The sequence below is a fragment of the Saimiri boliviensis genome, assembly GCF_048565385.1.
Source record: "Saimiri boliviensis isolate mSaiBol1 chromosome 19 unlocalized genomic scaffold, mSaiBol1.pri SUPER_19_unloc_1, whole genome shotgun sequence".
Lineage (NCBI taxonomy): Eukaryota > Metazoa > Chordata > Mammalia > Primates > Cebidae > Saimiri > Saimiri boliviensis.
Window position 1 is genome coordinate 1,509,847 of NW_027412502.1, and position 72,089 is coordinate 1,581,935.

The 72,089-nt window shown below is 44.8% G+C and overlaps 1 protein-coding gene across 1 annotated transcript; it reads left to right on the forward strand.

Moving 5' to 3' along the window:
- The first annotated feature begins 17,855 nt into the window (after positions 1 to 17,855).
- On the forward strand, positions 17,856 to 51,109 carry LOC141583218 (uncharacterized). Its single transcript, XM_074392536.1, has 9 exons — positions 17,856 to 18,111; positions 38,526 to 38,621; positions 40,923 to 41,057; positions 44,274 to 44,408; positions 46,764 to 46,813; positions 47,509 to 47,533; positions 49,138 to 49,187; positions 49,679 to 49,703; positions 51,054 to 51,109. The coding sequence occupies exons 1-9, from the start codon at positions 17,856 to 17,858 to the stop codon at positions 51,107 to 51,109; spliced, it is 828 nt and encodes a 275-aa protein (XP_074248637.1).
- Positions 51,110 to 72,089: the final 20,980 nt, after the last annotated feature.

Below are 72,089 nucleotides of genomic sequence, written 5' to 3' on the forward strand. Positions count from 1 at the left end.
AAGGTATAGGAAGTGCCCAGGACAAAAGAATCACTTGAACCTGGGAGGCGGAGTTTGCGTGAGCCGAGATTGTGCCACTGCAGTTCAGCCTGGCAACAGAACGAGACTCCGTCTCAAAAAATAACAAAAGAAAGTGCCCAGAGAATGTCTGATGATTGAGGGAGGGAGGAAGTGACTGAGTGTTGACCCAGGTCTGCCCCTTCCCATCCTGCATTCTGCTCAGGCCTCTCCTCCATGACTTCTCCCTAAACCACCCCTGTACCCATAGGATGGTTTACTGAGTGTTTGCCGTCCTCCTCCAGTATCCTCCAGCATCCTCCTCCAGGTTTGGATCTCTGCATTTGTCCCATCATCCTTAACACAGTTATTTATTAAGCACCTAGAGGTGCCGATCTAGGAACTTGGAGTACACTTGTGATCAAGATAGACTCCAGCCTACCTTCATGGAATTTGCAATGTGGCTGGGGATACCTATGAAGAACAAAGAAATAGACAATGCCAGGTCCTGAAGAGTCCTCTGCAAAAGCTAATGCAGGGGAAGGGGAGGGAGGGTGGCATGTTGGGGAGAAGCTGAGGAGTGAAGGAGACATCGCCTCCCCTGACCATGACTACATGCTCCTTGCATAAGCCTGCACCTGCGAACATGAAGTTGAATCCAGGAAAAAACAGGAGGAAATACCCTGACCTTCTCTCCTCCTGTCTTTTAGTCTCCTGGCAGCACCTCCCATTGGCTGAACCCAACAGAAGCCAGCTGTCACGAGAGTCCCTGACATAGTGCACACAGGGCAGCCTCCTTGGTGCAGAGCTGGACAGGAAGAGATGGGGAATGAACTAGGGTGTGAAGAACAACCAGCCAGGGATGATTAGCAGAATATTTCCTCCAAAGCTAGTGGCATTGCTTCAGCATGCTCATTATAGTCGGTTCCTTTGTATTTTGGTATGAATTGAATGTTTCACAAACGGTGTGAATCATTTATTTTATGAAACTATTTTAAAAAATAATCAGATGGCCTGGTGCTCAGGGGCAGAAAAAAGGTGACCTTGACATCATGACCCCACCTGGAAATTGGGTCTCAAAGCCACATTTGAGGCTAAGCAGGTGCAAGCTCCAGTGAAAGAGCAGAATTCAGGCACCCAGACACCCGAGTTCACGTTCTGCTTCAGCCACTCACCTGCAAGGTGACCTAGAGAAAGTCCCTCCTCTCCCAACCTCAGTTTCCCCAGCATACTTTAGTGATCGCTCATGGGCTTCTCAGCTCTGATGGGCCAAGAGCCCTCTGAGAAGTGAGAAGACACTAATACTGTCAGAAGCCCAGCGTTCACTGATTGTGGAAGACAGATGACTGAACGTACTTATACGGAGGAAGAAATTCAAATAAATGGCTCCTGCAGAGCACTTCAGGAGCATTTCCAAGATGATTAAAAGGCGATGATGAGCACTCTTATCAATGCCTGCTGGGACATGAGGGAAAAACCAAGGGCAGGTGCTGCCACAGCAGTTTGTAGGGGGAAGGAAGGATCCCGGGAGCGGCAGCAAGTTGGGGAGGTGAGAGAGACTCAGCTGGCAGCTGGGCTGTGATACCAGCTGTAACCTTACTTCAGGATGTGACCTTTTGGCAAGCCCCTTTGCCTCTTAGGGCTTCAGTTTTCCCAGCTGTAAAATGAAGGGGTTGAACATGTCACTGCTGTGGCCCCTTTCAGCCCTGTGCGCATATGGGCCAATGGATCCAGCAGTAGGCAAAATGCTGGGGAACTGAAGTTTCCAGGTCTTTAGCCAGAGGGAAAGCTCCCCACTGGGTGAGGAGCACAGGCCCCCACAGGCTGAGCTGAAGGCCAGGCCCACTCCACGTTTTCTCCGTAACTTTGGGCAGGCTCCTTTCCTTCTCTGGGTCTTTGTTTCCTTCCCTGGAAAAGGAGATCATCATGGCGATATGATTGGGTTTGGATTTAGATCTCGTTGTACTTCTGTTTGTCCTATCTGTTATTTGTATACCTTTGTCCCTTTCTCTGCCTTCTTTTAGACTGAATATTATTTATGATTCCACTTTGTCTTCTGTGTTGGCTTGTTAATTATAACTACGTTTTGCATTTTAGTGGTTGCTTGAGTGTTAGTAGACATTGTTAGCACAGTCTGCCCAGGAGACATTATACTGTTTCTCACTTTAAGAACATTTACAGCAGTGTAATTCCACTTCTCCTTTCCCACCTTTGTACTATTGTTATATGTTTTACTTCTACGTAATTTGTAAATATTACACTACATTATTAATTTTGTTCAACAGGTCAGTATTTTTGTGTGTGTGCATGTGTGTGAATAAAAACTTGTTACTCTATATAGCTGAGCAGTATTGTATTACATGGCTATATTACCATTTGTATTCACCTATTGAAAGACATCTTGGTAGTTTCCAGTTTGGGGCAATTATGCATGTAGCTGCTATAAATATTTGTGTACATATTATTGTGTGAACAGAAGTATTCAATTTACTTGGGTAAATATCTATAAGGAGGATTTCTGGATTACATGGGAAATGTATGTTTAATTTTATAAGCAACTTGAAGACCCTCTTTTGCACACAGCCTTTACAGGATTTCAAATTTATGTATAGACTATGATAACTTTTAAAAGAGATGGCCAATTTTGCTAAAATTCAACACAGAATACAAGGATACCTTGACGTACTTTAACTGAATTTGATTTGGGATTTCAGGATATCTCCATGAAACAAATGTTATCTATTAAAATGTGCAAATGGCTATATTTTTGATACATAAATACATCTTTTTGTGAATGAATGAATGACAGTGGGAATGGAATGGACATGGTAATGAAGTTGAAGGAATGGATGTGAATAAGAGCTGAAATAGACACCTAAGGCTCTTGTATTAACTGAAGTAAGGAATATAGTGATAAAAGTAGAGTGGAGACTGTAACATGTGCCACCTGTGTAGTTACCTGAGAGTACTCTTGATTTCATGTGGATTCAAGTCACTGTTTAGGGTCATTTTGTTTCAGTTTAAAGGAATCCCATTTTACAGTAGATCTGCTAGGAATAGATTCTCTTCATTCTTGTGTATCTGGGAATGCCTTTGATTCCTCTTCATTTTTGAAGGTTAGTTTTCCTGGACATAGAATTCTTGATTAACCTTCCTCTTCTGTTCTTTGTATATGTCATCCTATGTCTCCTGAGATTTGTAGTTTTTTATGAGAAGTTAGCTACTAATCTTGTTGAGGATACTTTTGGCATGATAAATCATTTTTCTCTTGTTTTGAAGATTTCTTCTTTGTCTTTAAGCAGTTTGACTATGCTGTGTCTGTGTGTGTAGCTCTTTGAGTTTATCCTACTTGGAATTTGTTGGGCTTTATTTGATGTGTAGATTAACATTTTAAAATCAGATTTGAGAAGTTTGGGCCATTATTTCCATATATATGTGTGTGTGTATATATATATATATATATATGTGTGTGTGTGTGTGTATATATATATATATATATATAGAGAGAGAGAGAGAAAGAGGAGAGAGAAATATGTATAAAGATATATATAAAGAAATATGTATAAAGACGTATATAAAAAGAAGTAAAGATATATAATATAAAGAAATATATAAATATATATGAAGATATATAAACAAATTTATTCTTTATATAATGTATATATTTAATATATATTTTAAATATGTATATTTATATATATAAACAAAGATTTATATAAATATACATTATATATATAAGTATATATTTATGTATGGTGAAACCCCATGTCTATATATAGTGAAACCCCATCTCTACTAAAATTATAAAGATTAGCTGGCCATAATGGCATGCACTGGTAATAATTGGGAGGCTGAGACAGGAGAATTGCTTCAGCCCAGGAGGTGGAGGTTGCAGTGAGTCGAGCTCATGCCACTGCACTCCATCCTGGGTGACAGACCGAAATTCTATCTCAAACAAAACAAAACAAAACGAAACAAAAACAAGACCAAAAAACCATGAGCCATCATTTAAGGTGCTTTGTTTTTTGTGGTGTGTTGTGCAGAGATTTCAGATGAACTTTGAACCAGTCAAGGTTTTTATGACTGCATTGTCCTAGCATGAAGACCAGAGGGCCAGAGCAGCCTGCTGACATGTGCTGAGTATTAGTTGATGAGCCTCTTTGAGGGGGCAGATTGTGCTGACACATGATGGCAAGAGTGGGTGAGAAGTGGGTTAGGCCATGCTCACACTTGGGAGCAGGACAGATATCAAGTGTTTTGTGAAAATGGAATGTCTACGAACTGGATTCTTGAAAAGTGAGCAGAGACAGGAGGGTACTTCCAAGTGTGGGGCATGCAGAACACAGGGACACCTACACAGTGTGTGGGCAGGGAGATGCCATGGGGGCAGCAGGAATGACTGAGTCCAGCTGCAGGATGGCCTTTGGCAAGCAGAGAAGAAACCCCTGCTCCTCAGAACCTGCTACTCTCACCTCAGTGTGATCCCACAGCCCCTGAGGCCAGGTCTGCACTGACAGATGACCCAGGATAATCAGCCCAAGGCTGGCCTTGGACTTCTTGCTTTTTAGGTGTAAGGAATGAGGGTGGGGGAATCTGGGGCCACCCCTCTGTCAATCATCTGCCCTCAGAGACCCTGTCTGAGTCCCCTGACACACTGGTACCCCAACTTGTTCTCCATTCTTCTTTTCATTAAACTGCTAATCCGGACTCTTCACAGAGCCTGTTCTAGGCTTCCAGGAAAAGGAGGCAATTGGTATGGTCCTTGCCTTTCAGGTCCTCTGAGATCAATGCAGGAGCCTTTGCAGAAGCAGACGGGCATCCACAGTGTGGCGTGAGCAGCCCAGCACCAGAAACACTCTGGAGCACTCGCAAAGTACTAGGCAGTGTTCGCTGTGTGCTCATTATTTCACAGAACCCTCACTACAACATAGGTGCATCACAGAGCTTCCTGGGCCCATCCTCATTTGTAAATCGAGGTTATTTTATTTCTCCACATGGCCAGACTTTTTATCTTATACCTGCATGAGAATGCACTTCATCCATGAGAATATGCTCACAATGCAATACTTGGCCAATGCAAAAGGAAAGAAAAAGTGAGTGTATTAATGGTGTCTTCGAGTCCTGATTGACCAAAGCTCTTTGATTCTGGACTTTTCAGGAGTGGACAAAGTTGGGTCTCGGTCTGGGGAGAAGTGAGGCTCCTGTGGATGGCCCTGGAGCACATCTATCCAAGGAAACTGGAAGTTGTCTCGCTGAATACATTGAGTAATTTAGCTTCCACTTTGGTCGTCACCCCTTACCCAGCTTACAGCAAGGCTTCTTGGCCCCGAGTGTGATACACAGAGGCTCATCTCACCTGGTCCACCATGCTGCAGGCTTACTGCCATTATTTGGGGCTTTTATGAATCTTCATTCCAAGTCTTCTCCTTTGGCCACAAATGTGCTTTACTTGTTAGTACAGTTTCAGTTCCAGGGATGAAAATCTAACCCCTACAGGTTTAAACAAAAAGGAGAAGGAATGAGGCATATATTGGCATATTCAACTCTAACGTACAAGGGTTGATGACTTTCAGCACAGCTGAATCCAGTGGCTTGAGGGATATCATCTTATAACCTTGTCTTCCCATGTCTTGACCAGTGCTTCTATGTTGAGATATCCTCAGCCATGCTCTCCCCTCTGGTGAGAAATGCCATCCTATGGAAACCCCCACATTTATGCCACACTGGCTTCACCTTTCTCTTTCCCGATAATTTTATCAAAAGTTCTTGGTATGTGATATGGTCTGAGTGTGTGTCCCTTCCAAATCTCATGTTGAAATGTGATCCCCAGTTTTGGAGATGGGGCCTGGAGGGACCATGGAGGTGAATCTTCATGAATCACTTAGCTCCATCCCCATTACTGTGAGAGCTGATTGTTAAAAAGTCTGGGACCTCCTCCTCTTTCTCTTGCTTCCTCTCTCCATGTGACATATCTGCTCCCTCTTCACCATCTGTCATGAGTCAGAGCTTCCTGAGGCCTCACCAGAAGATGAGTAGATCGTGGGGCCATGCTTGTACAGCTTGCAGAACTGTGAGCCAAATAAACCTCACTTCTTTGTAAATTACCCATTTGCATTGCTCTTCCTTTATAGCAATGCAAAACAGATGAACAGAGTATGACTGTCCTGGCTTGGATCTTCTGCCTACTTCTCCATCCTTGCATTAGGCAGGGTGGTGGAATCACCAATGGGATGGGCAGGGGTGGTGAGCCCACTCTGGAGTCACAGGGTTGCATCAGCTCCACCTGTATGGATTGAGATCGGGAGTCATTTGTTTCACAAAGGAACATGAGAGTGATGTTCTACAGAGAAGGAGAATATATTGAGGATGCAAACAAACAAATCAAAAACAAATGCCCAAGGCATCTATTCCTTCTTTCTTCTTGACATCTGGATAAACCCTCGGGTCTCAAGTAGCTTTTATCACCATTCCTTCTGCCCCTGACTGACCGTGAGTTGTGGGAATGGTGGCAGGCTGTTCACACAGGCAAGTGCTCAGAGAGGGTGATTCATTAGTATTTGTCCACCTCAGGGTGGCAGGGGAGGGGGTAAGGTGACCAGCCATCCCAGTTAGGTCATATCTGAAGGGTTCTCTGGGATATGAAACTCTCAGTGTTAAAACCTGGACAGGTGGCCATCCTAGTTGGGGTGGCAGTGTGGTAACCTGTCTGGTGACAGGGCATGACCTGTGGGTGATGATGTTACAGGATCCTTGGGGTGTTGCTTTTTTGGGTGGAAACCTCTGTGGCTGATGGCACCTTTTCCCAAGTTTTGCTCAGGCCAGATGGACTCATTCCATCCATTCAGCCTGGCAGGCTGCACTTGGCTTATGCTATCAGCCTGGATCCCATGCCTGCCATCCCACTTGTCCCAGATACCTGCCAAGGGTGAGCCAGATGTGGAGCAGTGAGGAGTGTGTGAGCAACTGAGCATGGGGTCCAGCTGCTGCACAGAGTCAGGCATGCCAGCTGCTACAGTGAGGTGGGTAGCTCTAGGTGCCAGCACAGGTGCCCGCTCTTTACGAGGCTACAGCTGGACCGGGTGCTCCACAAGCAACTTCTACAGTTGCCACTGGGGAACATGGTGCTGTCCAAAAGTGTGGAGACTCCAGGAATGGCAGGGCCCCAAAGAGGGAGTCACAGCCCTTGCTCAGGGAGCTCCCAGATCTGGGCTCCCAAAAGGGCCAGCAATACGACAAGCAAGGAGTGTGTTTCAACCTTGTTTCTGTTAATAGCTCTTTCAGCTCTGCCATTTGGCAGGTCCTGAGTTCTTGTCCTGTGTCCAGGAAGAATGGGGTATGTGGACAGGTAGAGGGCGAGCAAGGAGAGAGGAGCTTTATTCAGTGGCAAAACAGCTCAGAGGAGGCCCTGGAATGGGTAGTCCCTCTCTGCAGGCAGGGTGGTCCTCATGTGTGTTCAGCTCTCAGTAGAGAGGAGGCCCTGGAGTGGGTAGCTTCTCTCTGCAGCTGGTCATTCCAACGTCTGCTCATCTCCAGCTGAGCCTGGGGCTTTTATGGGCCTCAAAGGGGAGAAAAGGCATGCTGATTGATCCATGGGTGACCATGGGTGGGCCTGAAAAAGGGACCACAAGTTTTTTTTCCAATCCATGTGACTGGCAGCCCATCTCTCAGCCTTCATGCCCTCATTGGCCTGAAGGTAGAGCCTCACCAGGGACCTGCCCCCTTCCACCCAGGAACCTGTATGCCTTCTGAAATTGGAGCCCAGGCTGTAGGTGCCAGGGGATGCCCTCAGGACAGTGTGAAGCTGCTCTCAGCCCCTCTCAGCTTCCCTCTTATGCTCTTTAGTGCCCAGAGTCTGGAAGGGGCCTAGTTGGCAGGGGTCTGGTGTGTCAGCACTGCCCTAAGCATGTGCACACCCAGTCAGGCTGTGACAGTGCCCAGGCTCAGGTTTGAACTTGCTCTGAGGTCAGAGTGGATGCTCACAGCAGGGAGAAGCCAGGCAGCAGGAGCAGGCACTTCTCAGTCTGCAAGAGCAGGGGACCTTCCCAGGCCCCCAAGAATGCAGAGATACCTGGGTCTACAACTGCGGTTTTGACACGGGCTCCTGCCTGCTTCATTGAGTGAGGCTTGGGTCTGCAGCTCTGACTTGGGAGGCCAGCTGCACCCAGGAGGGTGGGGCCTCTGCCAGCTTCCAGCCCCCTAAGAGCACAGGGAGGCCCAGGTCTGCAGCCATGACTTGGGTGGCTGCAGCTACACCTGGGGAGCTCCCACCCCACCAACTGTGAAGGGGTGGGGCTCCCACTTGTCCCAGGCTCTTGCCAACTCCACAGAGTGTGAAACCCCAGCCATGCCTCTGCCTCAGCCTCCTGAGCATCTGGGGTTACAGGTGTGCATCATAACAGCTAGCTTTTTTTTTTTTTGTATTTTGAGTAGAGATGGGGTTTTACCATGTTGACCAGGGTGGTATCAAACTCCTGACTTCAAGAGATCCTCCTGCCTCTGCCTCCCAAAGTGCTGGGATTACAGGCATGAGCCATTGTGCCTGGCCACTTGTCTCAAAACAAAACAAAAATACTCCCTGGGCTTTTCTTCAGGGAAGGCAGGAGAAAACTGTAAATTTTAGTTTTGCTATAATGTTCAGCTAAATTTAAAAATAAAATCATGGGCCGGGCGCGGTGGCTCAAGCCTGTAATCCCAGCACTTTGGGAGGCCGAGGCGGGTGGATCACGAGGTCAAGAGATCGAGACCATCCTGGTCAACATGGTGAAACCCCGTCTCTACTAAAAATACAAAAAAAAAAATTAGCTGGGCATGGTGGCACGTGCCTGTAATCCCAGCTACTCAGGAGGCTGAGGCAGGAGAATTGCCTGAACCCAGGAGGCGGAGGTTGCGGTGAGCCGAGATCGCGCCATTGCACTCCAGCCTGGGTAACAAGAGCGAAACTCCGTCTCAAAAAAATAAAATAAAATAAAATAAAATAAAATAAAATCATGGAGCTAAAAAGATTGTTTCTGATGAATTCTGGTACAAAGCGGAATTACAGTGTTAAATGTTTGATTTTAAAATATTAAGAGGCAAATAACCACACATTCTATCATTCCATTTGTTTATTTGTTTATTTTTGAAGTGGAGTCTCATTCTGTCACCTATGCTGGGGCACAGTGGCATGATATCAGCTCACTGCAACATCCAATTCCTGGGTTCAAGCAATTCTGCCTCAGCCTCCCAAGTAGCTGGGATTACAGGTGCCTGCCACCATGCTTGGCAATTTCAAACTTTAAAAATTTGTTAAGACTCATTTTATGGCCCAATGTATGATCTGTGTTGGAGAAAGTTCTTGTGCTCTTGAGAAGAATGTATTCTGCTGTTGAGTGAAATAATGCCTATTGGGTCTATTTGATCTATAGTTGATTCACATCTACTGTTTCCCTACTTAATTTCTGTTTGGATGGACTATCTAGTGTTGAAAGTGTAATATAATAGTCCCGTGCTGTTCCTATACTGCGGTAAGTTTCTACCATCAGTTTTGTTAATATTTGCTTTATATATTAGGTTCTTCAATGTTGTCATATATTTTACAATTGTGATAACCTCTTCATGAATTGCTCTCTTTATTATTATATAGTGATCTTGTCTCTTATGACAAAATCTGACCAAAATCTAATTGTCTGCAATAGGTATACCTGCCCTGTCCTCTTTTGCCTATAATTTGTGTGGAATATCTTTTCTTTTTCCTTTTTTTTGAGACAGAGTCTTACTCTGTTGCCTAGGCTACAGTACAGTGGCACAATCTCGGCTTGCTGCAATCTCTGCCTCCTGAACTCAAAGAGATTTTCCTGCCTCAGCCTCCTGAGTAGCTGAGACTACAGGTACCTACCACCATACCTGGCTAATATTTTTTGTATTTTTAGTAGAGACAAGGTTTCAGTGTGTTGGCCAGACTGATCTTGAACTCCTGACCTCAAGTGATCTGCTTGCCTCAGCTCTCCAAAGTGTTGGGATTACATGTGAGAGCCACCGCACCAAATTATCTTTTTCTATTATTTCATTTTTAGTCTAAGTATGTCCTTAAGGCAAAAGTGAGTCTCTTGTAAGCCACATATTGTTGAGAATTGTTTCTTTCTTTCTTCTGCTACTTTGTGTCTTTCGATTAGTGGGCTTAATCTATTTCCTTTTCCTTTTGCTTTCTTTTTTTTTTTTTTTTTTTTTTCTTTTTTGAGACAGAGTTTCACTCTTCTTGTCCAGGCTGGAGTGCAATGGCATGATCTTGGCTCTCCACAACCTCTGCCTCTCAGGTTCAAGCGATTTTCCTGCCTCAGCCTCCCAAGTAGCTGGGCCTACAGACATGTGCCACCACGCCAGGCTAATTTTTTGTATTTTTAGTAGTTAGGTTTTCATTGTGTTCGACAGGATGGTCTCAATCTCTTGACCTTGTGATCACCTGCCTCGACCTCCCAAAGTGCTGGGATTACAGGCATGAGCCACCATGCCCAGCTTATTCTATTTACTTTTAAAGTAATTTTTATAGATAAAGACTTACTATTATAAGTTCATTAATTGTTTTCTGACTGTTTTGTAGTTTCTTTGTTCCTCTCTTTGTCTTCCTTCGTGATTTGTTAGTATTTTTGTAGCGGTATGCTTTGATTTTTTTCTTTTTTGATTTTTGCTCTTGTCATCCATGCTGGAGTTCAATGATGCAATCTCAGTTCACTGCAACCTCTGCCTCCCTGGTTCAAGCAGTTCTTCTGCCTCAGCCTCCCAAATAGCTGGGATTGCAGGCATGTGCCACCACTCTCAGCTGATTTTTTATTTTTTTGAGATAGAGTCTTATTCTGTTGCTCAGGCTGAGTGCTGTGGTGAAATCTCACCTCACTGCAACCTCCACCTCATGGGTTCAAGTGATTCTCCTGCCTTAGACCCCTGAGTCCCTGGGATTACAGGGACCTGCCATAACTCCCGGTTAATATTTGTATTTTTAGTAGAGATGAGGTTTCATCATGTTGGTCAGTCTGGTCTCAAACTCTATCCTCAGATAATCCACCCACCTTGGCCTCCTAAAGTGCTGGGATTACATGTGTAAGGACCGTGCCTGGCCAAAAATCCCTTTAACTTGAAAAATAGAAAAGTCCTATCAATTTAGGAGGCTAAGGTGGGAGGATCTGTTGAGTCTAAGAGGTTGAGGCTGCAGTAAGCTTTGATCACTCCATTGCATTCCAGCATGGGTGACAGTGAGATCGTGTCTCAAAAATAACAAGGCTGGGCATGGTGACTCATACATATAATCCCAGCACTTTGGGTGGTTGACGCGGGTAGATCATTTGAGGTCAGGAGTTGGAGACCAGCTTTGTCAACGTGGTGAAACCCTGTCTCTACTAACAATGCAAAAATTAGCCAGGCATAGTGGCAGGCACCTGCAATCCCAGCTACTCAGGAGGCTGAAACAGAATTGCTTGAACTCGGGAGGTGGAGGTTGCAGTGAGCAGAGATCATACCATTGCACTCCAGCCTAGGCAAGAGTGAGACCCTGTCTCTAATATATAAAATGCTAGTCAGCCTTAAAAAGAAATTTTGTCACATTCTATAAGGATAAGCCTTGAGAATATTATGTTAACTGAAAGAAGTGAGTAACCAACTAACACATATTTTCAGTAGTGAAACACACAGAAACAGAAAGTAGAAGCGTGTTTGTCCAGGACTAGAGAGAAAATAAAATGGGCAAATGTTGATGTGCTTGAGTTTTAGATTTGAAATATGTAAGTCTGAAGGTCTTTTTTATAATAATGTAAATATGCATACCACTAGTGAAACATATAGTTACAAAAATTAAGATGGCAAATTTTGTTTTCACTGCAATTTTTTTTGGGGGGACAAAGTTTTGCTGTCACCCAGTTTGTGGTACAGTGGTGCAAGCATGATTCACTGCAACCTCAGGCTGTAGTACGGTGGTTTAATCACAGCTCATTGCAGCCTTGACTCTGCAGGTTCAAGCAATCCTCCCACCTCAGCCTCTAGAGTAACTGGGACTAGGCACACACCACCACAACTGGTGGGTTTTTGTATTTTATCTACATAAGTGGGGTTTCGCCATGTTGCCCAGGTACGTCTCAAACTCCTGAGCTCAAGTCATCTGCCCACCTCTGCCTCCCAAAGTGCTGGGATTACAAGTGCAAGCCACCGTGCCCAGCTTTCCTTTCTTGTTTTAAAGGCTGAAGCTGGGCGTGGTGGCTCACACTTGTAATCTCAGCACTTTGGGAAGCTGAGCTGGGTGAGCACAGGAATTTGGGGTCAGCCTGGCAAACATGGTGAAATTCCATCTCTGCTAAAAATACAAAAATTAGCCAGGCATGCTACTTAGGAGGCTGAGGCAGAGTTGCCTGCACCTAGGAGCTGGAGATTGCGGTGAGCAGAGCAGGCACCACTGCACTCCAGACTGGATGACAGGAGCCAAACTGCATCTCAAAAACAAAGAAACAAACAAACAGAGCTAACAAAAGCCTTACATTTCCAAGTAAAGGAAAAAATACCAGTGTCATAAAATGAGACTCTATACAAAATATTTTGGAATAAATCATATTATAATTTTGATATATGATGAAGAAAGTTGATGAAATTCTCATCACACCTTTTTGCCTGCAATAAACTTGAAGTTGGAAATGATTTTTTTTTTACTTTGAGGAAATTTATATTTTATTTAAAAATTAAATTATGTTAACATGTAATGGGTTTATTATTATTTTAAAGGAGTGAATAAAGTTTTTTTTAATGTCTCAGTTTCAATTGCTTTTTCAAAAAATTATACTTTTAAGTTATGGAGTGCATGTGCAGGTCATGCAGGATTGTTACATAGGCATACACATGCCATGGTGGTTTGCTGCATCTGTCCCCCCGTCACCTATATTAGGTATCTCTCATGATGTCATATCCCCAATCCCCCCCATCACCTGCTTTCCCTCCTCTAGCCCTCTCCATGCCCAAACAAGCCCCAGTGTATGATGTTTCCCTCCCTGTGTCCATGTGTTCCCATTGTTCAATACCCACTTATGAGTGAGAACATGTGGTGTTTGGTTTTCTGTTCTTGTGTCAGTTTGCAGAGAATGATGGTTTCCAGCTTCATCCGTGTCACTAGAAAAGACATGCACTCATCCTTTTTTATTGCTGCATAGTATTCCATGGCGTATATGTGCCACATTTTCTTTATCCAGTTTATCATTGATGGGCATTTGGGTTGGTTCCAAGTCTTTGCTATTGTAAACAGTGCCACAGTGAACATACGTGTGCCTGTCTTTATAATAGGATGATTTATAATCCTTTGGGTATACGCCAGTAATGGGTTTGCTGGGTCAAATGTTGTTTCTATTTCTAGATCCTTGAGGAATCACCACACTGTCTTCCACAATGGTTGATCCAATTTACACTCCCACCAACAGTGTAAAAGTGTTTCTATTTTTCCACATCTTCTCCAGCGTCTGTTGTCTCCAGTTTTTTTTTTTCAATGATCGCCATTCTAACTGGTGTGAGATGGTATCTCAATGTGGTTTTGATTTGAATTTCTAATGACAAGTGATGATGAGCATTTTTTCATGTTTGTTTGCTATATAAATGTCTGCTTTTGAAAAGTGTCTGTTCATATCCTTCGCCCACTTTTTGTGGGGTTGTTTTTCTTGTAAATTTGTTTTAGTTCTTTGTAGATTTTGTATATTAGCCCTTTGTCAGATGGGTAGATTACAACAATTTTTTCCCATTCTGTTTGTTACTGGTTCATTCTAATGATTGTTTCTTTTGCTTTGCAGAAGCTCTTCAGTTTAATTTGATCCCATTTGTCTATTTGGCTTTTGTTGCCAATGCTTTTGGTGTTTTAGTCATGAAGTCCTTGCTTATGCCTGTGTCCTGAATGGTATTGCCTAAGTTTTCTTCTAGGGTTTTTATGGGATTTTTAGATTAAAATTTCCAAAATAAGATGGTAGGGGGAAAGTGTTTAGTAGATATAGTCTCCCAACACTGTATTCAAGGCATTGGCAATCATCAGTGTCTACATTTTATTTATTTAATTTTTTTGAGACGGAGTCTTTCTCTGTTGCCCAGGCTGGAGTGCAGCAGCACAATCTTGGCTCGCTACAAACTCTGCCTCCCTGGTTCAAGCAATTCTCCTGCCTCAGCCTCCCAAGGAGCTGGGATTACAGGTGCCCACCACCATCCTCAACTAATTTTTTTATATTTTTAGTAGAGATGTGGTTTCACCATGTTGGCTAAGCTGGTCTTGAACTCCTGGACCTCAGGTAATCCACCTATCTTGGCCTCCCAAAGTGCCAGGATTACAGGCATGAACTGCCGTGCCCAGCCTGGTGTCTACATTTTAAAACAAGTCTTCTTCTGATTATAAAAGAAATGTGTGCTCATTTGCAAAACTGTAAACTCACTCTTAATGCCAACACCTTTGGACAAGCATTGTTAACATTTTTGGCCCATTTATTCCCATTGTTCTTCTGTACCATGTTTTTAACCAAAACTGAAATCATACTATGATTGCAGTTTTGTTTGTATCTGCACTTAACTGGTACATTAGAAGTCACCAAATTAAGGTCACCAAAGCATTTTTTATCTGTTACCCTTAAACACTACATTTTATTTTACACTCTGATGGATAAAGACTTACTTTATTATACCAAGGTAGTAAAGGCAGAATGGGAGTGGAGACAGCATGATCTTTAGAAAATGTAGACTAAGTCACATCACTCACCTGTTTAAAACCCTTCAGTGGTTTCTATTAAATTCAGTATCAAACCCAAACTCCGCAGGGTGGCCCGTATGAGGTAGGCCCCAGCTCTCTGAACTCATCTCCTGCCACACCAGCCTCCTTCCTTCTCCAGTGAGCCCAGTTCATTCTGCTTTGAGGCTTTTGTACTGGCTGTTCCCATGCCCTGGCAGTTTTTCCACAGGTATTTCTCCATCTTATCACTTCATGTCATTCTGGTTCAGCCTAAATATAGCTCATCAGTGATATCTTTCTCAGTTGGGCATGGTGGCTCATGCCTGTAATTCCAGCAGTTTGAGAAGCCAAGGCAGGTGAGTCACTTGAAGTCAGGGATTCGAGACCAGCCTGGCGAACATGGTGAAGTCCCATCCCTATTAAAAATACAAAAATGAGGCCAGGCTCAGTGGCTCACACCTGTAATCCCAGCACTTTTGGAGGCCAAGGTGGGCAGATCACCTGAGGTCAGGAGTTCAAGACCAGCCTGGTCAACATGCTGAAACCGTCTCTACTAAAAATGCAAATATTAGCTGGGCGTGGTGGCAGGTGCCTGTAATCCCAGACCTCTCAGCCTTGCTGTTCTGTCACCACGCCCAGTTTAGGATTCATTCCTGGGGTCCAGGAACTGCATAACTGCTAGTTCCTCAGGCATTGGTGGGGTCCCTGACCAAAGCTCCAATGATGCCCTGGGCTGTGTGTCTGCAGTGGCCTGCCCTGGTGGAAGCCCAGTGGAGGGGCTCTGTTTCTTCAGTTCACTGCAGACCTGGGTGTTTCATGGTAGATAAAAATCAAGACTCCACATTCTTCTTCCAACACTTCCTCCTACCCCACAAAAATGAAATGAAACCACGAACAAGCCAAGGAGGAGAGCTGGAATCTGGCATCTATGAAAGACACACCTTGTTCTAGCCTCAAGACAGTTTCACACCAAATGGCTTTAAATTCCTTTCCAAAGCTCTGATGTCCAAATTGAAAAATAATTTTCCTTTTTCATCAAAAGCCAGCAGTTAAAGATGCAGAACCTGAAACTCCTAGGAGCTCATGAGTTCTCACATGTGCGCAAATGTTGCATGTGTCTGAACACACGCAGAGCAGAAATCTACCCATTATTTCTGGGAAGGTCATCTCAACTCTGTTGCAGAGGTTACTGTGGGTCACTTTAGAATGTAGTTATTACCACTAAACAGACTTCCAGCCACACACAGCTGGCGCTAAGCTGCTGGTCTCTGAGCCCAAGAAAGGCTCCTTTTTTTGCAGAAAACCGGCTCAGGGCCTGGGGGCGGCTGGTGCCCCAGTCTTGGCACAGAGGGAACTGCAGGCACTGCTTCACCCAGGAGCTAAGGGCTTCGACCCAAATGGAACAAAGGCACCTTCCTCACACAAGCCTCATCCAAGAAAAAAGAGCAGTGGAAAATGGTGGTGGGGTGGTGGCCGTGGCGCATGTGGACGAAGGCTAGGACACAAGCCCCTGCTCTCAGTGCCCTAGCCCATCAGGTTGGGAAGTCCCACGCTCTCCCTCGCTCTGAGGCCATCCCAGAACTACCTTTTGCTGCTTAGGCGCCTTCCGACCAAGTCTCTGATTTGCTCTAGTCGGGGGAGACCGCACCCAGGCAAACCCAGACTGCCCAGCGAAGACGGAGCCCACCCCTGCCTGGGCGCCAGACTCATCAGCTGCTTGGAGCTCAGGGACTAGGTCCCAGCCGGACTGCAGAGGCCTGTCGAGTTACACCTTGCATCCCAGCGCCCCAGGACCCCGGGTGGGTGGCAGCAAGGAGCAGGCGCCCAGGTAGGCTAGCACTCCGCGCTGAGGCCGAGATGGACAGAACCCAGGACTACTGCATGGAGGGCAAGGTGGTCGGGGCGGCCCCCAAGGTGCCCGGTGCTGGAGCCAACAGGTACCGGAGTCGTCTGCCGATTGCCCTCTTGAGTCCGAACACCAACACCGGGGCCCGCAACACCCGGAATTTCGGGCACCCTGGAGAGGGGCGAGGACCTAAGGAAGAGGAGAGGCGAGGGAACAGCGGTAAGCAGGTGAGCGGACGACCCTGCGGCGGCACTCACCTTTCGCTGGGCCGACACCCCGCAGCCCCGCGGTGAGGCACCTCCGCACCGCTCGGGGGGGGCTTCCTCCTATGCCCGCAGGGAGGGGGCGGCTCAGAACGGAGCTGGCAGTCCTCAGCCTCTTGCTCACGCCCTCAGCCGGCAGCCGCTTTCCCATGGTGGCATCCTGGCTGCCACAGCGCCCCCGGGCCGCTCCCCACGCGCCCTCCGGTACCAGCACGAGACCCCTCGTCCACTCAGAGCGCGATCTGGGCTCGGCCTTCCTGTCCTCGTTCTCTGCTTCCGTCTGGGGACGTGTGCCCAGCACCCCCTGCACCCCGCGCTCCTCTACCTCCCCTGATCCCGCTGGCCGCTAGGGCTCAGCCCTTGTGCGCGGCTGCCTCGCTGAGCCCCGGAGCCCAATGGCCGAGGCCCGCCGGAGTTGCCTGCTTAGAAACTCCCTGCAGCTCTGGTCTCATCCCTGCAGCTCTGGCCCCGGGACCTTGGCGACCGCCGCAATACCGTCCCCGCTCTGCCTGCGCCCGAGTTCAGGAGCCGGGCTTCTGGGCTCACCTGGGCCGCCTGCGGTGGAGCCCCCACCACCACCCTCCGCCACTCCAATGGCTCCTTAGGTTTCAAAGCTGCACAACCTGAGGAACGCCTTGGCCATGCGCACACACACAAGCACGCACGCACGCCCTTGCACAGCACACACAGGCAGACACGCGGGGGCGAGCAGACGGTGCTCCTTCCTTCCCTTCCCAAAGGAGCTGCCTACATTAACTCCAGTAAACTGCTCCTTGGCAGAGGACGACTCAATCCAGCGCCTGCTGCCTTCACTGTTTCGTCCCAGGAGCCCACACCCTAGGGTTGCTATCAGAACCTGAGCCCAGGAGGGAAAGTGGGGAGCCGAGGTGGAGGAGTCAATGGTCAAAACTTTGTGGGGGGGGGGGGAGGATTCTGCGTGACCGCCCTGGTGACATCCAGGAGGCACGGCTGCCGCAGGGCATCGTCCACCCACCATGGATCCCATTGCCCCAGGACCTGAGAAGATGTGGCGGGGCCCCCACGGATGGGAGGGAAAGGGCTCTTGGGCACAGGTGTGAGCTACAAATTCGCAGACTGTCAACAGCCAGTCCTTGTGCCGACCTCTGCTGAGTCTGCCCAGACAGACCTCTCTCCCCCCTGCCCCAGGTCTCAAGAGCAACACATTTGCTTGGAGTCAGCAGTCACCTTTCCTAGTCCTCACCTGTCTGTCTCCCAGGAGCTGATGGAATACACAGTGCAACCAAGGTCTGTCTTGGGAAGAAAAAGAAGCAAGCAGCAAGGTGGGTCTCAGACTATTCCCTAGGCAGGTTAGACGCTTGCCAGTCTTTATCTGCTGCTCCCAAAAGTGTGCCAATAAAGAAGGAACAACAAACGTGGCTGAAGCAGGCTAGCTCTTCCTTACAGCACCCTCCTTTCCCGGGTCCCCAGTTTCTTGTCCCCTCTTGTGACAGAGAGACTGCTTACCAGCTCAGAGGCCTCCAGTTCCCAGAAGCAGAGAAAAGATACATGCGAAAATTCTCGCAGCAATCAGGAACAAAAGCAGGCAATGCTGCTCAAAACCTCTTATCCAAAGAGCTCAGCAATCACCTCTCCACTGTTTGGTTCAACTGCCAGGGAAATTTGGGCATTTTTTTCCTGCAAGCCCGCAGCACAATCAGGATCGTGTGTGTGTGTGTTTGTGTGTCTGTGTGTGTGTGCGCGCCTTTTGGCTTGACTTGTCGCCTGGGGGTAGTTTCACAGTCCCTGAAGCACTTGTGAGTGCCATGCCTTTGGCATTTAGCATTTGCTAACATATATTATCACCATCTTGTATGGACCCTACTTCCCTAGTAATCTTTTTAAATGTTTTTTATTTGTTATTTTTGTAGGTACATGGTTGGTGTACCTACTTGTGGGGTACATGAGATGTTTTGATACAGGCATAAATTTGTATAGTCATATATGTATATATTCATATATAAATTATTTTATATGGTGTTAATATAAATATTTATGAAAATAATATATAATAGGACATATTACATAATATATATTATATTCTATTATGGCACATGTATAATATAGGTTATAGTATATGTACTTTTTTTTTTTTTTTTTTGAGACAGAGTTTTGCTCTTGTTACCCAGGCTGGAGTGCAATGGCGTGATCTCAGCTCACCGCAACCTCTGCCTCCTGGGCTCAGGCAATTCTCCTGCCTCAGCCTCCTAAGTAGCTGGGATTACAGGCACGCACCACCACGCCCAGCTAGTTTTTTGTATTTTTAGTAGAGATAGGGTTTCACCATGTTGACCCAGGATGGTCTCGATCTCTGGACCTCGTGATCCACCCGCCTTGGCCTCCCAAAGTGCTGGGATTACAGGCTTGAGCCACCGCGCCTGGCCTGTACTATTAATATATTTATACATAATATATGTAATATACATATATTGTATAATTATTATGATTATATTATATAATTCATCCAAACTAAGGAATCAGAGGGAAAGATCTTATGAAAAAGCTCATCATGGAGAACAGGATATCTATCCCCTCAAGTGTTTATTCTCTGAGTTACAAACAATCCAATTACACTCTTTAAGTTATTGTAAAATATATGGGTTATTATTGACTATAGCCACCCTGTTGTGCTACCAAATAGTAGGTCTTATGCATTCTTTTTAACTTTTTTTAACCTATTAACCATTCCTAGCTACCCAAGATCCTTGTCCCCCACCATACCCCCCCTCCACCCTTCCAGCTTCTGGTAACCATCTGTATGTCCATGAGTTCAATTGTTTTGATTTTTACATCCCATGAAGTGAAAACATGTGATGTTTGTCTTTCTGTGCCTGGCTTATTTTACTTAACATAATGATCTCCACTTCCATCCGTGTAGTTACAAATGACTGGATCTCATTCTTTTTTATGGCTGAATAGTGCTCCATTGTGTGCATATACCACATTTTCTTTATCCATTCATCTGTTGATGGACACCTGGGTTGCTTCCAAATCTTAATTATTGTAAACAGTGCTGCAAACAAACATCAGAGTGAGATGCCTCTTTGACATGCTAATGTCTTTTCTTTGGAGTGTACATCAGCAGTGGGATTGCTGGGTCATATGTTCCCTAGCAATATTGTAACTGAGATTTATCAGGCACCACTCTTAGGGACTTGCTGAGTGTCACTCCCCTACCCCAGCATGAAAACAGAAAAAATCTTTCTTTGAGTTCCTTCAAAGAAATTCCAGGTACCTAGCTAGTCCTGAGAAGTAAACCAGCAACTTTGCAAACAATAAGGTCATTGTAGCTTAAAACAATAGCCAAGGAAGTTAGAGTCAAGAAATGTTTTTGTTCCCTGTATCATTCTGTTCTCATGCTACTAATAAAGACATACCCAAGAGTGGGTAATTTAAAAGAAAAGGGGTTTAATGGACTCACAGTTCCACATGGCTGTGGAGGCCTCACAATCATGGCAGAAGGTAAATGAGAAGCAAAGTCACATCTTACATGACGTCAGGCAAGAGAGCTTGTGCAGGGGAACTCGCATTGATAAAACCATCAGATCTCGTAGGACTTATTCACTACCATTGGGGACACCTGATTCAATTAGTATGATTCAATTATCTCTCACCAGATCCCTCCCATGACACATGGGAATTACTGGAGCTACAAGTCAAGATGAGATTTGGGTGGGGACACAGTCAACCCAAATCACTCCCTATAGAATCTAAACATAACATCTTAGTGTGTGTCCTTGAGTTGTTTTTCAGAAACCTAGACTCCCATTAAACCGATCAACTAGCACATAGACCTCCGATAAAAAGGAAATGAGGACTAAACTCTGTGATTGGAGTTCTTGTTCTAAATTTCTTCCTGAGGGATCTGGAGGAAGCCACACTCACAGGCCAGAGTGAACATTCTTTTCTGCAGACCCCATATTTTTAGACAAAGCTTCACCTCCTTAACTAATCACAAATCAGAAAATCTTTTAACTCACCTGTGACATTTGTAGAGATGGGATCTCCTTATGTTTCCCAGGCTGGTCGCAAACTCCTGGCCTCAAGAAATCCTCCCTCCCCCACCTTCCAAAGTATTGGGATTACTAGTCCTAATGTGAGCCTAAGTGGGCCTCTGCTTCCAATTGTCTGCTTTTTTAGGTCAAACCAAATGTAGAGGCTTCATGTATTGATTTATGGCTTTGCCTGTTGCCTCTGCCTCCCACCTTTAAAAATCTTTCCCTGTAAGCCAACTGGGTGGTTGGAACTTGAGCATGAGCTGCCTGATTCTCCTTGCTTGGTGCCCTGCAAATAAATGCCTTCCTTTCTCCTCCTGCAAAACCTTGATGTGGATAGCTAGTCTTACTGTGCTGGGTGAGCAGCCCCAGTTCCTCTGAACAATGTGACATGCTTGAGCCACTGGTTGAGTTTTCTGTACCTAGTTCAGAGATGTGCATAGAAGGTGATATGGTTTGGCTCTGTGTCCCCTCCCAAGTCACATCTTGACTTGTACTCCCATAATTACCACATGTTGTGGGATGGACCTGGTGGGAGATAATTAAATCGTGGGGGTAGTTTCTCCCATACTGTTTTCATGGTAGTGAATAAGTCTCATGAGACCTGATGGTTTTATAAGAGGAAATCCCTTTCACTTGGCTCTCTCACTCTGTCTCTTGTCTGCCGCCATGTGAGATGCACCTTTCACCTTCCACCATGATTGTGAGGCCTCCTAGCCATGTGGAACTGTGAGTTCCAGGGCCCCAATTCCGGCACCTGATTTAGAAGTGGCCAGCAACCTGGGGTGCTACTTGGTGGAGGGGAGCTGGGGCGACTGCAGCTGCATCTCTGTCTTCCAGTGCTGCCTCCAGATCTTCATGCCACAAACAGTGACCTGGGCCAAGTCACTTTCCTGAATGGTGTCTTTAGGAGGGCATGTTCCTGAACTGTGAGGGGTGGTTGTACGGCAACTCTCCACAAACTTTTCCTAGGAATAGGGTAGAGTGCATTGTGCCCCTTCTGGGTAGACGTAAGGCCCCAAGTGAGAATCCAGGCCTCAGTCAATATTCATGACCCAAGTGGAGACCTGGGTTCCAGGCAGACATCAGGTCTTAAGTGGACAGTCCTAGGTGAATGTTGGATATTAAACACCATGTTGACACTATGTCTTAGGTGTATACCAGTTCCCAGGTGGATTCCAGTTTCCAAATGGACATCAGGCACAAGGTGGACATCAAGTTCCCAGTTGACAAATAGGTTCCAGGTGGACACCAGGCTCCAGTTGAACATCAGGCCCAGGTGGATGCTCATGCCCCGTGCTCATACCTGGGCATCAGGTATACATGAGGCCCCAGGTGAATACTTGTGTTCCTCCTGGTAAACATTAGACCCCAAGTGGACACCCTGGCTCCAGGTGGATATATGGCCTCAGGTGGCCATCAGGTCTCAGGTGCACCCTGGACTTGAAATATACATCAGGCACCAGGGTTTATACCCAGGCCTCAGTTGGACAGAATGTCCCAGATGGACTCAGGCACAAGGAGGATACCAAGGCTTCAGGGGTATACCCAGGCCTCATGTGGCTATAAGGCCTTAGGTGAAAATCAGGCCCTAGTTGGGTACCTGGTCTTCAAGTGGACATAGTAATGCCCCAGGCAGACCCCAGGCTTTGGATGGATACCAGGATCCAGGTGAACACGAAGGCTCCAGGTGAACACCAAGCCCCAGGTGAACCCCAGACCTCAGGTGGACATTAGGCCTCTGGTGGAGACCTATACTACAGGTTGACATCAAGCCTCAAGTGACCACCAGACCCCTGGTGGTTATGTAGGTCCCAGGTGGATATCAGGCATCAGATTGATTCTCAGGGCTCAGGTGAATACCAGGCCACAGAATAATAATAGTCTCAAGGTGGATATAGCCTCCCAGTGAACACCATATCCCAGGTGGATACCCAGTCTGATGTCCACCTGCAGACCAGAGTTCATCTAGGGACTGATTTCTCTTTGGGGCCTGGGTATCTTTCTGGGACCTATAATCTGCCTGGGGTCTGGTGTTTACCTGGGGATGAGTATTTATCTTGGGTCTGATGTCTACCTGGGGCCTGATGTTCACCTGGGGCCTTCTGTTTACCTAGGGCCTGATTTCCATCTTGAGATTTGGTGTCTACCTGGGGCCTGTGTGACTTGGTGTCAACTGGGATATGGTGCCTGATGTACACCTTGAGTCTAGTGTTCCCTTGGGGCCTGATAGCTACCTTAGGCCTGTTGTTCACCTGGGGCCAGGTGTTGTGCTTGGCCCTAATGTCTGCTTGGAGCCTGGTTTACCAGGGGGTTTTGATTCCCACCTGGGGCCTGAGTCTGTAACCCTGCTGTGGCTTTGGATTCAATCTGCAGCCTGTTGTTCACCAGGCACCTAGGTACCACATGAGGCCTGGTGTCACCCTGGGGCCTGATGTTCATCTGGGGCCTGGTGTCGACCTGGGGTGTGGGTTTTTACCTGGACCCTAATAATTTAGATGTGCCCCGGTGTTTACCGAGTTCCTAGGTGTCAATTTTTGTGTTAATTTCCACCATGAGCCTGGTGTCCACCTGAAGCCTGGGTGTCACCTTAGGGACTGAAGTCTACCTGGGGTCTTGTGCTTATCTGGGGACTAGATGTCCACTTGGAGCCTAGGTATCCATCTAGGTCTGAATTTCACTTGGGGTCTGATGTCCATTTGGAGTGAAGTGTCCACTTGAGTCCTCATGTAAACCTGGGGCCCAGGTGTCAGCCTTAAGCCTGATATTCACCTGGGGGCCTATGTCCACAGTGGGACTGGCTATTCACCTGGTGCCTCATGTGCACATGGGGCCTGAGTGTTTACCTGTGGCCTGATACCTAGTTGGGGCTTGGGTATCCTCTTGGGGCCTGATGTGCCCCTATGACCTGGTGTGTAACTGGGACCTGGGTGTCAGCCTGGCACGTGAATTCAACATCCATTGGGGGCCTGGCATTTAGCTGGGCTTGATACCCACCTGAAGCCTGGGTGTTTAGGTGTGGCCTATTACCTTTCTGTGGCCTGGTGTTTATCTGGAGCCTGATGTTTACCAGACTACCTAGGTATCCACATGGGGTCAAATGTCTCTCTGGGTCTGATGTTAATTTGTTGTTTGGTGTTCACCAAGGGCTTGGGCATCCACCTGTTGACTGATGTTCAGCTGGGGCATAGATATTCACCTGAGGCCCAAGGGTCCACCTGGGGCCTTGTGTCTACCTGAGGCATAATAATCCCCATGGAGCCTGGTTTTTACTGGAGGCCTAGGTGTGAACCCATATCCTGTTCACCTTAGGCCAGGTGTTAACCTGGAGCCTGGGTGTCAACCTAGGGCCAGACATCTTCCTGGGGCACTGTATCCACTTGTAGATGGGATGTCCAGTTGAGTTCTGATGTCCACCTAAGGCCTGGTGGTGAAATGTAAAGGAGAGCCTGAAAAGCTATCAAGCCAAGTGAAACAAGGAGAGGAAGGTTATTCCATTCTGGCAATGAGAAGAATGTGAGCCCAGAGATGGAGCAATGAACAGCTCAGTATACATTGAAATCTGCAAGAGGGATGTAAGTTGTGCATGCACTGCAATACCAGACCAGGGACGGGAGGATGCATTTCAACCTGCCTTTCGCTTTCTCCTCTAACATCACAGGAAGTCAGACTTACTCTTTGTAGGTCAGAGTTGAGTGTTATGTAACATAAACACTTGCGGGAAATGAAGTGGAAACACTTTTCGTAGATAGAAGAAGCAGCACTTGCAAAATTTAGAAATGTGAGGGAACATAAATTGGGAATGATTTTGTCTTTAAAACAATTAGTTCGTAATACTTTAGTTTCTTATTTATTTATTTATTTATTTATTTACTTTTGAGACAGAGTCTTGCTCTGTTGCCCAGGCTGGAGTGCAGTGGCATGATCTTGGCTCACTGCAACCTTCACTTTCTGGGTTCAAGTGATTCTCCTGCCTAAGCCTCCTGAGTAGTTGGGATTACAGGCACAAGCCACCACACCCAACTAATTTTTGTATTTTTAGTGGAGACAGGGTTTCCCCACGTTGGTCAGGCCTTGTGATCACCTGCCTTGGCCTCCCAAAGTCCTACGATTACAGGCGTGAGCCACTGTTCCTGGCCAATACTTTAGTTTCATACTGTTTATTTTATGCTATGGTTTAGCTTTTCATGCATTTATTTAACAAACAGATTTAAAGGAACAGTTAATATTTTTTCAAGTCAGGGATTATAGATAATGAAGAAAACATTTGTGTTGGATAAATACTTACATTTTTGTCTGTGTTACAAACCAGTTTTCCTTTCTTTCTTTCTTTTTTCCTTTTTTTTTTTGAGACGGAGTCTTGCTCTGTCACCAGGGTGGAGTACAGTGGCGCAATCCCAGCTCACTGCAACCTCCGCTTCCTGGTTTCAAGCGATTCTTCCACCTCAGCCTCCCTAGTAGCTGGGACCACGGGCACATGACACCACACCTGGCTAATTTTTGTATTTTTAGTGGAGATGGGGTTTCACCATGTTGGCCAGGATGGTCTCGATCTCTTGACCTCCTGATCCACCCCCCTTAGCCTTCCAAAGTGCTGGGATTACAAGCGTGAGCCACCGCACCCAGCCCAGTTTTTCTTACTTTGTAATATATTTTTTTCAATTCTGTTTCAGACCACACATAAATTTCAGTGTTAGAACTAAGCGTATGTCTGATGATGATGAAAAGTGTGCAGTATTTAGCAATTCCTGGAGATCTAAAAGACATACAGGTTTTTGTAAGCTGGTTGGTTATTACATGAGTACTTATATTTGATGTGTTTAGATGAAGTGATTCTGCTTATGGCATGAGAACCAAGATCTTGTAGGGATAGCATTTCCAGGTGTCTAGTTACAATATATATGTATTTTTTTGCTTGGAGAACTGTTGTGTTCAGCTTTATCCGAGATATCTTTTCTGGGTTTATACCCAAAAGCACTGTACTGGGGGTCTACATTACTTCAACACATGCAAGTGACGTGATAGGATATTTAATCTTTTTCATGTATGTTTACTAGAAGTCATTGAGTAGAGGAATTTTACCTCTCTGAATGGAAGGGGATTACAATATGAGCCGCCTTTAACTGTCCAGACTGGTGAGGATAACCACTTTCTGGTAACCACTTCATAGACTTCTGTTTCTTTCGTTCAGAGTACAATCTTAATTTGTAAATATATTTCAGTATATTTACTTTATTATGCCTGCTTACCCTACTAGATTGTGTAAGCTCCCTGAGATCAGGATCCATGCACATCTCTTGTCTCTCTTGTATCCCTGGCACAGTGCCTACCTCATAGTAAGCCCTTAATAAATACTTGTTGAATCAAACTCAAGTGATTACATAAACTACACACCCAATATGTGCCAAACATTTTATGAATGAAAGAGAAACATTGAGACAGCATTTTGTAATTGTATTGGTGTTTGAAGGAGTACTTGGTGAACACAGGTTTTGCTAGCACAACTTTCAGCACATACTGCATGAGTAAATCTGGGAGTATCTCTGTTTTCTCTCTCAGACATCCCCTAAAGCTATAGTGAAAATGTGCCTGTGGCAGAGATGCTAATTCCTCTTCCTGTGCTATTACTATTCCTCTCTTTCCCAGTACCTGCCTCAGTGGAATGTGTGTGCAGTTCAAGGTGTATGGGGCTGAGGAAGGTGGCACAACTTGTTCCATGCATGCAGTCTTCCAGCAGTCTCTATGCAGCCTGGGCTCCCTGAGGGGATTCCCTTCCTTTGTCCTGTTTGGTGTGATAGATGTGTATAGATGTGTATGTGTATTGTCTGAAAATTGTTTCAAACATTATTACTTTTAGAGTTTGCTAAAACTAGACATAACTTAGAAGTACTCTAGTAGTTTCTGAAATCTGTATAGACATGTTGTTCATGGTCACACATTTCAATAAATCTGCTGTTGTGATAAGCTGCCTGTATAACAGATGAACTTGACCTAATGTGATTTTTGAACTCCAGAGCTACTCTCAAATTAAGTTATATAAAATTACTAACATCGTATTTTTGAAGTATGTTCCAGCCTGGGCAACATAGTGAGACCTTATCTCTACAGAAAAATTAAAAAACTGACCAGGTGTGGTTGGCATGTCCCTGTAGTCCCAGCTGCTTAAGAGTTGGAAGGAAGAAGATTTCTTGAGCCCAGGAGTTCAGGGGCTGCTGCAGTCAGCTGTGATTGCACCACTGCCTTCCAGCATGGGGATCAGAACAAGACCCTGTCTCTAAAAACAAGAAAGTAATGTATAGGCTCGATCTCAGAAATTTTAAATGATGTGATAATAGCTTATGATATGGCAGTCAGTGATACTGAAAGTTTCTCATTTATGTTGTGTTGCACTTACCTGTTGAGGAGATCCTGGTATTAGACTGATTTTTCCTAATTGATCAGAGGCTCAAAGACATGATGCATTCATAATTATACCAGCTAGGAAGTATTGAAACTGAATATGTGTAGTTGTTGTCATGTTTGAGCATACATGAGCATTCCAAGAAAGCAATGTGGGTGCTCACGAGTACATCTGTCAAGGCTTTCTGTGAAGTCTGTGTACATACTTCTAACTTAAGTTTTATTATTCCTTATTAGTCATTACTTTTAGAGGATGATGACACAGACAATCCAGAGGACAGCATGTCCTACCACATGCAGTGTCCCTTTTGAATCTTCGATGGAAAGCAAGCTGCAGTGTAATGTGTCTGAGAACTTCTGGAAGGCATTTCACCTCATTACTCTTTAGATTTAAGGCTGCTGTATATTTTGAGTTTGGCTCCACTGTTTCCCTGGTGATAATCATTTTTGGTCTTTAACTCCAGACTAATTCCATCACCAAGAACCTATAAAAAGATTGTCTCTACCATTCTTCTTGAAATTGGTAGTTGGTTTCAAATGACTAGAATGTTGAGAACGGTCATTCATAATTCCTAGGGATTTGCTAATAGTAATTATATTCAGTATTTTTTATGATTTTTTTTTAGCTCTTGGAAATATTTGTTCAGATCTTTCCTCTAAAAGAACATTAATTTTCAATGCTGCTTTACTGTGTTTCACACATTGAAGGATGACCTTATGTTTTATTTCATAGGTTGGTTAGTTTCTAAGAGAGAAACCCCGCATCTCATGGCCTTAGATCTCATGCTCTACCTACTTATGGTAAAGGGTCCAGGGAAAAGCACAGATGGCTGAATAGAAGTACATCTTTCTTCAGTAAAAGCTTTCACATCCTAATAGTGAACTTGGTTGTGAGAAGCATTTAAGTGCTCTTTCACATTACCTTTCTATTGCATTTGGGAATTATTACTTTTTGTTTGTTTGTTTTCTTTTTAAAGTGTTTGCAGTTATCCACTTCGGGCCCACTCCAGGCCTTCACAGCTGTTCTCATTAGGCCCAGCCCAGTTATTCATAGCTGTTTTCCTTGGGCCCAGACAAATTGTACACATCAATCCTTTTGGGATGGAAGAAGTACTTGACTGTAACTGGGTTCACTGCCTCAGTGTCAGATGTCTTTGGGACCCAAGCTTCAGTGTCCTGCTCTGTAGCCATGTAACTAGCTGGCAGGTGAACCCCTTAATCACAACAAAAAGAAATCTTTCAGAAAACCAAGGTTTTAAGCTGAAAAAAGAAACCAGTCCACCCTGCTGTGCAACAGTGTAACCAGAAATCACATCTCTCATCTAGTTCTGATTTTGTACCCATTTGGAATCCTCCCACGCAGGCTCAGGTAGCCACCATTGAAGTTTCTGCATCTAGGAGATTGACCTTGTTACATCCCACATGCCATCTTTCTTTCTGTGCATGCTGATTTCATTCCACCTGGTGTCCTCCAGGGTTCTCCACCTTGCTGGAGAAGAAAACGAAACCTTCTACACTCACTTTGAAAAGAAAAACACTAGAGAAGACACACTGAAGAAACTCTATAGAAGCTCCCACCTCAGCAATCAGCACTGGGAACAGGAGCTGTTTCTTCCCCAGGATGCAACCCAAGTCACCTAAAAGCTTCCAGTGGCACCTGGTGGGTCCTGAGGGAAGGAGACTGTGAACACCTGAGCTGGACGTAAGAAGGAAAGCTATTTACACTTGGTCTGGGAACCTATAAGCATATCAGTGAACAACTAGGCTGGCCCCGGTTTGGATGGCTATGAAAATCTTGGCTCAACCCAATTCAGACAGCTGTGAATATCTGGGCTTGGCCCAAGAAGGAGAGCTATTGAGCCCTGCGCCGCATCCCCATAAGAAGGAATGTAAGTTCCTGGGCTGGCTCAGATGAGAACGGCTGTGAGCACCTGTGGGCTCCAATGAGGACAGCCGTGAACACCTGGGCTGCCCACTCTTAGACGGCTGTGAGCAACTGGACCGAGCCAGTGAGAACAGCTGTGAACCATGGGCTGTGCCAGCGCAGACAGGTTTGAAAACCTCATCTGCCCTGATGAGGACGTTGTGAACTCCTGGGCTCGGCCCCGTGAGTACAGCTGTGAACACTTGGACTGGCCTCAGTGAGGATGGCAAGGAAGACTTTTTGGAGACCTAGTAAGGACACCTGTGATCACCTGAGGTGGGCCTACTGAGGACAGCTGTGATCACTGGCTGACCCTGATTAGGAAGGCTGTGAACAGCAAACCTGGGCCACAGTAGAACAGCTGTGAATATCTGGTTGTCCCTGTGAGGATGGCTGTGAACACCTTGACTGAGCACAGTGAGGACAGCAGTGAATGCCTCATCTGGAGCTGGCGGGATGGCCATGAACACCTGAGCATTCACACCTTCCCTTCCCGCTGTTAGGAGTGGATGCTAGGTGGTTGTTAATGCCAGTTTACCCTGCTGTGTGACAGTACAACCAGAATTCATGCCTCTCATTTAAGCGTGACTCTCTAGTGATTGGTAGCCCTCCCCCGCAGCCTCAGGTAGACACCATTGAAGTTGCTGATTCTGGGAGATGAACTTGTTTAGATTTGACATGCCTTGTTTGTCTTTCTCTGCCTGTCTCATTTTGTTTGACCCAGTGTCCTCGTTTCTCTGCCTTGCCAGAAGTGAGGTGATGTTCTGAAGTTCGATGACTGAAGGGTACTCCGTGTGCATACATCCTGCAGTTTCTGCGTCCCTCCACCTGGGGAATGAACAGGTAGGCTGACCCCATTCCTTGGCTCTTGTGAGCAAATGCTTCATGAAACAGAGGAAGGCAGACATCTCCTTAGGGACTGGTTTCCTTTTCTGTAAATTTCTACCCAGTGCTGAGGTGGCTAAATGAACTGGTATTTGTAGTTTCAACTTTGTGAGAAACCTCCTACTTTATTTTTCCACAGCATATATAATACTTTACACTGCCCACAAGAGTGAAGTAGAGTTTTTCTTTCTGCAAGTCTATCCTGGCCCCTGCCTTGAAAAACTTGCATTGCCTTTTGGGTAATACTTATTCTCAGTGAGGTTTGCCCTCAGTGGGGCATGTGAGTGTCGCTTTGATTTCTTGGGGGATGACTAGTGATGTGGAGAAAATTTTCTTTTCCGTGTGAGTCAGTTTTATGTCTTCTCTTCAGCAATGCCCCTACTGTTCCTTTGGGCACTTCTGACTTGTGGATTGGGTTTTATCTTGTGGCTCAGTATCCCTTGTTTCTTGTGTATGTTAGTTAAGGGTTCCTTTCAGAGACCTGATTTTTCATAATGTTCTCCCAGTCGGTAGGAGGCCTTCTCATTGGGTTTATTGTTTTGCCTCTTTTGCAGAGTCCCTAAAGTTGTCCTTAGTTTCAGGTGTTTATATTTTCTTTTTTTTTTCCTCTTTCCTTTCTTCATTCACCATGTATCTTGCTTTTTAAAGCGGTGATTTCTGGGTCCTGTGAGGGGAAAGAGGAAGCTGGCGAGGCTGTTGAACTGTCTGTGGGTGTATTTTTCATAATTTGTTTTTGTTGCAGCTTGGGTGCTCGCATTCAAGTTGCCCCCAACTAAATACTCAGTGTGTTTTCCTTGGAGTTTTCTGGCTTCAGGATTTGACTTAAGTGTTCAGTTTATTGTGTGTTGATTTATTGGGTTCTGTGCAACACAAGGGTCCTGTTTCAGTTCTTTGCACATGAATACCCATGTTTCTCAATGGTTGTGTCTTTGGTGTGCTTTTGAATAATGTGTTGACTGTCTGTTGTTTTGGGTGTGTGTTGTGGCTCCCTTATTTTTTCCATTTGGTTATGGCTCCACTGAGAATGGCTGTGAACACCTGGGCTAGGCCCAACATGAATGGTTCTGTACGGTTGTGTGATAAGGATGACTGTAAACTGTGACATTCACCCAGACCAGGATGGCTATCAACACATGGGCTGGCCCTGGTGAGGACAACTGTGAATACCTCTCTTGAGCCCAATAAGAACAGCGATGACCACCTGGGCTAGGCCAAGTGAGGACAGCTGTTGATACCTGGACTAGCTGTAGTGAGGACCGCTGTGAAAACTTGAGCTGGAGGCTGGGCACGGTGGCTCATGCCTGTAATTCCAGCACTTTGGGAGGCAGAGGCAGGCAGATCACAAGGTCAGGAGTTCAAGACCAACCTGGCCAATATGGTGAAACCCTGTCTCTACTAAAAGTACAAAAATATAGCTTCGCATGGTGGCACATGCCTGTAATTCCAGCTACTCAGGAGGCTGAGGCAGGAGAATCACTTGAACCCGGGAGGCGGAGGTTGTAGTGACCTGAGATTGTACCACTGCACTCCAGCCTGGGTGACAGAGCGAGATTCAGTCTCAAAAAAAAAAAAAAGAAAAGAAAAAAAGAAAACAAACAAACAAAAAAAGAAAACCTGAGCTGGGCCCAAAGAAAACAGCTCTGAAAACCTGGATTGGACCTAACTGAGGATGGCTGTGAATACCTGAGCCTGCCCCAATGAGGACAGATGTGATCACCTGGGCCGTCCTCATGAGGGTAGCCCTAATATTATACCTTGGCTGGATTCAGAGAGCAAAAATGTGAATGTCTAAGGTGTCCCTGACAAGGTCTACTGTGAACGCCCAGGCTGGCTCCCGTAAGGATGGCTGTGAGTACTTGAGCAGGGCACAATAAGATGGCTATGAACACTTGGACTTGCCACGAAAAGGACCACTATAAACGCCTGGGCTGGGCCCAGCGAAAATGACTAGAAACACTGGAATTGGGTCAGCTGAGGACGACTGTGAATGCTTAGGCTGGACCCAGTTAAGAGCTGGGAACTTCTGGCTTGGGAATAATGAGGATATCTATGAAAACCTGGACTTTGCCCAGAGAGGATGGTCATGAAAGCCTGGGCTGACCCCTAGCAGAAGGGCTTGGAACACATTGGATGGCCTCTATGAGGGTGACCAGTAATACCTTGGCTAGCCCCGATTACCACAGTTGTGAACAAATTGACTAGTTCTGATGAGGATGACTCTGAATATCGAGGCTGCTGCCAATGTGGATGGCTGTGACCACGTAGGCTGGCCTTAATGAAGACCACTGTGAACACCTGTAAAGGCCCAGATGCGAACAGCAATGAACACCTGGGCTGCTCCCAATGAAGCTAGCTTTGAACAGCTGGGCTGGGCCAAGTGTAGACAGTAGTGGAAACCTGATTTGGCTCAGATGAAGATGGCTATGAGCACCTTGCCAGGCCCAGTGAGAGTGACTATATAATACCTTGGCTGGTACCAATTATGATTGTGAACACCTTGGCTGCCACCAGTGAGGATAGCTGTGAACACCTCAGCTGACGTCATGTAGATGGCTGTGACCACCTAAACTGGCCCTCGTGAGGACCTCTTTGAAAACTTAAACTTGATTCATTAAGGCCAGCTGGAAACACCTGGGCAGGTCCTCAGGTAAATGGGTCTGAACAGTTGGACTCTCCCCAGTGAGGACCGCTATAAACAACTGTGCCAGGACTATTAAGGAAGACGATTAACACCTGAACTGGGAACAGATGATGGCAGCGAACACTTGTCCTGATGAGGACAGCTGTGGTGAGCACCGAGGCAAGGCACAATGAGAACAGCTGTTAACACCTGGTCTTGGAGCCTGTGAGCATGACAGTGAACACTTAGCCCTGGAGAGGATGGCTGTAATCGTCGAAGCTTGGCCCAATGAGGACAGCAGTCCGCGTTTAGGCTGGCCGCAGTGAAGACAGCTGTTAACGCCTGGGCTAGGTCCCCATGAGGAGGACTGTCAGTAGCTGGCCTGGCTCAGAGGAGGACGGCTGTGAGGACCTGTGCTGGCTCCACTGAGGACAGCTGTGAACACCTGTGCTTAGCCCAGTGAGGCTCGCTCTGATCACCTGGGCTGGCCATTGTTAGAACAGCTGCGATCACCAAAACTGGGCTGAAGATGGTTGAAAACACCTCAGCAGAGCTAATGAGGACGGCTATAAATACCGGGTTTTGCCCAGTGAGGATGGCTGTGAGTAACTGGGCTGGCCCTGATTAGGACGGAGTGAAGACCTGGGCTGGGCCCAATGGGAACAGCATTGAACACCTGGGCTGACCTTGATGTGGTCGGCTGTGCACACCTTGGCTGGGTCCAGTGAGGATAGCTATTGACACCTAAGCAGGGCCTCAGTGAGGACCATGATGAACACCTAGATCAGGACAACTGAGGATAGCTGTGAACATCTGGGCTGAAGGCAATGTGGACAGCTTTTAACACCTGGGCTGGTCCCAGTGAACATAACTTTGAACACCTGGGCTGGCCTCAGTGAGGATGGCCCTGATGAATACCTGGGCTGCCTCCCATGAAGATGGCTAGGATCACCCGGGTTGTGCCCTGGGCTTGTCTGACCCCTAGTCTGTGTTGGGCTGGAACCTTCTCTAGAGGCTCCCAGCTCTCTTCCCTTCACCTTCCACCCCAGCAGACCCTCAGGCCTTTTTTGTGCTCACTCCTTAAGCTCCCCTTGGACTCTGCTACAGAGGCTTGGCTTGGCTGCCTTGCGAAGGTGGAGACACATCTGATCCAGTCACTGCGGGGGGTGCCCCATGTGGCAACTGCTCCGCTGGGGCTGTTTGGGGCCCAGGACCCTCAGAGCAGAAGACTGGGCTTGTGTGCAGAAGGCAGCCTTGGGGTGCTGACTCCCCCAGTGCCCAGTTTCTGACAAAACTTAGCCATGCCCTGATACCTACCCACCCATGTCAGAGGGTTCTGTGACTTCTAAGGGTGTCAGAGGCAGGTCCTGGTCATGGTTCCACCATGAGTGTGAGAGGAGATTTCTGGGTCTCCATTTTTTGGCACAGAATGGGGAGAGGGATGTCTGTGTTCGCCAGTGGGTGGCTCAGGTGGCGTCTTGGGGGAAGAAGCCTCCACGAAAAGAGGACTATGCAAAGATGGTGCCATCCAGGCCACCTGTCCTGGCTGGTGGCTCAGGAGGAGAGGTGACTGAAGAGTCCCTGCACCCCACATTGGTCCCCCCTGCTCTACATTTTGGGAAGAAGGAATTTGTCTGGGACTCACGCTGCACTGTCAAGATCATGACAGTTGTCCTCATTGGACACCAAGGAGGTAGCTGCCCTTGGCATTTATCGAGTGTCCAGTGTATGCACTAGGCTGTCCACGCATCTTCAGAAGCCAGCGTTTTCTTGATGGTTTGACAGAGAGGTGCTCAAACTGAGGGCACTAAAAATGGGACAGGCTGTCAGATTTTCCAGATGGAGGGATTGACTTGTTAGTGAAGTTGGGCTGTGGGGCCATGAGTTGAGGCAGTCGGCTCTCCAAATGAGGCTCCTGTGGACCACTCAGTCCAGCCTGCCCTAGGCCTTTGCTCCTCACTGGCTCAGTGCTGGGTATCAGGCCATGATAGGATGGGCAATCTGATGCCTCGGTGTGCCCCTTTTCTTTCATGGTTTAGACACAACTGCGCTGTATGACTGCTCCAATAGACATCATAAGACTGACAGAATGGAAGCTTTGTGACATCAAGGTACCAAATTGTAAACACCAGGCAAGGGTTGAGTCCCACACCCCTAAACTTAAGGAATAAACTGTTCTGACTGCCACAGGGTTTTCTTTTTCTTTAGCAGCTAAATAAGCACCGTTAAAACCATGATAGCTCAGCACCAGACACTGACTAACTGGCCCCTAACCCATGTTCTAGCAGCCATAACTATAGCTCTGATGGGACAGGAGATTGTTTTTAGTAACGTTCTTGTATGAAGAGACTACCCACCACGGACTGGCTGTGGCCAGTTGATAGAGGCTGTGCACTTGTGTGCCTTGTGTCCCGAAAAGACCTTTTGAGGTAGAGAGCCTAATTGTAATACATTTAAACACTGTCTTTACCTCAAAGCGAACATGGGTCATATGTTACATGCATGTTTGGTCTGTACATGTGCATCAGGACCACTGTCATGAATATTCATAGCTCCTCCTGTAACCTGCCGAAAGTTTCTATTTAGCCAGATTATCCAGAGTAAAGCTCCTGCCCCGACTCCCTTCCATGTGCTGTGCCAGGCTCTTCCCTTGGTGGGAGACGTGCTTCCCAGCCTGTGGGATGGCCCCTTTGTGGGCCGTGTGTAACCTTTTATAAGAAATAAAGTTTCTTGCTGAGCAGAAGCTCTTTAGTTCAATTAGGTCCAATACCAAGCCTCAGCAACACATGATTTACCCACATAGCAAGCCTTCACTTAAACTTGTGAATCTAAAGTAGAGGGAAAAAGCCCCCTCTCCATTTCCAAATTCATACATCATGTGATTGTTTAAGTTAACAGAGTGGATGAAACGGTTTGTTCATAGAGCAACATTTCAGGTCTAAACTACCTTTTGTTACCTGTTATCCTGTAACACTGGTTAGTTTCCCTGAATGTTTGTATGTACTTGTCAGTCAACTTACAGTGGCTGTTGCAGAAGTAAAACCCACAGTTATCTTACCCTTGGCCTGTGCCATAAAATGACAGGCCCTTTTTCACATATTTGAGAGGTATTTTGGGATTTTTAAACTGGAATATGCATGTGGCTTTTAAAACATGTTTGCAGTTTTCATGCTATTCTCCTTTTGAGAAGTGGAGTCTGTGCTCTCACTCACTGGTTAACCAGACTTGACACTAGTGCTTACTTTTCACTGGCAGATGATGTCGAAGTGATGTTGTGTAACTTCTAAAATTATGTTAAAAATGCCATGAGCATCTGCCTGCTTCACTTGGGACACGCGCCAGTGTCTGAGTGTCCCGAGACTGCCTGCTGCTGGGAAGTCTGGTAAGTTCTCCAGCCAAGCCCAAGTTCCTCTGTGGACCTGAGCATGACGTCACGTCCAGATGATCAATCCCCTGTTGTGGATTCCATCCCAGTCCGTGAGACTTCTCTGCAGTCTCCAGGCATCAACATGCACCAATAAGCTATCTTTTCTGTGTTTTGCCTGAATTCCTGTCCCTGTGAAGCATTAGCAAATTGAAATGTTTGTTTTCTACCAGCATTTGGGGTATTAGTTTTTTGTTTAAAAAAAATCACAGTAAAGACATCAGGAATAACACACTTGCAGGTCATTCACTAGGTACAGAAGAATGCACACTGAAATCTGGACTTGTCTTTCCCTCTTCTGCAGCCTACCAGCTTCTGCGTCTGGAAGTAACAACAATGAAGTTTCTGCACATCTTTCTAGATTTATTAATTGAACGATCATGTAGCACTGACACCAAGACAAAACTTTGTAAAAGGGCTTTGACTATCAATGTAAAAGACTCATTTATTTTCATATACGGTGAACACTCAGGTGGCAGCAGGAAGGAAAGCCTTATGCTCATTCTTTTGTATTCTTCCTAATATATTCTGTTTTTAAAAATTTCCTTCCCATTTTGGCATTAAGAGATATAAATCTGTTGTCTAGATTTTTAATTAAGTTTTCTCTCTCACACACACAAAAGTGTATATTTATAAATGCACACCCCATTTTTCTATTCAGTTGTTGATAATTAAAATTCTCTATTTTCACAGGTATGTTCCTTCCCAAATCCTGTTAACCATCCCCTCAGTGAGATAATCTCTGAAAAAAAATTTCAGTATTGGCCGTGCATGGTGGCTCACACCTGTAATCCCAGCACTTTGGGAGGCTGAGGTGGGTAGATCACGAGGTCAGGAGTTCAAGACCAGCCTGACCAACATGGTGAAACCCCATCTCTACTAAAAATACAAAAATTAGCCAGATGTGGCGGCACACACCTGTAAACCCAGCTAATCAGGAAGCTGAGGCAGAAGAATCGCTTGAACCCAGGAGGTGGAGGTTGCAGTGAACTGAGATCGCACCATTGCACTCCAGCCTGGGTGACAGAGTGAGACTCTGTCTCAAAAAAAAAAAAAAAAAAAGTATATCAATGCAGGTTTTTTTTTTTTTAACCTAATCTATGACCCATTTGATTTAATAATTTTTAAAACCTATGATGAATCAACACTGATGGAAATTTATACTGCATTATTTTACATCTATTTTCTTTTTCTTTGAGACAGTCTTGTACTGTTGCCCAGGCTGGAGTGCAGGGGCGGGATCTCTGTTCACAGAAACCTTCGCCTTCTGGGTTCAAGCTGTTCTCCTGCCTCAGCCTCTGAAATAGCTGGGATTACAGGTACTTGCCACCACACCCAGCTAAATTGTGTGTGTGTGTGTGTGTGTGTGTGTGTGTGTGTGTGTGTGTGTGTATGTGTGTATGTGTGTGTTTATTTTTAGTAGAGATGAGGTTTCCCAATGTTGGCCAGCCTGGTCTCGAACTCCCGACCTCAGGTGATCTGCCTGCCTTGGCCTTTCAAAGTTCTGGGATTACAGGTGTGAGCCACCATGCTTAGCCTCATTTCATATCATAATGGGTAGTATCAACCATTTTTTAAAAAAATTACAATTCTCATTTTCCAAAAATTTTATTTCTATTATGTTTTGGGAGTTTTTCAATTGCCTTCAAAGTGCTAATTCCCATGGCCAGAGCATAGGAATGTGTGTGATCAGGTGTTGACTGATGAACCAGAATGCATATTTGATCCTGGAGTTTGAGGTTATCAGAACTCTCCATTTAGAAAAGCATTCTTTATATATTTTCAAACAACCCATGCTGAACACACAGTGCCAATTTCTTATTCATCTGTCAATGAATATCCTGCCATATATATATACGTATATATGTATGTATATGTCAGAGAAATCTCTAGATAAACTTGAGATTCAGAAATCAGTATGCAAACTTAGTTGCACACAGAGAAAAAAGAAGGTGTTATATATGTAGTAGAAAAGCTTTTATACAATTACTAAGAATTACATTATCAGAGATTAACTTTAAAACTGAACTTACACATTTTAAATTTAATTTGGAGCTAGTTTAAAATTGTTGAACCTAGGACTGTGGTGACTCAAGAATAGTAGAAATGGGTAGGAATGACATTTCATATCAAACATGGAATCTCCCCTTATTCTCAGTGAATTAGGCTTTCCTCTCTTCACCCTGAAATTTTCACCATCAAATATATATTGGGAGGCAGATCTTTTTTTTCCTTTAATGTTTATTTCATACACACAGAATAATGTTGTGGGTCTGGGATTCAGTTTTGAAATGAAACATGCAGTCCAAGTGACCCCCCTGTCCATGTGAAAATGGTCTGGTCTAGATCAAGCAGTTGCGCCCCTTATTGTGACATGTAGGTTTGCAAAAATTCTATGGTGATCTGTTGCTAAGGTGATCTGATGATGTAGGTCTTGCCTTTGATTTCAGGTGCTATTCTGGCAATCAAAGGTTGGCAGGTAAAAGCAACTTGGAAATTTTCTCTGGCTCGCAAGATGGGGAATGTTTCTAACTGTTGTCTCAGAGGTATGTATGTTCATTTCGGTCTCCTGACTGTAATTTCTTCAGGTGGGCCAGTTTTCCTGTATGTTAAATGTCATTCTGATTTTTAAAAATTTCCCCAATTCCTATTTGTCTACAGGTTTATAAATATGTTTTAGAGTTTTATTACTCAGTTTATATTTTTGATTCTATCAAGATATTTTATATATATTTTTCTCTAGGAATAAGTACTGTTTCCCATGCCAATTTTTTTTTTTTTTTTGTACACATGCTTCCATAGAGTAGATAGAGAAGACACACAATAACACCGCCTTCATCAGGATCTTGATACCAAATACAGTATGAGACATTCCATGAAACACCAAAGTCTTCTGAATACAGATGTCAAAATCTGAAAACAAATATTAGAGCAGTTTAAAATAGGAGATATTTAGAAAATACAAATAAATTTCATGATGGGAAACACTTTTGCCTAATTTAGAAGTTTTGAGGAATTCTTTTAATTTAAAATTTTTTTTAAAGATAAATCCAATCAAAAGGACATAAAAAGTTAAGAAATAGGAAACATTATTAGAAGTCATGTAAGATTTATGAGAATTTTACCTTGCAGTGAAAACTGCCTGGCATTAGATAAATTGGTTCATAAGGTCTTATTAAAATTAGCTATAATATTAAAAATACACTAATGCAAAACTAAACTTTTAGTTAAAAAAACTATTCTTAAGACAATAATTTGTTCTCAATGAGATTACAAGAGGTAATAATTTTTCATTCTCAAATCTGTTTCTTTTTAAAACTTCTCAGATTTATGCCTCAGAATTTCAACTTGTACCACATCCCTTTATAGATGTTTTACAGGTCACATATCATTGCCTTCTGTTTCTCTTCCCCTTAAAAACCTTGATCTTTTTACTTGGCTAGGATAACTGTCTTCTTCAAAGTTTCAGCAGCAGCTTTAACTTCCTTCCTCCACCCCACAGCCTTTTTGATAACTATGAATTGTTTCCTATGAACAGAAAACATCTCATGCTGATAGTAAGAGCCATGTATCTTTCTGTTGAAGCTGCTAAATTTTCTGTTTACATTCCTCTAATGTCAACCCATGGCTGAACACTATGTCTAAATAAGTTTGAGTACTCTTTTCATCATGTGTGACTTCTACATTATTTCAATATATTTTCTTGAGACACTGCCTACTCTCAGGTAGTCCTTAGTCCAGGCTGCTCAGATCATTGTGCAGAACAATAGCCAGTGAGACATTGGGGGTTAAATATTTAATTCACTAAATCACTGAAAAACCAACTTGGGTGGCCACATTTTCAGTTAATTCCCATTAACTGCTTGTGCAAGGTTGGTTAGTTGAAAGGAAGTTGATTCTTGGCACAGCCATTAGGTGGCAATTGGTTTGGAATGTCCTGAGATCTGAACTAGCTTGAGAGCCAAGCAGAACTTGGTACCTTGGGGTGGTCAGTTGGTTATGGAGGGGTGCTCACTGCCAGGCAGCTGATGGTTCTGGGCCCTGGGTAGGATGAACAGACATTTAAATTTGTTCCTCAGAAAGGCTTTGTTTGCAGAAAAGTGCCATATTTTAGCCCAGGAGTTAAAACCTAGAGACAGGAGTTTTGTTTAATGACTTGAGCTCTTCTCTGGACTCAGCCACCTCTTCTAGGACATCAGCCTTCCCGAAGAGTCCTTGGTGCAGAAGGATTGGGAAAGGGAGTGGAAAGAGCTCCAGGTTCAGGGTCCAGGCCATGATTTAGAGGCCTTAGTTGTTCAGGAATCTCTGTCCCGAGAAAACCAACCAAATACTTGTCCCAGATCTATCTTTCATCAGTGTCATGACTCTACACAGGTCGCTTCCAATCTCTTTATTTTACTTCCTTAAACTGTCAGCTCTGGGTGGCAGTTCCCCAAGTGCCTTCTCTATATTTACCACTACCAAGGGCTTGGCTTATTCTTCCAGACATAAAATAGTTGAACACTTTATGGCACTTAGAAAGCACTCACCTTCTTAAGGCTTTATGTCCATGTCACTATTTTTACCCTTTTAGCATAACATAGGCCATTACCAAGATTTCCCCATGCAGACCAGGGAGTGGAGGCACAAAGGGGTCTATAGAATTTCCTCAGGTTTGAGCAGCTTCTCAAAAGGCCTTGAGCTCAGATCTTATGTACCAGACCCTATGCTCTTGGTCACTCCAATATACTACCTTTCTATAATGTCTCATCTCAATACAGGTAATGCCTGTACAGTTATATGTGCAGCTTCTCTGATCTTCTGCAGCAAGATATCAACAACTGTCTTCATTTTAATTCCTTTCTTAGCATGTTGCATCGAGGAACAGGGAATGGATCCTGGGTTCACCGGAAAATCCACTGTCTGCTGCCACAGCCCTAAGAAGAGAATCCTTCGTCACTGGCCTCCCATCCGTTTACGCCGTAGAGTTGCATCAATGGAAGGTATTGTGGAAATTCATTCAATTCATTCGTGATATGATTTCTAGATTCTTCAGTGTCTCATGTTTAAGAAAATTATAAAATTGCTATGCTATATTCTTTATGTCATGTGTGCAAATTTAAATGTATTAAGACAATCACTAGGCTGGGCCCAGTGGCTCATGCTTATAATCCTAGCACTTTGGGAGGCTGAGGAGGGTGGATCATGAAGTCAGGAGTTCGAGACCAGCCTGGCTGATAAGGTGAAACCTTGTCTCTACTAAAAATACAAGAAAAAAAAAAAATCTAGCTGGGTGTGGTTGTGTATGCCTGTATTCCCAGCTGCTCGAAAGGCTTAGGCAGAAGAATCGCTTGAACCCGGGAAGCCTCTTCCCGAGTTCCAGTGAGCCTAGATCATGCCACTGAACTGCAGGCTGGGCGACAGAGCAAGACTCAGTTTAAAAAAAAAAAAGAAAAAAAAAGACACTTACTAGTACTACAGCTACAGGAATAAAAGTGCATTTCCATTCCAGGACTGGATTTCCTTTTAATAGTAAAGCACATCTCAGTGCAACTTGTAGACATTTTGCTGATTGTTAAACATCAAGTAAAAAGGACCTTTTCCTGAGACAGTGTTGCCAGGTATTTTAATTGATGGATGTCAGTTCAAACTGTTTTGAATTAACCTAAAAATGAGAGAAGTAGTACAGGAAATTTCCATATACTCACCTTCCTCAGTTTTCTTTTGTGATCACATCTTAAGTGAATGTGATAACACTTGTTACAATGTTACAGCTGAACCAATAGTTATACATTCTTACTAACGGAACTCCAGAGTTAGCATCTACTTTCACTCTGTGTTGTCCTGTCTGTGGGTTTTGACAATCTCATGATGTCATTTATCTCCCTGACAAAATAGTTTTATGTCCTAAACATGACCTGTGCTGCACCTATTAATGCCTGTCTTCTGAGGACTCCTGACAACCATGGATGCTAAGTTTCTGTTCTTAACCTATCTCCTTGACAGACACCAGCCCCCTGTCCCCAACACCCAAGGTTGCCTAAGGGATTTTTTTTTGGTGGAACCAACATATGGACAGTCTGTGTTTCCTAGATCACTAGAGGAAAAGTTTGGTTTCTACCAGTATTTGGGGGTATTAGGGGTGTGTTTGTGTGTGTGTTTGAGATGGAGTCTCACTCTATCGCCCAGGCTGGAGTGCAGTGGTGTGATCTTGGCTCACTGCAACCTCCTCCTCCCAGGTTTAAGCAGTTATCTCTCTTAGCTTCCCGAGTAGCTGGTATTACAGGAGTGTGCCACCATGCCTGACTAATTTGTTGTTGTTGTTGTTTTGTTTTGTTTCATTTTGTTTTTGAGATGGAGTCTCTCTTTGTTGCCAGGCTGGAGTGCAGTGGCCCAATCTCGGCTCACTGCAACCTCTGCCTCCCAGGTTTAAATGATTCTCCTGCCTCACCCTCCTGAGTAGCTGGGACTACAGGATTCTGCCACCAAGCCCCACTAATTTTTGCATTTTTAATAGAGATGAAGTTTCACCATGTTGGCCAGGATGGCCCTTGATCTCCCGACCTCGTGATCCGCCCACCTTGGCCTCCCAAAGTGCTGGGATTACAGGCATGAGCCACCACGCCTGGCCTTTTTTTGTATTTTTGGTAGAGATGTGGTTTTACCATCTTGGCCAGGCTGGTCTTGAACTCTGACCTCATGATCCACCTGTCTTAGCCTCCCAAATTGCTCAGATTTCAGGCACCCACCACCACTCCCGGAAAACCTTTTGTATTTTGAGTAGAAACGGAGTTTAACTATATTGGCCAGGCTGGTCTTGATCTCATGACATTGTGATCTACCAACCTTGGCCTCCCAAAGTGCTGGGATTACAGGCCTGAGCCACTGTGCCTGGCGTTTTTTTGTTTGTTTGTTTTTTGGTTTTTGTTTTTTTTTGACTTCCATAGACTAGATACTGAAGAAACCACTGAAACACCAACTTGGGTGCCACATTTTCAGTTAATTCCCATTAATTGCTTATTCAGTTGAAGGAAAGTTTATTCTTGGCACGGCCATCAGGTGGTATTTTGTTTGGAATATCCTAAGTTCTGAACTGGCTTGAGAGTCAAGCAGAACTCAGTCCCTTTGTGTGGTCAGTTGATCATGGAGGGGTGCTCATTGCCAGACAGCTGATGGTTCTGGGCTCTGGATGAACAGACATTTGAATTTGTTCCCCGAAAAGGCTTTGTTTGTAGGACAGTGCCGTATTTTAGCCTAGGAGTTAAAACCAAGAAACAGGAGTTTTGCTTAAAGAGTTGAGCTCTTCTCTGGACTCAGCCACCTCTTCCAGGACATTAGCCTTCCTGAAGAGCCCTTTGTGCTGGAGAATTCAGAAAGGGTGTGGTAAATGCTCCAGGTTCAGGGTCCAGGTTGTGATTTAGAGGCCTCAGGTGTTCAGGGATCTCTGTCCCCAGAAAACAAACCAAATACTTGTCCAAAATCTATCATTCATCAGTGTCGTGACTCAAGGCAGGTTGCTTCAAATCTCTTTATTTCACTTTCTTGAACTGTCAACTCTGGGTGGCAGCTCCTGCTCTGCCCATCTCTCTGGGCTGATGTGGACATCACAGGAAAGAACATAAATTTTTCACAATTTCTAAAACATGGACCCATGTCAAGAATGAAGAGAATTTTACCCTCCACTGTCCCGGAGTCCCCCAGGTGCCTTCTCTGTGTTTACCACTATCAAGGGCTTGGCTTATTCTTCCAGACACAAAATAGTTGAGCACTTTATGGCACTTAGAAAGCACTCACCTTCTTAAGGCTTTATGTCAACGTCACTATTTTTACCCTTTTAACATAACATAGGCCATTATCAACATTTCCCCATTCAGACCAGGGAGTGGAGGCACAGAGGGGTCTATAGGACTTCCTCAGGTTTGAGCAGCTTCTCAAAAGGCCTTGAGCTCAGATCTTATGTACCAGACCCTATGCTCTTGGTCACTCCAATATACTACCTTTCTATAATGTCTCATCTCAATACAGGTATTTGCCTGCAGTTATAAGTGAAACCCGCAGTGCAAGTTCTTTCTGAAGCACAACTCAGATTCAGGGGGCTTTACTCTGCAGAAGATGAACAATGGGATTAAACATTTAAGCTGTGAATAAGTAAATGCTCATTTATTTGATCTTCTGCAGCAAGATATCAACAGCTATCTTTATTTAAATTCATTTCCCAGCATGTTCCATCCACGATGGGAGAGTGGATCCAGGGATCAGTGAAGAATCCACTGTCTGTCACTGCAAGCCTAAGAAGGGAATTTTCTGTCGCTGGCTTCCCTGGTGTATGCGCCCTAGAGTTGCACCAATGGAAGGTATAATGGAAATTCAGTCACTCAGTTCATTCATGATACGATTTCTAGATTCTTCAGTGTCTCTCATTTCAGACAATTATAAAATTGCTACACTATATTCTTTATTTTATGTGTGCAAATTTACATGTATCAAGTCAATAACTAGTGCTACAACTACAGGAGTAAAGGTGTATTTTTTTTATTCCTGATTTGGGTTTACTTTTAATAATAAAGAACACCTGAGTTCAACTTGTAGACATTTTGCTGATTGTTAAACATTAAGTAAAAAGAATGTTTTTCTGAGACAATGTTGCCAGGTTTGTAAAATAATGGATATCGCTTGAAACTGTTTTGAATTAACCTAAAAATGGAGGAAGTGGTACATAAAATTTCCATATACTCACCTTCCTCAGGTTCCTTTTTGTGATGACATCTTATGTGAGTGTGATAACACTTGTGACAATGACTGTACCAATAGTGATACATTCTTATTAGTAATAGTCTAGGATTAGCATCAAGGTTCGTTCTGTGTTGCCTGGTCTATGGGTTCTGACAAACTCACAATGTGCTTTGTTACCCTGGCAGAATAATTTCACATCCTAAGCATAACCAATGCTGTACCTATTAATTCCTGTCTTTTTTCCTTATGATTCCTGAAAACCATGGATGATTTTACTGCCTGCATAGGTTTCCTTTTCCAGAATTTTATAGAGGTGGAATCATAGAGTATGTACCTCCTCATGACTAACTTACTTTACTTAGCAATGTACATGTAAGATCTTGTATATCTTTTTGAAACTTAACAGCTTAAAATTTGTTGTCAGTGAATAATATCTTATTGGGTTTGTCGAACAGTGTCAGTTGGTTCATTTACCTCCTGAAGACCATCTCAGCTGCTCCTTCCAATCTGGACAATTATGAATAAAGCTGCCCACATTCTTGGGCACATTTTATGATGAACATAATTTTTAAATTCAGCTGGGTAAATATGTAGAATTTTGATCACTTGCTGGTAAGACTATATTTTCCATTGTGAGAGTTAGGTAGAATTCAACTGTAAAATTGTATGGGCATGTTTTCTTAAAGTTATTACTTAGCGATTTAATTCTGTAATAAATCGAAGCCTACCCAGACTATCTATCTCTCCTTTGGGTGGTTATGGTAGTTGCTTCCTTTGAAGGCATTTGTCCATTTCATCTAAGCTAGAAAATCTGTGGGCATAGAGCAGGCATCCCAAAACTTTTTACACAGAGGGCCAGTTCACTGTCCCTCAGACCATTGGAGGGCCGCCACATACTGTGCTCCTCTCACTGACCACCAGTGAAAGAGGTGCCCCTTCCTGAAGTGCGGCGGGGGGGCCAGATAAATGGCCTCAGGGGGCCCCATGTGGCCCACGGGCTGTAGTTTGGGGACGCCTGGCGAAGACACTTGAAACTCGCCAGTGGCCTGCTTGGTTCTCTTCCAAGGGTACTGCGCTTCCTGTCAATCCTTCTGTAAATGTTTTTAATAAAGTTTCACTCCTACACTAAAAAAAATTGCAGGCATAGATTTGTTGAACTTATTCTGTTGTTATTTTCTTAATGTTCATGGGATCATCAGGAATATTAGTTATATTATTTGTAAATTGTGTCTTCTGTCTTTTCTTTGTGATTAGCCTGGCTGGAAGTTTACCAATTATATTGATCTTTTCTAAGAAGCACCTTTTGGTTTTGTGTTCTTTTTAAATTAATTCTATTACATTGATTTCTGCAACTACTGCTATATTTTGGGGGGGTGGGGGGTTGCCTGGTTTACATTACACTACACTTTTTTCTCTAGTTTCCTAAGGTGGAAAGTCAGACATCTGGATATGGATTATTTTTAGTTTACTGCACAGAATTGTGAATGGCACTAATGCCACTGAAGTGTGCACTTGATTATCAAAATAATAAATATTATGTATTTTGGCCACAATAATGATTTTAAAGCCAATAAAATGGATGATAAGTGCAGGAGGAACATATGTAGACCCAAGAAAGATGAATGACATAACATTTCAAGAACAAAAAAAAATGGACATTTACCAGGCCTCAAAATGCACAGGGGGATGATGGGACACTGTCCTGGAATCACCAGCGCATTTGTGTGTCGCCCTGTGTGAACACTGCCTACTTCACAGTGGTGAGGGGGCCAGAGAACCAGGCCCTGATCTGTGGCTTTCCTGATGGTCTTATTTGCCTTCCCTCTTCACCAGGAATGGCGTCCCAGTGGCAGCAAAGTTTCTGTTCTTAACCTACCTCCTTCACATACACCGGCCCCCTGTCCCCAGCACCCCAGGCTGCCTAAGGGAGTCCTTCAGCGGAACAGACATGCTGACAGTTACTCTGTGTTTCCTAGATCACAATAAACAGGAGCCTTCATCTGAGGCTACCCCAGGCATTCACATGGTAAGTTCTTTTGTCTAAGATGGAAATTTTGTTACTCTTGCTTTTTAAAAATTTTATTTGATTTGACATATGAAAATCTTAACAAGTACATTATAGATGACTTACAGAATTTTTTAGTGGGAAAATGTGAGGGTTCATTACCAGGTAAGAAATGACCTCAGATGACATTCTTAGATAACACCTTCAGTTAGGAACTGTATGGCAGCAAGCATTTTTTTTTAGGGGAAATCATTCTTCTTAAATAATTGTAACTGTACAACCAAAACAGTCTTGAAACTTGCCTAAAAATCTTGTGCCTTTCCAGTATTATGTTGTAGGCTTTAATTTGCAGTCATTGCCTCAACCACTGTCTCCCATATGCTTTTCTTTTTTCCCCATATGCTTTTCTAATGCCAACAAGTAAAGAAAAGATCTATATGGTGAAACCCAATCTCTACTAAAAATAGAGAAATTAGCCAGGCATGGTGACCAGCAGCTCTCATCTCAACTACTGGGGAGGCTGAGGCACAGCAGGTTCACTCGAGCCCAGGAGTCAGAGGTTGCAGTGAGCCTAGTTTCTGACACTGCACTCCAGCGTGGGTGATAGAGTGAGACTCCATCTCAAGAAAAGAAAAGAAAAGAAAGAAAAACCCAATGCATACAGGACACAGCATGGTCTTAGCCTTACACTGTTTTTATTTATTCTCTAAATGCAGGTGGATACAGCCACACAGACAAGCAGTACGTATTCTGGGATCACCCTGATGCTAAGGAAAAATTCTAGTGTTGAGAAAGGTGACACTTCCTTGCCCCCTTTTTCTGGAGAGCCACTCTGTTTTGAATTTCCTGCCAGAAATGAGTTTCAAGCAGTTTTGCCTTAAAAATTGTAGAATCCAGTCAAGAAATGGGACCATCTACTCTAGTGCCTGGAAGGAACAGTGCATTTAGATAGAAGAGGGTGGTTGGTGTGCATCGGGGTTGGGAAGTATGGAGGATAGAGTCAATGCGGAGTGATTGTGACTGTCCCTGCGAGTTTGTGTGCTTTACCCAAGAAAACATGTTCTCATGTGCAAAGCACAACACAAAGATTAATATTCTAAAAACAAAACTTAATCACCACTCTATTTTTCCATAAATCAATCCATTCATTCTCCACCATAGCTGTAGCTGAAGGTGAGTTTAATATCCCCAGTCCTCATATGAAGATGATGTAGAGATGATTTTTTTTAAACTTTTGCTCACCTAAATGGAAATGGCAAAGATAAACTCGGGAATAGGTGGGAGACTGATGCTCTGGGCTGCTAGTTTGAAGTTATCACATGGCCCTGGTGTCACTTGTCAGAAGATCCTAGCATCTATGCGTGTTTGTGGAGGTATGTTGGCCTATAAAGATCTCAAGCACTGTGAATCACAGTAGAATGTTCTCAATGGTCAGGTGACCCAGAGTGTGAGTAGGTTCATTGTACAGTGGACTTTGGTGTGGTCATTAATATGAAACACACAGAGACAGCTGCCAGGTCATTGGTCTTAAGTGATGGGCTATTTCTTAGTTGCTGGTGAAAAAAGGAGAACACATAGGGACATATCCTGTTGTATTTAGTGACATCGTCATCATGAAAACTAGAAATGCTCTAATTCAATAGTACACATACCCAAGACACAGCACCCAAAAAGATCTCAAGGAGAACTTTGGCTGTTAGCCTGATGCCAACCTCCTCTGCTGGATTCTACTGCACAGCTAGGTTAGAGGGGATCAGCGCCCCACCTGCTGCCACTCGTGAAGGGCTGTCCCAGTCCTGGAACCAGTGTGAGCATCAGCAGCAATGGACCCCATATCACACCCAAGTGGTGATGAAAATAAAGGTAAAAACACAAATATCACCAGCTGAGTAGGGGTTATCTTTAAATGATAGGCTAATTGACTTACCAACTTTTGGCTTAACTTTTAAAACAAAGGGTTAATAAATACAATAGCAAATGTTGGCTAGAATTTGATATTCTATCTGAAAGTACAAAATCTTTCAGATGGGGCAATAGCCAGAGCAGCACCATTTGTGGATTCTAGGAGAAAATGACCCTATAAGGGATGAAGAAGGGAGGGCAAAATAGCTTAGGTCAGATTAGAAAGGAAGAGCCCTGAGAAGCTACAGGGAAGCACAGCCTACCATGTGTGCTGTTCTGTGGCTATTTAATACTGTGGTGGTCTGGAGCTACAAACCCAAAGGCCCAGATTCCCTTTCTTTCTGCTCCTGTCCTTTCCCTCCTTCACCAACATTATGGCAGGCCGCTGAATAGTTAATGAGCAACACCACCAAAGTGCTGATGGTCACTTTGCATCCTTCTAGGGACTGCTCTTCAGCAGGAAGACACTTCCGTGAACGCTGCAGAGGGCCAGGTAAAATGGGATATGCATGACCGGCCACAGGATGTGTCTGAGTGAAACAGTTGCTTTCTTGACTTTATCTTCTTGAATTAGAATCAGAGAATCTTATATAAGATGTGAGAATTTTACAGTATAAACTGTACGTGACTTACAGAATTTCCCTTGTTGGAGGAGTTTTGAGTGACAGTCCCTTCTTGACTGAGAATCGATTTAACAGTGGGAGAAAATGATAGCATCAACCACACACTGTGAGGTCGCAAGTTTTTGCTTTACCTGGTCTGTTTTCTTTTGCGACAAAAATCACTTAATGGCCAAGCAATGTTGTTGGAAGGAAACATCAGCCAAAAAAACCTTGTCCTTAGCATGAGTCGGTTTGCCCTGTTCTTTTTGGTTTCATTGGTTCAACACCGGTTTCCATCTTGTTTTTTAATGTCACCAAGTGCAGGCAAGTCAGGACACAGCATGGTCTGATGCTCACAGCAATTTATTTTCTGTCATTACAGGAAGCTGCAGGACTGCAGCAAGCAGGTAAGTATTGGGGAACCAACGTCATACTGATGAGTAATCCAGAAGATGAGGAATGTGGCAATGTCTCACTGGCTTTCCTGTAGACAGGCAGCCTGAGTTGAGCTTCCTGTTGTAAATGAGGACTTAGACAGTGATGGGAGAAATGATTTTTCCAGATAAGACACAATGGCCACATTCTGCAGTCCCTGGGAGCAACTGCATTCTCTGAAGGTGGGGTGGGATCTTGTCCGTGGGGATGGCCCACATCTTTGTGAATTCATGTGGTGCCATGGTCACTGTGTCTTGGAGTGTGGGTGTTGGTTTCTGTACATACACATCCCCAGATTTGCTAGTGTTCACATTCTCCACAGGGATTCTCATCACTGTTGCAGTCTTAGTATAGGTACAGGAAAAAATCAACTTGTAAGCTTATGATGTGTGCACTTGATTGCATGCAAAGGACACTTTAATTAACCTAAAAGAAATTCTGTCAACAACAAGGCTGATTCCAAAGGCATACCAAAAGAACAGAGCTGTGTCAGGATCTCTGCTAATTTTATTTTTTTCATTCACGATTCCCTACTCTATTTGGTTTTCAAATAAACCTCACCTGTTTACAGGCCTTCCTATTTCCTCCTGGCATTGCAGTGGCTCACTCTAGCCATTTCCATTCTTCACAGGCCTTTTATACCAAAGCCCTCAGAATCAATCATCCGTGGCCCATCTTGAGCAGGGAGAGTGGGCTGGGACTCCTTTCTGTGCATTTAGACCCCGGTACAGCCTCATGCTATGGCCAGTTCTGTTGGGAAAGTGATAAGGCAGGAGCCTGAAGGCAGGGTTAGGTTGAAATCACAACAGCGTTCTTCACTGGGGCCTGATACTGCCCAGCAGCTAACGTGGCCCAGAATAGATAGTGCCCAGGTCATGTAGAGTTTGGGCCTTTTTTCCCTCAGCCTAGTCATGGTTGCTGTGTGCTCAGCTCAGAAACACAGCAATGAGAAGAGAACAAAGGAGTCTTCCCAGGGGCAGGGTGAGCAGAGTCACAGCCAGAGCACCACGACCTGTGGATTGCGGGTGGAAATGACTTTGAATGCGATGAAGAAGGGATGGCAAGATGGCTAAGGTCAGCTTAGAAAGGAGGAGACCTGAGAAGCTGCAGGGAAAAATAGCCTGCCCAGTGTCATGTGCTGTGTTTGTGATGGACTCTTTCATGTGGTGGTGGCCTGGAGCTACAGACCCAAAGGCCCTGATTCCCGTTTCTGCTCCTGTCCTTTTCCTGCCACCCTCCTCCTACCCCACATCATGGCATGCCCCTGAATTGCTAATGAGCAACAACATCAAGGTGCTGACGGTCGCTTTTTATCCTCCTAGGGCCTGCTCTTCAGCAGGAAGACACTTCTGGGGATGCTGCAGAGGACCAGGTATAATGGGATATGAATGTTGGGCCACATATTGTGTCTGAGTGAAACACTTGCTTGCTTGACTTTATCTTCTCGAATTAGGATCAGAGAATCTTATATAAGATAGGAGGATTTTACCATATAAATTGTAGATGACTTACAGAATTTCCTTGGTTGGGGGAGTTTTGAGCGAGAGTCTCTTCTTGACTGAGACTTGATTTAAGAGAGTGGGAGAAAATTACAGCATCAACCACACACTGTGTGGTCTCAAGTTTTTTGCCTTAGCAAGTCTGTTTTCTTTTTGGGACAAAAATCACTTAATGGCCAAGAAACATGGTTGGAAGGAAACATCGTCCAAGAAAAGCTTGTCTTTAGCATGAGTCGGTGTGCTCTGTTCTTATTTTGGATCTCTCTGATTGAACACTGGTTTCCGTCTAGTGTTTTAATGTCACCAAGTGCAGGAAAGTCAGGACACAGCATGGTCTGATGCTCACAGCAATTTATTTTCTGTCATTACAGGAAGGTGTGGGACTGCAGCAAGTGGGTAAGTATCGGGAACTAATGTCATACTGATGAGTGATCCAGAAGATGAGGAATGTGGCACTGTCTCACTGGTTTTCCTGTAGACAGGCAGACTGAGTTGAGCTTCCTGTTGTGAATGACGAATTAGGCAGCGATGGGAGAATTGATTTTTCCAGATAAGGAACAACGGCCACATTCTGCAGTCCCTGGGAGCAACTGCATTCTCTGCAGGTGGAGTGGGATCCTGTGCACGGGGCTGGCCCAGGTTTTGAGAATTCATGCGGTGCCATGGTCACTGTGTCTCGGAGTGTGTGTGCTGGTTTCCATATATACATATCCCCAGATTTCCTAGTGTTCACATTCTCCACAGGGATTTTCATCACCATCGTAGTCTTACTATCAGCAAGGAAAAAACTTGTAAGCTTACAATGTATGCAGTTGATTGCATGCAAAGGACACTTTAATTAACCCAAAAGAAGTTCCATCAACACCCAGGCCAATTCTCAAGGTGAACCAAAAGAACAGAACTGTGTCAGGGTCTCTGCTAACTGTATTTTTTCATTTACTAATCCCTGCTGTGCTTGGTTTTCAAATAAACCTCACGTGTTTATAGGCCTTCCTGTTTCCTCCTGGCATTGCAATGGCTCACTCTAGCCATTTCTGTTCTTCACAATCCTTTTCTACCAAAGCCCTCAGAATTGATCATCTGTAGCCCATCTTGAGTAGGGAACATGGGCCAGGGCTCCTTTCTCTGCATTTAGACCCTGGTACAGCCTCATGCTATGGCCAGTTCTGGTGGGAAACTCAGAACAGAGGAGCCTGCAGTCAGGGTTACGGTGAAATCACCCCAACTTTCTTCACTGAGGCCTCATACTCCCCATCAGCTAATGTGGCCCAGAATAGATTGTGCCGAGGTCATGTGGAGTTCCGGCATTTTCCACCTCAGCCGAGTTGTGGTTCCTGTGTTGTCAGCACAGAAACACAGCAGCGTGAAAGGAGAACCACGTGGTGTGCACAGGGTATGAGAGGCCGGGTGAGCACTTGCCATCCTAGTAAGATGAAGGGTGGGCATGCATTTCAGGTGGGGCAAAACAAATATGGCTGTGGAACTACAGAGGCTCTGTGAGGTCCCCGTTGAACCCACTCTTGACAAAGGTTCTTGTTTACCTCTGAAGGCGCTTGGAAAAACCAGTCAAAGCAGTGGGTTTTCTTTAAATATGAATATCAACTGAGCCAAAGTATAGCTTGAGTTCTTTTCTTGGAGTATACATTTGGTGGAAACTTATTGTATATAAATCGACTTTGATGGTTGTATGGGTGTCAGTACCTATCCTACATTTTAAAACACTGAGGCTTCTGTGATTGTAAAATGTTTTACGTTAACCTCAGAAGCCATCTCCTCATAACCCAGTTCCCCTAGTCCTCTTTAATCTCTAGAATATTCTTTGCTGTTTTTTTTGTTGTTGTTGTTGTTATTGTTGTTTGGTACACAGTGGGCTTTCTGCTGTGAGTGATTAAAGCTTGAGATCAGAGTTAGCAACATTATGGCTCTAAAAATTCATAGACAGCTGCGCAGGTTGCTCTATGAGAGAGAGAGCAGACTACGGCCTTGGCCTGGGTCTGCCAAGAAAAATGATTTAGAGAAATAGAAGGAAGGCGTGAGGGCAGCAAAGCCATGAAGGTGGAGGGGAAACAAAGGTGCAACATTAGGAGGGTGAGTTCTACACCATCACCTGAGCACAGCCGGAATGTTCAAACCTCATCTGAAGGCAGAGGTGAGATCCGACTTCATGGCGGGCCTGAATGGTGGGCATCTTCCTAAAAGCCTCAAAAGAGGAGCTACTTTGTTTCTTGTCTTCTCCATGTTTCTGTGTGTTGATGCAGGGGCACCACCAGAAATTACTGAGACAGTGAAATGGAGTGAGTTTATGAAATGTTCAACTTAGCCCAGAAATCAACGATCAGCAGGGGTGAACTTGAGGGTTAGGCCAGACACTTTAGGGTAGTTGCCCGGCTTGATCTCCCTGTGGTGACAAAGAATAACTTCTGGCAGTCACCTGACAGGTGGTCCTTGTGTAGCTAGATTCTTCTGCACAGCTGGGTTAGAGAGGATCAGTGTCCCACCTTCTGCCCCTCACGAAAGGCTGTCCTAGTCCTGGAACCAGTGTGAGTATGATCAGCAACGGACCTCATGTAACACAGATGAGTTGATGGAAATAAAGAGTGGAAAGACAAATATTACATGCTAAGTAGGGGTTTTCTTCAAATGATAGGATCATTGAATATTTTCATATTTTGTTTTAACTTTTTAATAAGGATTAATATATCACTGTTAGCTCTTAAAAATTGTTAGAAAGTGTAAATAAATAAATAAATACCATAGCATATGTTGGCCAGAATGTAGTATTGCCTCTGAATCAAGGTTGTTCCTTATCAAGTACAAAACGTTAGAGATGGAGTCATAGCCAGAGTCACATTACTTGTGAATTGTGGGAGGAAATGACTTTGGAAGAGATGAATAGGGAGGGCAAGATGGCTCAGGTCAGATTAGAAAGGAGGAGCCCTGAGAAGCTGCTGGGAAACATCACCTGCCCTGGGTGGTGTGCCATGTTTGAGATGGACTATTTCACATTGTAGTGACCTGGAGCTACAAACCCAAAGGCTCTGATTCCCTTTCTTTTCTGCTCTTGTCCTTTCCCTGTGACCCTCCTTCTTCACCCACATCATGGCATGCCCCTGAATTGTTTTTTTTTTTTTTTTTTTTTTGAGACAGAGTTTCACTCTTGTTACCCAGGCTGGAGTGCAATGGCGCAATCTCGGCTCACTGCAACCTCTGCCTCCTGGGTTCAGTCAATTCTCCTGCCTCAGCCTCCTGAGTAGCTGGGATTACAGGCACACACCACCATGCCCAGCTAATTTTTTGTATTTTTAGTAGAGACGGGGTTTCACCATGTTGACCAGGATGGTCTCGATCTCTTGACCTCATGATCCACCTGCCTCGGCCTCCCAAAGTGCTGGGATAACAGGCTTGAGCCACCGCGCCCGGCCCCCTGAATTGTTAATGAGCAACACCACCAAGGAGCTGATGGTCACTTTGCATCCTTGTAGGGCCTGCTGTTCAGCAGGAAGAACCTTCTGGGGACTCTGCAGAGAACCAGGTAAAATGGGATATGAATCTAAGGGGTCTCAGTGAAACAGTTACTTTCTTGACTTTGTCTTCGAGAATTAGGATCAGAAAATCTTATATAAGATATGAGATTTTTGCCATATAAATTGCAGAAGATTTACAGAATTTCCTTGGTTAGGGGAGTTTTGAGCGACAGTCTCTTCTTGACAGAGACTCGATTTAAGACAGTGAGAGAAAATGACAGCATGAACCACACACTGTGTGGTCACAAGCTTTTTGCCTTAGCAAGTCCATTTTCTTTTTGGGACAAAAATCACTTAATGGCCAAGCAATATTGTTGGAAAGAAACATCGTCCAAGAAACCTTGTCTTCAGCATGAGTTGGTGTGCTCTGTTCTTTTGGGTTTCTTTGACTGCAGAAAACTCAGGACACAGCATGGTCTGATGCTCATAACAATTAAGTTTCTGTCATTACAGGAAGCTGTGGCACTGCAGCAAGCCGGTAAGTGTTGGGGAACCCCTGTCATAGCAGTGAGTAATCCAGAAGATGAGGAATGTGGCACTGTGTCGCTGGCTTTTCTGTAGACAGGCAGGCTGAGTTGAGCTTCCTTTTGTGAAAGCGGATGTAGGCAGCCATGGAAGAAATGATTTTATGAGATAAGGAACAACGGTCCCATTCTACAGTCCCTGGGTGCACCTGTGTTCTCTGAATGTGGGGTGGGATTCTGTGCATGGGACCGGCCCAGGTCTTTTGTGAATTCATGCAAAGCCATGGTCAGTGTGTCTCGGGGTGTGTGTTTTGGTTTCCATACATATAGATCCCCAGATTTTCTGGTATTCGTGTTCTTTACAGGGATTTTATCAGCACCGTATTCTTACTATAGTCACAGAAAAAGGTCAACTTGGGAGCTTATGATGTGTGCAGTTGATTGCATGCAAAAGACACTTTAATTAACCCAGAAAATGTTCTGTCCATGCCCAGGCCAATTCTCAAGGCATATGAAAAGAACAGAATGATGTGAGGATCTCCGCTCATTTTAATTTTTTCATTCCCAATTTCCTGCTGTGCTTGGTTTTCAAATAAACCTCATCCATTTACAGGCTTTTCTGTTTCCTCCTGGAAACAGAAATGGCTCACTCCAGCCATTTCCATTCTTCTCAAGCCTTTTCCACCAAAGGCCTCAGAATTGATTGATTGTCCACAGCCCATCTTGAGCAGGGAGAGTGGGCCGGGGCTCATTTCTGTGCAGTTAGACCCTGGTACAGCCTCATGCTATGGCCAGTTCTGGTGAGAAATGGGGAAGAGTGGAGCCTGCAAGCAGGGTGAGGGTGCAATCACCCCAACTTTCTTCATTGAGACCTTATACTGCCCATCGGCTAATGTGGCCAAGAATTGAGAGTGCCAGGGATATGTGGAGGTCCAGACTTTTCTCCCTCAGCCTAGTCCTGGTTGCTCTGCTCAGCTCAGGAACACAGGAAAGAGAGGTGACAGCCATGTGGTTTGCAGAGGGTCTGAGAGGCAGGGTGAGCAACTTGCCTTCCTATCAGGATGGACGGTGGTCATGCCTTGCAGGTTTAGAAAAAGAAACATGGCTGTGGAACCGCAGAGGCTCCATGAGGTACCCATTGCACGCACTCTTGAGAAATGTTCGTGCTTTCCTCTGAAGGCCCTTGCAAACAACAAGGGGAAGCAGTGGGCTTTGGTTAAATATGAGTATCTGCAGAGCCAAAGTATAGCTTGAGTTTCTTCTAGGAATATGCATTTGGTGGAAACTTATTTTCTGTAAATTGGATTTGATAGCTGTGTAGGGATAAGTATTTACTCCACATTTTAAAACCCTGAGGCATTTGTGATTTTAAAATGTTTCTCACTAACCTCAGAAGCCATCTCCTCATTACCTCATTTCCCTATTCCTCTTTAATCCGTAGAAAATCCTTTGCTTTCGTTACATGTTGTTGTTGTTGTTGTTATTGTGGATGTTGTTGTTTGACATCCAGTGGGCTTTCTGCTGTGAGTGATTAAAGGTTGAGATGAGCGTTAGCAACATTGAGGCTCTAAGAATTCATAGACAGCTGCCCAGCTTTCTCTGTGAGAAAGAGAGAGCAGGCTGTGGCCTTGGCCTGAGCCTGCCAGGAAACATGATTTAGAGGAATAGAAGGAAGGAGTGAGGGCAGCAAAGCCATGAAGGTGGAGGGGAGGCCAAGGTGCAACATCAGGAGAGTGAGTTCTACACCATCACCTGGACCCTGCTGGAATGTTCAATCCTCATCTGAAGGCGGAGATGGGCTCTGACTTCGTGGCCAGTCTGAATTTCAGCTATCATTCTAAAAGCAGGGAGAGAGGAGCAGCTTTGTGTCTTGTCTTCTCCATGTTTCTGTGTGTTGATGGCAGAGTCCCGGCCAATAATTAGTGAGACAGTGAACAGAAGTGTGTTCTTGAAATGGACAGCTTGGCCCAGAGACGACATGATCAGTAGGGACAAACTTGAGGGTCATGCCAGACACTTGAGGGTAGTTGCCTGGCTTGATCTCCCTGTGGTGGCACAAAGAGTAGCTTCTGGCGGTGACCTGACTGGTCATCCTTGTGTAGCTAGATTCTTCAGCACAGCTGGGTTAGAAGGGATCACTGTCTCACCTTGTGCCACTCAAGAAAGGTTCCAGTCCTGGAGCCTGTGTACGAAAAGAACAGAATGATCAGCCACACACCCCATGGAACACCCATGAGCTGATGAAATAAAGAGTGGAAAGACAAATACCACATGCTGATTAGGGATATTCTTGAAGTGATAGGATCATTGAGCATTTTCATATTTCAGATTAACTTTTTACTTAGGATTAGTAAATACAATAGCACTATTATCTTACAAAATAAAATTGTTAGAAAGGAAATATAAATAAGTAAATGAATATATAAATAAATACTGTACCATATGTTGGCCAGAATGTAATATTGTCTCTGAAGCAAGGTTGTTCCTTATCAAGTACACAATCTTGTAGGTGGGGTGATGGCCAGAGCAGCACCACTTGTGAATTGTGAGAGAAAATGACTTTGCGAGGGATGAAGAAGGGAGGGCAAGATGGCTCAGGTCAGATGGTCCTGAGAAGCTGCAGGAAAGCAGTGCCTGCCCTGGGTGGTATGCCATGTTTGAGATGGACTATTTTACATTGTGGTGGCCTAGAGCTACAAACCCAAAGGCCCTAATTTTCTTTCTTTTCTGCTCCTGTCATTTTTCTTCCACCCTCCTCCCTCACCCAAATCATGGCATGTCCCTGAATTGTCAATGAGCAATGCCACCAAGTTGCTGATGGTCACTTTGCATCCTTCTAGGGCCTGCTCTTCAGCAGGAAGACACTTCCGTGGATGCTGCGGAGGACGAGGTACAATGGGATGTGATTGTCAGGCCGCAGGATGTGTCTGAGTGGAACAGTTGCTTTCTTGACTTTATCTTCTTGAATTTGGATTAGAGAATCTTATATAAGATATGAGAATTTTGCCATATAAACTGTAGATGACTTACAGAATTCCCTTGGTTGAGAGAGTTTTGAGTGAGAGTCTGTTCTTGACTGAGACTCGATTTAAGATGGTGGGAGAAAATGACAGCATCAACCACACACTGTGTGGTCACAAGCTTTTTGCCTTAGCAAGTCTGTTTTCTTTTTGGGACAAAAATCACTTAATGTCCATGCAACATTGTTGGAAAGAAACATCGTGCAAGAAACCTTGTCTTTAGCATGAGTCAGTATGCTCTGTTCTTCTTTTGGGTTTCTTTGAGTGCAGTAAAGTCAGAATACAGCATGGTCTGATGCTCATAACAATTTATTTTCTGTCATTACAGGAAGTTGTGGCACTGCAGCAAGCCGGTAAGTGTTGGGGAACCCCTGTCATAGTGGTGAGTAATCCAGAAGATGAGGAATGTGGCACTCTTGTCACTGGCTTTTCTGTAGACAGGCAGGCTGAGTTGAGCTTCCTGTTGTGAAAGCGGATGTATGCAGCCATGGGAGAAATGATTTTACCAGATAAGGGACAATGGTCACATTCTGCAGTCTTACAGTGCACCTGCGTTCTCTGAACGTGGGGTGGGATCCTGTGCATGGGACTGGCCCAGGTCTTTTTGGAATTCATGCAGAGCCATGGTCACTGTGTCTTGGGATATGTGTTTTGGTTTCCATACATACGGATCCCCAGATTGTCTAGTATTCACCTTCTCCACAGGGATTTTATCTGCAGTCCATTCTTATTATAGGCACAGGAAAAAGTCAACTTGGGAACTTAACAATGTGTGCAGTTGATTGCATGCAAAAGACACTTTAATTAACCCAGAAAAATGTTCCGTCCATGCCCAGGCCAATTCTCAAGGCGTACCAAAAGAACAGAACTGTGTGAGGATCTCTGCTCATTTTATTTTTTTCATTGAAAATTCCCTGCTGTGCTTGGTTTTCAAGTAAACTTCATCCATTTACAGGCTTTCCTGTTTCCTCCTGTCACTGGAGTGGCTCACTCTAGCCATTTCCATTCTTCACAAGCCTTTTCCACCAAAGCCCTCAGAATTGATCGTCCATAGCCCATCTTGAGCAGGAAGAGTGGGCCAGGGCTCTTTTCTGTGCATTTAGACCCTGGTACAGCCTCATGCTATGGCCAGTTCTAGTGGGAAACTGAGAAGAGAGAAGCCTTCAAGCAGTGATAGGGTGAAATCACCCCAACTTTCTTCACTGAGGCCTTATACTGCCCATCGGCTAATGTGGCCAAGAATAGAGAGTGCCAGGGATATGTGGGGTTCCAGCCTTTTGTCCCTCAGCCTAGTCTTGGTTGCTGTGTGCTCGGCTCAGGAACACAGCAAAAAGACAGCTACGTAGTTTGCACATGGTCTGAGAGACAGGGCGAGCACTTGCCTTCCTAGCAGGATGGAAGTGGTCATCCCATGCAGGTTTAGAAAAAGAAGCATGGCTGTGGAACCGCAGAGGCTCCATGAGGTTCCCGTTGAATCCACTCTTGAGAAATGTTCTTGCTTTCCTCTGAAGGTCCATGCAAACAAGAGAAAGCAGTGGGTTTTGTTTAAATATGAATATCTGCTGAGCCAAATTATAAATTGTGTTTTTTCTTGGAACATGCAATTAGTGGAAACATATTGTATTTAAATCAAATTTGATAGCTATGTAGGTGTCAGTACTTACCTCACATTTTAAAACACTGAGGCATTTGTGATTTTAAAGTGTTTCTCATTAACCTCAGAAGCCATCTCCTCATTACCTCATTCCCCTATTCTTGTTTAATCCCTAGAAGATTCTCTGCTTTTGTTACATTTTGTTGTTGTTTTTGATGATGTTGTTTGATACCCAGTGGGCTTTCTGCTGTGAGTGATTCAAGGTTGAGATGAGCGTTAGCAACATTGAGGCTCTAAGAATTCATAGACAGCTGCCCAGCTTTCTCTGTGACAAAGAGAGAGAGCAGGCTGTGGCCTTGCCTGAGCCTGCCAGGAAACATGATTTAGAAGAACAGAAGGAAGGAGTGAGGGCAGCAAGCCATGAAGGTGGAGGGGAAACCAAGGTGCAACATCAGGAGAGTGAGTTCTACACCATCATCTGGGCACTGCCAGAATGTTCCAGCCGCAGGTGAAGGCAGAGTTGAGCTCCGACTTCATGGCTGGCCTTAATGGTGGACATCTTCCTAAAAGCCTGGAAAAAGGAGTTGCTTTGTGTCTTTTCTTCTCCATGTTTCTGTGTGTTGATCTTAGGGGCACCAGTGGAAAGTAATGAGACAGTGAACAGGAGTGTGTTCCTGAAATGTTCAACTAGGCCCAGAGAGGACATGATCAGCAGGGATGAAGTTGAGGGTTAGGCCAGACACTTGAGGGTAGTTGCCCGGCTTGATCTCACTGTGGTGGCACAATGAATACCTTCTGGTGGTCATCTGACAGTGGTCCTTGTGTAGCTAGATTTCTCTGCTCAGCTGGGTTAGAGCGGATCAGCATCCACCTTGTGCCATTCAAGAAGGGCTGTCCCAGTCCTGGAGCCTGTGTGAGTATGATCAGCAACAGACCCCGTGTAACACACACGAAGTGATGAAAATAAAGTCTGGAAAGACAAATATCACATGCTGATTAGGGATATTCTTGAAGTGATAGGATCATTGAGCATTTTCATATTTTGGCTTAATTTTTACTTAGGAGTAGTAAATATAATAGCACTATTATCTTATAAAATAAAGATTGTTAGAAAGGAAATATAAATAAATAAGTAAGTAAATTGTTAAATACCATAGCATATGTTGCCCAGAATGTAATATTCCTCTGAAAGAAAGGTTGTTACTTATCAAGTATACAATCTGGTAGGTGGGGTGATGGCCAGACCAGCACTACTTGTGAATTGTGACAGGAAATGACTTTGCAAGGGATGAAGAAGGGAGGGCAAGATGGCTCAGGTCAGATGGTCCTGAGAAGCTGCAGGGAAACATCTCCTGCCCTGGGTGGTGTGCCATGTTTGAGATGGACTGTTTTACATTGTGGTGGCCTGGAGCTACAAACCCAAAGGCCCTGATTTTCTTTCTTTTCTGCTCCTGTAATTTTCCTGCCACCATCCTCCCTCACCCAAATCATGGCATATCCCTGAATTGTCAACGAGCAATGCTACCAAGTTGCTGATGGTCACTTTGCATCCTTCCAGGGCCTGCTCTTCAGCAGGAAGACACCTCCATGGACGCTGCAGAGGACCAGGTAAACTGGGATGTGATTGTCAGGCCACAGGATGTGTCTGAGTGGAACAGTTGCTTTCTTGACTTTATCTTCTTGAATTGGGATCAGAGAATTTTATATAAAATACATGAGAATTTTGCCATATAAACTGTAGGTGACTTACAGAATTCCCTTGGTCGAGAGAGTTTTAAGTGAGAGTTCCTTCTTGACTAAGACTCGATTTAAGACAGTGGAAGAAAATGACAGCATGGACCACACACTGTGTGGTCACAAGCTTTTTGCCTTAGCAAGTGTGTTTTGGGACAAAAATCACTTAATGTCCAAGTGACATTGTTGGAAAGAAACATCGTCCAAGAAAACTTGTCTTCAGCATGAGTCGGTGTGCTCTGTTCTTTTGGGTTTCTTTGACTGCAGAAAACTCAGGACACAGCATGGTCTGATGCTCATAACAATTTATTTTCTGTCATTACAGGAAGCTGTGGCACTGCAGCAAGCCGGTAAGTGTTGGGGAACCCCTGTCATAGCGGTGAGTAATCCAGAAGATGAGGAATGTGTCACTGTGTCGCTGGCTTTTCTGTAGACAGGCAGGCTGAGTTGAGCTTCCGGTTGTGAAAGCGGACGTAGGCAGCCATGGAAGAAATGATTTTATGAGATAAGGAACAACGGTCCCATTCTACAGTCCCTGGGTGCACCTGTGTTCTCTGAACGTAGGGTGGGATCCTGTGCATGGGACCGGCCCAGGTCTTTTGTGAATTCATGCAGAGCCATGGTCAGTGTGTCTCGGGGTGTGTGTTTTGGTTTCCATACATGTAGATCCCCAGATTGTCTAGTATTCACGTTCTCCACAGGGATTTTATCAGCACTGTATTCTTACTATAGTTACAGGAAAATATCAACTTGGGAGCTTATGATGTGCGCATTTGATTGCATGCAAAAGACACTTTAATCCAGAAAATGTTCTGTCCATGCCCAGGCCAATTCTCAAGGCGTACCAAAAGAACAGAATGGTGTGAGGATCCCTGCTTATTTTAATTTTTTTCATTCCCAATTTCCTGCTTTGCTTGGTTTTCAAATAAACCTCATCCATTTACAGGCTTTCCTGTTTCCTCCTGTTACTGGAGTGGCTCACTCTAGCCATTTTCATTCTTCACAATCCTTTTCCACCAAAGCCCTCAGAATTGATTAATTGTCCACAGCCCATCTTGAGCAGGGAGAGTGGGCGGGGCTCCTCACTGTGCATTTAGACTATGGTACAGCCTCATGCTATGGCCGGTTCTGGTGGGAAACTGAGAAGAGAGGACCTGCAAGCAGGATTAGGGTGAAATCACCCCAACTTTCTTCTTTGAGACCTCATACTGCCCATCGGCTAATGTGGCCAAGAATAGAGAGTGCACGGGATATGTGGAGTTCCAGCCTTTCCTCACTCAGCCTAGTCCTGGTTGCTGTGTGCTCGGCTCAGGAACACAGCAAAGAGAAAAGACAGCCATGTGGTTTGTGCACGGTCTGAGAGGCAGGGTGAGTACTTGCCTTCCTTGCCAGATGGACGGTCATCATGCCTTGCAAGTTTAGAAAAAGAAACATGACTGTGGAACCACAGAGTCTCCATGACGTCTCCGTTACACCCACTCTCGAGAAATGTCCTTGTTTTCCTCTGAAGACCCTTACAAACAACAAGGGAAAGCAGTGGGCTTTGGTTAAATATGAGTATCTACAGAGCCAAAGTATAGCTTGAGTTTCTTCTAGGAATATGCATTTGGTGGAAACTTATTTTATATAAATTGGATTCGATAGCTGTGTAGGGATAAGTATTTATCCCACATTTTAAAACCCTGAGGCATTTGTGATTTAAAATGTTTCTCACTAACCTCAGAAACCATCTCCTCATTACCCAGTCCTCCTATTCCTCTTTAATCCCTAGAAAATTCTTTGCTTTTGTTACATTTTGTTGTTTGTTGTTGTTGTTTTTGATGTTGTTGTTTGGCACCCAGTAAGCTTTCTGCTGAGTGATTCAAGGTTGAGATGAGCGTTAGCAACATTGAGGCTCTAAGAATTCATAGACAGCTGCCCAGCTTTCTCTGTGAGAAAGAGAGAGAGCAGGCCTTGCCTCAGCCTGCCAGGAAACATGATTTAGGGGAATAGAAAGAAGGAGTGAGGGCAGCAAAGCCATGAAGGTGGAGGGGAAACCAAGGTGCAACATCAGGAGAGTTGAGTTCTACACCATCACATGGGCATGACTGGAATGTTCAAGCCTCATCTGAAGGCGGAGATGGGCTGTGACTTCATGGCTGGCCTGAATATTGGCCATCATTCCAAAAGCAGGGACAGAGGAGCAGCTTTGTTTCTTGTCTTCTCCACGTTTCTGTGTGTTGATGGCAGGTTCCCCACCAACAATTAGTGAGACAGTGAACAGAGGTGTGTTCTTGAAATGGACAGCTTGGCCCAGAGACGACATGATCAGTCGGGACGAACTTGAGGGTCATGCCAGACACTTGAGGGTAGTTGCCTGGCTTGATCTCCCTGTGGTGGCACAAAGAGTAGCTTCTGGCAGTCAGCTGACAGGTGGTCCTTGTGTAGCTAGACTCTTCTGCACAGCTGGGTTAGTGAGGATCGGCATCCCACCTTGTGCTACTCAAGAAAGGCTGTCCCAGTCCTGGAGCCTTTTTGTGTATGATCAGCCACAGACCTTATGTAAAACACATGACGCGATGAAAATAAAGAGTGGAAAGACAAATACCACATGCTGATTAGGGATATTCTTGAAATGATAGGATCATTGAGCATTTTCATATTTTGATTTAATTTTCTACTTAGGATAAGTAAATACTATAGCACTATTATCTTATAAAATAAAAATTCTTAGAAAGGAAATATAAATAAGTAACCAAAAAATAAATAAATACCATAGCATATGTTGGCCTGATTATAATATTGTCTGTGAAGCAAGGTTGTTACTTATCAAGTACACAATCTTGTAGGTGGGTGATGGCCAGAGCAGCACCACCTGTGAGAGGACAGGACTTTGCAAGGGATGAGGAAGGGAGGGCAAGATGGCTCAGGTCAGATAGTCCTGAGAAGCTGCAGGGTAACATTGCCTGCCCTGGGTGGTGTGCCATGTTTGAGATGGACTGTTTTACCTTGTGGTGGCCTGGAGCTACAAACCCAAAGGCCCTGATTCCCTTTCTTTTCTGCTCCTGTAATTTGCCTGCCACCCTCTTCCCTCACCCAAATCATGCATGTCTCTGAATTGTCAACGAGCAATTCCTCCAAGTTGCTGATGGTCACTTTGCATCCTTCTAGGGCCTGCTCTTCAGCAGGAAGACACCTCCATGGACGCTGCAGAGGACCAGGTAAACTGGGATGTGACTGTCAGGCCACAGGATGTGTCTGAGTGGAACAGTTGGGATTAGAGAATCTTATATAAGATATAATAATTTTGCCATATAAACTGTAGATGACTTACAAAATTCCCTTGGTTGAGGGTGATTTCAGTGAGAGTCCCTTCTTGACTGAGACTCGATTTAAGACAGTGGGAGAAAATGACAGCATCGACCACACACTGTGTGGTCACAAGCTTTTTGCCTTACCAAGTCTGTTTTCTTTTTGGGACACCAATCACTTAGTGTCCAAGCAATATTGTTGGAAAGAAACATCGTCCAAGAAACCTTGTCTTTAGCATGAGTCGGTGTGCTCTGTTCTTTGGGATTTTTTGAGTGCAGGAAAGTCAGGACACTGCATGGTCTGATGCTCATAACAATTTATTTTCTGTCATTACAGGAAGCTGTGGCACTGCAGCAAGCCGGTAAGTGTTGGGGAACCCCTGTCATAGCAGTGAGTAATCCAGATGAGGAATGTGGCACTGTCACTGGCTTTCCTGCAGACAGGCAGGCTGATTTGAGCTTCCTGTTGTGAAAGTGGACGTAGGCAGCCACGGGAGAAATGATTTTTACCAGATAATGGACAACAGTCACATTCTGCAGTCCCTGGGTGCACCTGCGTTCTCTGAACGTGGGGTGGGATCCTGTGCATGGGACCGGCCCAGGTCTTTTGTGAATTCATAAAGTGCCATGGTCAGTGTGTCTCGGGGTGTGTGTTTTGGTTTCCATACATAACAGATCCCCAGATTGTCTAGTATTCACATTCTCTACAGGGATTTTATCAGCACTGTATTCTTACTATAGTCACAGGAAAAGGTCAACTTGGGAGCTTCCAATGTGTGTAGTTGATTGCATGCAAAAGACACTTTACTTAACCCAGAAAATGTTCTGTCCATGCCCAGGCCAATTCTCAAGGTGCGGTAAAAGAATAAAACGGTGTGAGGATCCCTGCTTATTTTAATTTTTTCATTCCCGATTTCCTGCTGTGCTTGGTTTTCAAATAAACCTCATCCATTTACAGGCTTTCCTGTTTCCTCCTGTCACTGGAGTGGATCACTCCAGCCATTTCCATTCTTCACAAGCCTTTTCCACCAAAGCCCTCAGAATTGATCATCCATAGCCTATCTTGAGCAGGGAGATTGGACGGGGCTCCACTCTGTGCATTTAGGCTATGGTACAGCCTCATGCTATGGCCAGTTCTGTTGGGAAACTGAGAAGAGTGGAGCCTGCAAGCAGGGTTAGGGTGAAATCACCCCAACTTTCTTCATTGAGGCCTTATACTGCCCATCGGTTAATGTGGCCAAGAATAGAGAGTGTTAGGGATATGTGGAGGTTCAGCCTTTTCTTTCTCAGCCTAGTCCTGGTTGCTGTGTGCTCGGCTCAAGAACATAGCAGAGAAAAGACAGCCACGTGGTTTGTGCGCGGTCTGAGAGGCAGGGTGAGTACTTGCCTTTCTAGGAGGATGGACAGTGGTCATGCCTTGCAGGTTTAGAAAAAGATACATGGCTGTGGAACTGCAGAGACTCCATGAGGTCCCTGTTACACCCACTCTTGAGAAATGTCCTTGCTTTCCTCTGAAGGCCCTTGCAAACAACAAGGGAAAGCAGTGGGCTTTGGTTAAATATGAGTATCTGCAGAGCCAAAGTATAGCTTGAGTTTCTTCTAGGAATATGCATTTGGTGGAACCTAATTTATTATAAATTGGATTTGTTAGCTGTGTAGGGATGAGTATTTATCTCACATTTTAAAACACTTAGGCATTTGTGATTTTAAAATGTTTCTCACTAACTTCAGAAACAATCTCCTCATTATCCAGGCCTCCTATTCCTCTTTAATCCCTAGAAAATTCTTTGCTTTTGTTACATTTTGTTGTTTTTGTTGATGTTGTTGTTTGACACCCAGTGGGCTTTCTGCTGTGAGTGATTCAAGGTTGAGATCAGCGTTAGCAACATTGAGGCTCTAAGAATTCATAGACAGCTGCCCAGCTTTCTCTGTGAGAAAGAGAGCAGGCTGTGGCCTTGCCTGGGCCTGCCAGGAAACATGATTTAGGGGACTAGAAGAAAGGAGTGAGGGCAGCAAAGCCATGAAGGTGGAGGGGAAACCAAGGTGCAACATCAGGAGAGTGAGTTCTGCACCATCACAGAATGTTCAATCCTCACCTGAAGGTGGAGATGGGCCCTGACTTCATGGCTTGCCTGAATATAGGCCATCAGTCTAAAAGCAGGGACAGAGGAGCAGCTTTGTTTCTTGTCTTCTCCATGTTTCTGTGTGTTGATGGCAGGTTCCCCACCAAAAATTAGTGAGACAGTGAACAGAAGTGTGTTCTTGAAATGCTTCAGGTTGGCTGAGAGATGACATGATCAGTAGGGATGAACTTGAGGGTCAGACCAGACACTTAAGGGTAGTTGTCCAGCTTGAGCTCCCTGTGGTGGCACAAAGAGTAGCTTCTGGTGGTCACCTGACAGGTGGTCCTGATGTAGCTAGATTCTTCTGCACAGCTGGGTAAGAGAGGGTCAGCGTCCCACCTTCTGCCACTCAAGAAAGGTTGTCCCAGTCCTGGAGCCTTTGTGAGTATGATCAGCAACAGACCCCATGGAACACCCATGAGGTGATGAAAATAAAGAGTGGAAAGACAAATACCACATACTGATTACAGATATTCTTAAAATGATAGGATCTTTGAGCATTTTCATATTTTGGTTTCACTTTTTACTTAGGATTAGTTAATACAATAGCACTATTATTTTATAAGACAAAAATTGTTAGAAAGGAAATATAAATAAGTAAATAAATGTATAAATAAATACCATAGCATATATTGGCCAGAATGTAATATTGTCTCTGAAGCAAGGTTCTTTGTTTTCAAGTACACAGTCTTGTAGGTGGGGTGATGGCCAGAGCAGCACCACTTGTGAGAGGTAAGGACTTTGCAAGGGATGAAGAAGGGAGGGCAAGATGGCTCAGGTCAGATAGTCCTGAGAAGCTGCAGGGTAACATTGCCTGCCGTGGGTGGTGTGCCATGTTTCAGATGGACTGTTTTACCTTGTGGTGGCCTGGAGCTACAAACCCAAAGGCCCTGATTCCCTTTTTATTCTACTCCTGTCATTTTTCTGCCACCCACCTCCCTCACCCAAATCATCGCATGTCCATGAATTGTCAACAAGGAGCACCACCAAGTTGCTAATGGTCACTTTGCATCCTTCTAGGGTCTGCTCTTCAGCAGGAAGACACTTCCATGGACGCTGCAGAGGATGAGGTAAATTGGGATGTGATTGTCAGGCCACAGGATATGTCTGAGTGGAACAGTTGCTTTCTTGACTTTATCTTCTTCAATTGGGATCCGAGAATCTTATATAAGATATGAGAATTTTGCCATATAAACTGTAGATGACTTACGGAATTCCCTTGATTGAGAGAGTTTTGAGTGAGAGTCCCTACTTGACTGAGACTCGATTTAAGACAGTGGGAGAAACTGACAGCATGAACCACACACTGTGTCGTCACAATCTTTTTGCCTTAGCAAGTCTGTTCTCTTTTTGGGACAAAAATCACTTAATGTCCAAGTGACATTGTTGGAAAGAAACATTGTCCAAGAAACCTTGTCTTTAGCATGAGTCGGTGTGCTCTGTTCTTCTTTTGTGTTTCTTTGAGTGCAGGAAAGTCAGGACACAGCATGGTCTGATGCTCATAACAATTTATTTTCTGTCATTACAGGAAGCTGTGGCACTGCAGCAAGCCGGTAAGTGTTGGGGAACCCCTGTCATAGTGGTGAGTAATCCAGAAGATGAGGAATGTGGCACTCTTGTCACTGGCTTTTCTGTAGGCAGGCAGGCTGACTTGAGCTTCCTGTTGTGAAAGCAGACGTAGGCCACCGTGGAAGAAATGATTTTACCAGATAAGAAACAACGGTCACCTTCTGCAGTCCCTTGGTGCACCTGTGTTCTCTGAATGTGGGGTGGGATCCTGTGCATGGGACCGGCCCAGGTCTTTTGTGAATTCATGCAGTGCCATGGTCACTGTGCCTCGAGGTGTGTGTTTTGGTTTCCATACATATAGATCCCCAGATTTTCTAGTATTCACACTCTCCACAGGGATTTTATCAACACTGTATACTTAATATAGTCACAGGAAAAGTTCAACTTGGGAGCTTACGATGTGTGCAGTTGATTGCATGCAAAAGACACTTTACTTAACCCAGAAAATGTTCTGTCCATGCCCAGGCCAATTCTCAAGGTGCAGTAAAAGAATAAAACGGTGTGAGGATCCCTGCTTATTTTAATTTTTTCATTCCCAATTTCCTGCTGTGCTTGGTTTTCAAATAAACCTCATCCATTTACAGGCTTTCCTGTTTCCTCCTGTCAATGGAGTGGCTCACTATAGCCATTTCCATTCTTAACAAGCTTTTTCCACCAAAGCCCTCAGAATTGATGATCCACGGCCCATCTTGTGTGGGGAGAGTGGGCTGGGGCTCATATCTGTGCAATTAGACCATAGTACAGCCTCATGCTATGGCCAGTTATTGTGGGAAACTGAGAAGAGAGGGCCTGCAAGCAGGATTACGGTGAAATCACCCCCACTTTCTTCATTGAGACTTTATACTGCCCATCGGCTAATGTGGCCAAGAAAAGAGAGTGCACGGGATATGTGGAGGTCCAGCCTTTCCTCACTCAGCCTAGTCCTGGTTGCTGTGTGCTCGGCTCAGGAACACAGCAAAGAGAAAAGACAGCCATATGGTTTGCACAGGGTCTGAGAGGCAGGGTGAGTACTTGCCTTCCTTGCCAGATGGACGGTCGTCATGCCTTGCAAGTTTAGAAAAAGAAACATGACTGTGGAACCACAGAGTCTCCATGAGGTCTCCGTTGCACCCAATCTTGAGAAATATTCTTGCTTTCCTCTGAAGGCCCTTACAAACAACAAGGGAAAGCAGTGGGCTTTGGTTAAATATGAGTATCTGCAGAGCCAAAGTATAGCTTGAGTTTCTTCTAGGAATATGCATTTGGTGGAAACTTATTTTCAATAAATTGGATTTGATAGCAGTGTAGGGATAAGTATTTATCCCACATTTTAAAACCCTGAGGCATTTGTGATTTTAAAATGTTTCTCACTAACCTCAGAAACCATCTCCTCATTACCCAGTTCTCCTATTCCTCTTTAATCCCTAGAAAATTCTTTGCTTTTGTTACATTTTGTTGTTTGTTGTTGTTGTTTTTGATGTTGTTGTTTGGCACCCAGTAAGCTTTCTGCTGAGTGATTCAAGGTTGAGATTAGCGTTAGCAACATTAAGGCTCTAAGAATTCATAGACAGCTGCCCAGCTTTCTCTGTGAGAAAGAGAGAGAGCAGGCTGTGGCCTAGCCTGAGCCTGCCAGGAAACATGATTTAGGGGAATGGAAGGAAGGAGTGAGAGCAGCAAAGCCATGAAGGTGGAGGGGAAACCGAGGTGCAACATCAGGAGAGTTGAGTTCTACACCATCACATGGGCATGACTGGAATGTTCAAGCCTCATCTGAAGGCGGAGATGGGCTGTGACTTCATGGCTGGCCTGAATATCGGCCATCATTCTAAAAGCAGGGACAGAGGAGCAGCTTTGTTTCTTGTCTTCTCCATGTTTCTGTGTGTTGATGGCAGGTTCCCCACCAACAATTAGTGAGACAGTGAACAGAGGTGTGTTCTTGAAATGGACAGCTTGGCCCAGAGACGACATGATCAGTCGGGACGAACTTGAGGGTCAGACCAGAAACTTAAGGGTAGTTGTCCAGCTTGAGCTCCCTGTGGTGGCACAAAGAGTAGCTTCTGGTGGTCACCTGACAGGTGGTCCTGATGTAGCTAGATTCTTCTGCACAGCTGGGTAAGAGAGGGTCAGCGTCCCACCTTCTGCCACTCAAGAAAGGTTGTCCCAGTCCTGGAGCCTTTGTGAGTATGATCAGCAACAGACCCCATGGAACACCCATGAGGTGACGAAAATAAAGAGTGGAAAGACAAATACCACATACTGATTACAGATATTCTTAAAATGATAGGATCTTTGAGTATTTTCATATTTTGGTTTCACTTTTTACTTAGGATTAGTAAATACTATAGCACTATTATCTTATAAAAATTATTGGAAAGGAAATATAAATAATCAAGTAAGCAAAAAAATAAATACCATAGCATATGTTGTCCTGATTATAATATTGTCTGTGAAGCAAGGTTGTTACTTATCAAGTACACAATCTTGTAGGTGGGTGATGGCCAGAGCAGCACCACCTGTGAGAGGACAGGACTTTGCAAGGGATGAGGAAGGGAGGGCAAGATGGCTCAGGTCAGATAGTCCTGAGAAGCTGCAGGGTAACATTGCCTGCCCTGGGTGGTGTGCCATGTTTGAAATGGACTGTTTTACCTTGTGGTGGCCTGGAGCTACAAACCCAAAGGCCCTGATTCCCTTTCTTTTCTGCTCCTGTAATTTGCCTGCCACCCTCTTCCCTCACCCAAATCATGCATGTCTCTGAATTGTCAACGAGCAATTCCTCCAAGTTGCTGATGGTCACTTTGCATCCTTCTAGGGCCTGCTCTTCAGCAGGAAGACACCTCCATGGACGCTGCAGAGGACCAGGTAAACTGGGATGTGACTGTCAGGCCACAGGATGTGTCTGAGTGAACAGTTGCTTTCTTGCCTTTACATTCTTGAATTTGGATTAGAAAATGTTATATAAGATATGAGAATTTTGCCATGTAAACTGTAGATGACTTAAAGAATTCCCTTGGTTCAGGGAGATTTCAGTGAGAGTCCCTACTTGACTGAGACTCGATTTAAGACAGTGGGAGAAAATGACAGCATCGACCACACACTGTGTGGTCACAAGCTTTTGCCTTAGCAAGTCTGTTTTCTTTTTGGGACACCAATCACTTAGTGTCCAAGCAATATTGTTGGAAAGAAACATCGTCCAAGAAACCTTGTCTTTAGCATGAGTTGGTGTGCTCTGTTCTTTGGGATTTTTTGAGTGCAGGAAAGTCAGGACACTGCATGGTCTGATGCTCATAACAATTTATTTTCTGTCATTACAGGAAGCTGTGGCACTGCAGCCAACCGGTAAGTGTTGGGGAACCCCTGTCATAGTCGTGAGTAATCCAGATGAGGAATGTGGCACTCTGTCACTGGCTTTCCTGCAGACAGGCAGGCTGATTTGAGCTTCCTGTTGTGAAAGTGGACGTAGGCAGCCATGGGAGAAATGATTTTTACCAGATAATGGACAACAGTCACATTCTGCAGTCCCTGGGTGCACCTGCATTCTCTGAACGTGGGGTGGGATCCTGTG

Bases quoted from the DNA above. Each gene is read 5' to 3' on its own strand.
- LOC141583218 (XM_074392536.1), top strand. From the start codon at position 17,856: ATGGGAGGGAAAGGGCTCTTGGGCACAGGTGTGAGCTACAAATTCGCA. The intron at 38,622-40,922 runs GTATGTATGTTC...TTCCTTTCTTAG, and splicing joins TTCTAACTGTTGTCTCAGAG to CATGTTGCATCGAGGAACAG. The intron at 47,534-49,137 runs GTACGTATTCTG...GCATCCTTCTAG, and splicing joins TACAGCCACACAGACAAGCA to GGACTGCTCTTCAGCAGGAA.